The sequence below is a fragment of the Ipomoea nil genome, unplaced genomic scaffold (genome assembly GCF_001879475.1).
Source record: "Ipomoea nil cultivar Tokyo-kokei standard unplaced genomic scaffold, Asagao_1.1 scaffold1770, whole genome shotgun sequence".
Classification (NCBI taxonomy): domain Eukaryota; kingdom Viridiplantae; phylum Streptophyta; class Magnoliopsida; order Solanales; family Convolvulaceae; genus Ipomoea; species Ipomoea nil.
The window spans coordinates 2,197,289-2,269,377 of NW_017618198.1; the positions used below are offsets into that span (position 1 = coordinate 2,197,289).

Consider the following 72,089-nt stretch of genomic DNA (forward strand, 5'->3'; position numbering starts at 1 on the left):
AAGCTCACACCTCTCTTGCAAACGGATCACCATTGCACTAGATTGGACTGCAAACCGCCACTTCAACCCCCCCCCCCCTCCATCAGCACTGCACAGCTTGAGACACCGATGCATCCACAAAACAACGCAAACTGCCCTCACCCGACAATCCCCTATCAGGCTACTGCTTGTGACGTGCACCAACGTCCACCACACACCCCCTCCCCCCCCCCCCTCCCCCCCGCCTTGCACCCCTGCCACCCTACACCAACCACCGGCACAAAACCCCCACCACCATGTTCACAATACCTGTTGGGGACTGGCTCTCATTCATGTGACGAATTAAACAATGGAATAAAATTAATTTTTATTTTGTTACTTACATATTCCATTCCCGGCCTATTGAATATGATTCTTATTTTTCAAAATTCATTCATAAACGAAAGTTTATGTAAGGCCGAGAATTTTCCATTTGCCCATTTGGTAATAGTGCCCCCCCCCCAAATTAATAAGATCGAGCTCATAACTAGGAATTTATAATATGCATGATTGGATATCGATAAGAATTTATGTTGGAAGAGTGGCCTTAAAATGGTTGAATTGGAGAGTGACTCATTAGGAATTATTATAGAGGTTAATTCAATAAATTTGGATTTCTATCTAACTAGTATTTGCCCCGTGCGATGCACGGATAAAAATTTATAAGTATTGTTGTAATGTTATGATACATAGTAGAATTAATTTTATTAAAAATGTAAGTTTAGTTATACATTGTAATATTTAAATGTTAAACACAATATATGACAAAAAGTGCATTCATATTGCTAACCTCATTTGCAATAATGATCTTACAAAGTTAAACGGACAGAGATAGACCCGGACCACCTCGTGGTTTACACAAAAAAAAATAATGATCTTACAAATCTATTAATATGCATTCACAGTTAGGCGGAAATTTTTTTTCCCTACTTAATTTTACTTTACCTAACTTTCTTTGTAAATAAATTATTAAAAAACTAATCAAAATTACAAACAATTAAAAAGTTAGTACATATTATATAATCAAAATTGATATATAATACTCGTAGAAATTAATTCATGATTACATAAATTTATAAATTTGTACGTATTTTTTTTAACCGCACCTGGGCACCCTAACCGCACCAGAACCTAATTCTATATATATATATAAAGACTTATGATGATTATTAAGTTCCTAAACCTTTGATATTCCATAACTCTCAAATGCACAAAATGGAGGGAAAAATATTTTACCTTGATTCTGCTATATTATATATAGAGATATGGTAGAACACTATTTATCTACACCATTTTAGTGGAGAATTTACAGGGCGTTTGGTTGAAGGGAATTTAAATTCCCTTCCCACTTAATCCCCACCTAATTCCAAAGGCCACAAAATTTCCTTGTTTGGTTGAAAGGAATAACAATTCCCCCATTTTCATGGAATTAAAATCCCATGTCACCCATTCCTTTTTTAACCTAAAATTAATGTCTAACGACAACAATGAACATTTTTGACTTTATACTACGTATTCCCTTTCAATTCCTATGTATACCAAACATTGGAATTTAAATTTTCACTTTATTCCCGGTAATTCATCTCCCATGGAACTGCAATTCCTTTCTCACGTAATTCCCCCTCTTCAACCAAACACCATGTTAGTGTCTTCATTGAAGGAAGATTGTACCTTTTTTTTTTTTTTTTGTATTAAAAGAGAAAGAAAGAAAGAAAGAAAAATGTACGAAGACTATAAAAAAGCAAAGATGTTAGATGGTTGTTGATTAAAAAAGAAGGCAATTATATTATATTAATAAAATAAAATAAAATAAATTGGTCTGGTGATAAAGATCTAATAGCAAAGTCGTCACTTGGATCGTCAGAAAGGTGCATAGAAGCAAATAATCCAGGATGGGTCTCGGGATGGATGTTGAAGGCGGAGAGAGTTGTAGAAACACTAACACCAAGGTCGTTTAAAAAAACTCTGCTGTCTACCAAAACCAACACACGAGAGTGAGAGTTTTCCGAATAAGGAAACCCCTTTTACCTCCCCTTTCCTAAAATAAACAATGCCAATATTCTGACTCTTAATTTTGGATCTCCTATTACTTTTTGCTTATTCTTTAGCTGGCACATTCCTTACAAACTGGCCTGCTCCTTTCTCCTCAAAACAAGATCACCTACCACCTTCAACATTCATTTTCATTTTCATTTTCATTTTCCAACACACATACATTCTTTATAATTATAATATATATGTATTATACATTCTTTATAATTATAATATATATGTATAGAGAGATTTGTAAGAAGAATAGATAATGTCATCTAAAAGTTAAAATTCATCAATCAAAAACCAAAATGATTTTTAATTGTGGTAGTTAAAATATATATATATATATATATATATATATATATATATATATATATATATATATATAAATTTTCTTGTTTTATTTGTGCTGACCTGAATAAATTTTAAAAAATTAATTACAGAAAACATTGTTTTTTCCTCATGAATTTCCTCTCCATTCTTTTGATGTGGCTTTTATGGCAAAGGTTGGTAAAGAATGTAAAAAAGACAAAAAGTTATATAGCATTACAAAAAGATGTACGCCAACAGCTGATAATTGTTAGCTGATTGTGTTAATTATAGGATATAAATAATTGATAACATTAGCTGATTGTAGAAAAGTGATTGGTAAATTAGCTGAGAGCTATTTGGTATAATTTCTTTTTTCAAAAAACTAATTGAAAAAATTGTTTGGAGCAACTTTTTGAATTTTAGCATCTTTTGGAGTTGCAAAAAGCTAATTAACCAAACATTTATATTGATATTTTAACTAAATCAAACAATTAATAGTGGTCAAATAAGCCAAAATTGGCCTATAGACCAATTTTTTACCAAACAAGGCCATAATCATAATAAAGGCAGCCGCAGGGATGCCTTTACCCGCAACTTTTTTTCCTATAAGGGGTAAAAAATAAATACCAAAAGAGTGCAAGAAAATTATTTTTTATAGGACTAAATTCTCACATATAAAGTAAAATCATAAAATCAACAAGTTATATTGTTTAAAGAAACAAACAGTCTTTTCACATGTTTAAACTGAGTCTGTAAAATTTCACTAAATAAAAGGTAACCAGTGAAAATTACTAGTTTACAACTAGAGCATTACTACATGAAAATCTACCCCAATTCCTTCGCCATCCAATTTCACCTCCATTGCAATAGTGACCACAAATGATCCTGCCCTTAACGATACTGAACAAGCAAGGGGAAAAAAAAGGGCAAATTAGAAATCAGAAAAGTTGTAATGTGGAAATTTTTATATCTGTGCAGAACACACAAGGTTAGGCCTGCAGCACACTAATAGCTACCATCTTTTTGGGTGATGAGGGAAATCCGTAGGCCGCAGCCATTACCCGAGGTTCTGCCCTGGGTAAACCCCGTCTTGTAACCTTAGCCAGCAAAGGACCACAAGAAGGTAAAAACCAGCTTATATTATCCATAACTGACCGGCTCAAACCAAGAGGGCTGAGGTTCAAACGAGTGACCTTGTGGTTACAAGTTTGTATCCTTAGCCATCTGGGCTAAGGTTACCACAATAGCTCCCATCTATGGGTTGGGGGGATGGGTTCCTGGCTCCGAAGCCGGGCCAAAGTCTGCATTTAGACAACTCACCATTCCTCTCCCCCAACACAGAAAGGTAATTAACATACCAGCTACACAATCAACAAGGCTATACAAGAGAAAAACAATTTACAAAGTGTGTCCTGTCAACAACACTCAACAGCGTCCATCTCATATCAATAGGACTACTTAAATCTCAATTCCCTTCAGTATTTAAACCATTATGAAAATGATTCAAATTAAATGGAGGAGTTTCTAAAGCAAACACGTTTTTTCCCACTATTTTCTGTCTTATCTAAACTTGGAAAATCCAAATTTGGCACAATACGCTAACAGGACTTTCACCAGCAGAACTTCAATGACTACAACCACATCCTAAATAAGATGCCAAACCATACAAATGTTTGGCCCGAAACCAAACATTTTAAATGCCCCCTTCCTATATGAGATTGAGGGTATTGGGAAATCAGAGGAACATCCGGTAAGGGCACTCTCTCACATGCAATTTCCCAATGTGCAGGCACAAATGATACTTCATTCATATATATGTACTAAAGCCAAAACCATAACACATAATCATCTCAGCTAATTAAGAGGATGCTGCATGAACAGTAGCAGATACCTGGTAAAAGCTAAAGCAATCGAAATAAATTTCCTAGTCATTATAACGCCTAAGTATCATTGTAAAACTAGTCACGATATATGATGTATTACAAAGCAAGGAATACAAGCTTTGCAGGAATATCAAAACGAGAATCAAACATAGAAAAGTTACCTTGATAAATCCAATCTCCTTAGCATTACTGCGGAAGCATTGTCTGCAGCACATCAATCCATACTTCCTAATTATCCCATGCGAATTCCCGCACACGCGGCTGGTGAAACACAAATTTCCCCCAAATTATTCAATAAAACGCAACAATTCAAAAAAAAAAAATGCACAATAAATAATTATGAAAAACAATCAAAAATGGAGAAAGGCAACTGACCAAGCCCGTGAACCAGGACCATAGTTCTTGGGGTGTGCGTTCCAGATGTTGGAGTGACCCATGCTCTTCTGCTCTGCGTTACTGCGTAGCTTTCGATCAATGTAGGAGACTGAGAAGTGATCGACACGTATAAATTACAAACCCTAGATAGTTTTATAGATTGACGCGGCAAAATTCTGCAGTGGCCCAAATATGAGTTATTTGGGCCAAACTTGTAGACTCCAAGGCCATTGACTCTTAATGGCCCAATTACATCCACAACTCTAGCCCACCTCTCGAAAAAAACAGTCGTTATATTATAGACCGCGGTGCATGTATACCGCGGTAAAAAACGGCGCCGTTTCTTTCGGTCAAAAACGGCGCCGTTTCTTTAAGTAAAGAAACGGCCCGCCGTTAAAGTTAACGGAGTCCGCTTGTTTGGTGTATTAAACACCAACTGACACTATAGTATATCTAAACCGACACTGCAGTTATATCAAAATGATACTGTAGTTATAGTGAAATGAAACTGCAGTGTATATAAAATGAAACTGAATAACATTTCACATATTTGAATGTATATTGTACAATGAAGCTGTAATTATATCAAAATGATCATGTAGTTGTGTTTTAATGAAACTATAGTGTATATAAAATAAAATTAAATAACATTTTCACATATTTGAGTCTATAAATATCGAATGAAACTATAGTTATATCGAAATGAAACTGTAGTTGTGTTGAATTGAAACTGCAGTGTATACAAAATGACACTGAATAAAAGAGTTACTTTTTGCAAAAGGGTGCGAAACGGCGAAAACAAACACTGTTTATTTTCATTTAAAAAAAAAAAAAAGACGCGCGGTGCATAATCGATTATTCACCGCGGTGCATAATATAATTTGCCTCGAAAAAACACAAATTATGCCGTGCATCCGCAATCGTTATACCTACACCACGGCGCGTGTAGCACTGTGCGCCGCTCGCCTCCCAAAACGACGTCGTTTTGGGAGGCGCGGTAGGAAGTTGTTGTGATTATGTATATTTGTTCATACAGTTATGTATATTTTTTATACAATTATGTACACTTTTTTAAACAATTATGTACATCTGAATCAGGAAATTTTTGTGTAGTATGTTAAGAGTTGATGTGTATTAGGTTAAAAGTTTATGTTTATTATGTATTATGTTAGATTATGTGTATTATCTTTTAAAAAACAGTATGTATATTTTGTTATACAATTATGTACATTCATGTATACAATTATGTACATTTTTGAACATGAGTTTTTTTTAAAGAAAAATTAACTGTCAAACATTGGGGCGGGAAGTTTCAAAAAAAAAAAAAAATTAAAACGACGCCGTTTTACATCTAGGCGCACAATGCAACACGCGCCGTGGTGTACGATATAAATTGTCGTGCATCCGTGTGCACCATGTATGGTGCACACGGTTACAAAATGGCGTCGTTTTGATTAAAATTTACGCGTTCAACTTAAAAACATATATATATATATATATATATATATATATATATATATATATATATATATATTTCGTTGACGTTAACGGCGTTATGCCGTACATAATTTGAATTATATATCCAGAATTAATGAACTGTATATCTAGAATTAGTGAACTATATATCAATAATGAATGAACTATATATTCAGAATCGATAAGGCCAATTATGAATGTGTAATTATTAATTTCTGAATGTACAGTTGTCAAATTATGAATATATAGTTATGTAATTCTGGATATATAGTTATATAATTCTGGATATATAGTTATAAAGTTATGGATATATTCTACTGTTTGAATACGAAAGGAAACCGCCTAACGCCATTAACGGCAATTCGAACGGATTTTTAATTTAAATAGAACGGCGTCGTTTTGCAACTGTGTTAACGATTGTCGAAAAAATGCAAATTATTGTGTGGACCACATTTCAAAATATTGTCATGAATATTATGAGTAAAAATAAGGTACATTATGTGTTAGAATAATGTACATTATATATTAAAATAACTAGTAATTCACCCGCGCGATGCACGGGGAAAAATTTATGTTATTATAAATATAAATAAAAAAATAGAAAAATAAAAATATTTTAAATTGTTTAATATAATAATATTTTTGAGCTTCCATTGGTCAAGTATTTATTATTTTTATAAAATACAAAATTATAATTAAAATTTTGTATGGTTAATATAATCTCTAATAATGTACATATTCAAACTTATAAAGAGAATTTACATAATTACATTGATTTATTCTTAATTGTATTTCATCTATATTATCATTTTCATAATATAGATAATGAATACATTATTCTAACACATAATGTACATTTCTTGTTCGAATAATGAAACATCTGAGGTAATAAACTGTACATTATGTTTTAAAATAATATACATTTTGCTTTAGAATAATGTACGTTGTGTTTTATAATAATGTACATTATAAGTTATAGAAATGTATGTTGCAACTGGACGAGCAAAAAAATTAAAATTAAATAAAACGACTTCGTTTTTAGACTGTAATTGTCGAAAAAACAATTATTATATTGTGGCCATGATTCACATTACAAGGTAAATCACTAACATATATATTTATTTTTAGCGATTACATGTTTATTTTTAATATACTTCATACAAATGAACTTATAGTATATTAAAAATAAATTTTTAATATATTAAAAATAAACATTTATCAATAGTAATGTAAACTATATTCCAAATATAATTTACCTCGAAAAAATATGATCATCATAAGTTTTTGTTTTTTTGACTTATTGTTTTGTTTTGGTTTGATGTTTTCCTTTGTGTTGCGTCCTCCAAGGCTCCAACATCTTATAAATGAGATTATTTTTTTTTTCGTTAATATCTAATTTGTTTTCAACCGTGATTTTTTCAATTTAATTTTAAATGATTTTTTTGTGTGTTTAATTAGGTCCTTGATTTTGATGGTTTTATTCAATTGAGTCTTATGTTAAGATAATTTGGTAAAATTTCACCTCTATTAATATCCAATTTAATCTTAAACTATAGTAGTTTTTACCCAATTTAATCATCGACCATAGTAATTTTTCTCAATTTACTCTTTGATTATAACGATTGATGATTCAATTGGATAAAACAATTGAAGTCTATGGCCAAATTAAGTACAAAAAGTCGTTTAGGACTTAATCGAAAAAAATTATTATAGTCAATGACTAAATTAAATATAGTTTGTGTCACGTTCACATACTTTGAATTTTGTTCAAAAAACAAGCCTAACAACAAAGAAGAAAAATGATACTCAAAACGAGCAAGAATAATGACAACACCTATTGGAGTTATTATTATCAAATTACTCTTCTTGACATGAAGGATGACTATAACTCAACCATAAGCATAGGCTAACAAGATTGGCCTATTCAACTGGATGTGTTAGATACTCTGTCCTTGAGTCATTGTTATTCAGACGTTTCAATCCATCTGTGGTCTATGAACATAAATTCGTTATAATCCGACAAGCATCTTGTGCTTAAATGACACTTCTGTGACTCACCTTGAGGGAAAGTTACAGGATCAAACCCCGGTGGTAGGGTATTGACTCTTTAGGTTGCAATAGTTAGAGATCGAAAGTATGGAACTGATACTACTTTATAATATAGTCAATAGTATTCAAAAATAGTGAGGCAAAATAGCCTTATACACGTAAAAATAATGACAATAATAGTGCCTTTTTTTCTACATATGGACAACTCAGTTGATCATAGAAACAATGACTTGGGATCAAGTCTCACCAGCAACAGTGTGAGAGCATGATTACATCCTCCCAGAAGTTCCTTTTGGGAACAACAATAATAGTGCATTTTTCCCAAGTGCATGGAAAAATAAATTAAAACAAAGACATTTCGTTTTCCATCTAAATTTTTATTTCATTTTTTTTTTAGAACCCTTTTCTTTTTGGGTTGTAAAATTACCAAGTTGCAAGGCACTCAATTGGTCACAAAAGAAGCTGAGGGAAGCATACATTACACATATGGTCATAGTTGATTTATGGACCGTAGGATTGGATTTGTTGCATAGATCAGAATACAATAATCTTAAATTGTTATTAGCTCATGATTTTGTCTTAGAAGCAACCCATACCTTTCAAATCCCACATGCAATTATTATATATATGAACGATGCGTACAACCTAATTTGACAACAACAAATCAAAACCAAGAAGAAATCTTAGGTAACCACATTGCATGGTCAACCAGTACCCTAATCTTTTTTTTTTTTTTTTTAATGCTACGGACCGGTTCTCTAATCTAATTTACATTTTAACAATTTTTTTATTTTTTTATTTTTTTGTTTCTCTATCAACAAAATGATAGGTATTAAACCAATGAAAGAGCATTAAATAATAAAATATAATTTATTACAATTTTTTATTACTTCGAATTCAAATATGATCTTCAATTGCCTTGCATGCATGCCTGCAATTTTATTTTGGATATAATGAAATTAAGGTTATTATTATAATATTTTTAGATCAAATTTGATTCAATTGTCAAGTTTTTATATAATTGTTTTATTTTTTGAGGTTTAAATACACAGTTCAAAAACACATGTAACTCTGGTTCAAACACCCCATTGTAAAGAGGCCAGGCCATCTAATATTATATTCTACACATATATTTTAACCTCTATGTGAACATGTCGCATAAAAAAATATATCAATTTTTGAGAAGGTTTGTCGTATAGCTCATCCACAACCCCATGAAGCAAATAATAATTAAATTATTAAAATTTAAGCTGATAACATCCCACAATACTCACAAATTATTTTCATCTTTACAAATAAGAGTTTGTTTGAATACTCATAAAATGTTTTCTAAAAATAATTAAACCCTTGAAATTTAATTTCAAAACATACACCACGCATTCACATAATATTTGCCCAATAATGTCTTCTTCTTTATAAATAAGTTGAACATGAAAGAGTCAAGAACCACATATATAACCTATATATGTTTTCATAATCCATTACTAGGCATGAAATAAAATAAATGTACCAACACTATCCACAAATCCTATATATCATTCACTTAACGTGTCCGTTTAATTGTCACGACAAACTTAATCAATCAACTGTATGCTAAACATAACATTTATAATAAAAGATATTCCGTCTTCCTATTGTTCATATTTTTTTTTTTTTTTGTGGTTAATAAATGTGATTGGACAATGTTACATGGAATTTTTATATTATTTATTAAAATTTTCACTTGTCACACACTCAATCAACTTCTGTATGGCTAATCATGCATGTCATCCATCAATTTGGATTAACCCTTTGGAGAATGCATCTCCATAAGTCCTTTAATTTGATCACATTTCATTTGGGTTGTGGGCCATCTGATCATGCACTGAAAATAACCCCAAGGGTGACCTGACACATCAACTGTGAACTTGTCCTCTTTAATATTGATGTTTGGGTTATAAAGCACATGGGAAATTACTTATTTGAATATATAATTGTTTGGAATGAATAATATATAATTGATGAAATTTTGTTCCAAGTCTAACACAAAGGGGTAGGAATATAATACTCAAGAAATTAAGTGAGTGGAAGGAACAATAAAGAAAATTAGACATTGGATGAAAACTGATCCTTTTAGTCTCAAGTTAATCTTTAGATTTAATATATACCAAATAATCTAATTAACTATTAAGACTATGTGGTCTAATGGTATCTGGGTTAGATTTTTATTTAGAAGGTTATGAGTTCGAGTCTCAGTGGAGGTGTTATTGGTTCTTTAAAAAAAAATTACTTGTGTAACTTATAAATAGAGTTAATCTCACCTTTTTAGTCCTTCAATTATTTCTCAAATGTCAATGTAGTTCCTAGTTTTCAATTTCACAAAATTTGATTCTCGAACTGTTTAAAATTTCGTAAATTAAATCCTTCTAGGGACCAAAATGGTGATTTTCACATTTTTTAAAAATTTTGTCAAATTGGTCCCTGGAAGGGTTCAATTGTTGAAATTTTAAATAATCCGATGATAAAATTAGTTGAAATTGAAAACTAGAAACTACATTGACAATTTAAAAACAATTAAATGATCAAAATGTTGATTTCTCCTTATAAATATATTTCTTTACTTCTCATTTTAAAAATATAACATTTCTAAACACGTACACTAGCTATCATAGAATTCCATGTAGAAATTAAATAATATAATGTTTTTGCATTTGATATGATGAAGAGCTTCTCCCAAAAGGTTGAATCCTTAATTCTATGGATTCTCTATATCCCGATTTAACATAGTATTTGAGAAGATGTAAATCACAGTGACTCAATGAGTCAATAGAGATGGCCAAATATTGGTGCGTATAAAAAGATTGTCTACCAACTTTGAACATATAGTTTCCCGGCATATATGGCACAGCTTTAATTAATTATTTAATTAGCAAGACAGGTAGCTACATGTATATGTCTTTCAAGGATTAATAATAATAATAATGATGATGTTTGGGCTGTTACGATGTTCCTTGTCTTGTTGGATAGATATTTATTAATTTATTAAGAGTGATTACCTACAAATTGGTCAATCAGTTGATTTGATAATTTTTTTTTGAAAGTTATTTATTGTCCTTCTAAATTTGACTAAGTCAACTATAAAAAGGCTGGTTTATGTCCTTGTAATTCTTTGTCAATTAAGGTCATAAAATTAATTTCATTTTGTGTATTCGGATAGTGATTATAAATTTGATTAGGTTAACCATGAATAGGTTGGTTTATGTCCTTATAAATGAAAGATATTTTTTTGAAAGATAAATTAAAGATATTTAATTATTTTTTTTAAAGTTTTAGGAAAATAATCTAACCAAACAATGGAATATGTTTATTTTAAAGAATGTTATTCCATTCCTAACCTATTCCATACAATCGTTATGTTGTGCATTCGTGTGCACCATGCATGTAAAAATGACGTCGTTTTGATTAAAAATGCGCATCCCACTTTAAAAAAAAAAAATCAGTTTCAATTCCCTTCAACAGCATTATGTTGTTCATTCATTCTGAATTTTTAGTTCATTGGTTCTCGATTTTTAGTTCATTGATTCTGGATTTTTAGTTCATTGATTCTGGATATTTAGACGGAAATCGAAACTGGTTTTTTTTTTTTCATTCATGCTGGATATTTAGTTCATTCATTATGGATATTTAGTTCATTCATTATGGATTTTTAGTTCATTCAATATGGATTTTTAGTTCATTGCTTCTGGATTTTTAGTTCATTGCTTCTGAATTTTTAGTTCATTGCTTCTGGATTTTTAGTTCATTGATTCTGGATATATAGTTCAAATTATGCACAACATAATGTTACTGTCGAAAATCAAAACTGATTTTTTTTTTTCTAAGTGGACGCGCGTTTTTAGTCAAAACGACGTCATTTTTGCATCTGTACGGATGCACAACATAATTTGCCTATTTCATAAACCAAACATGCCATCAGTGTATTTGAATAGTGAGTTTGAATTGGCTAGGTCAACCATAAATAGAGCTGGTTTATGTCCTTGTAAATAAAAGATATTTAATTTAGTTATTCATCAATTTTCAAAGCATCGTGAATCATCTGATTTCCATACCTCCAAATGTCGACCACGACTTAAGCCATGTGAACGCGCCACCCTCTTAACTCCATCTTATCATACTTATATAGTAATCTCATTTAAATAATTACAATTTATTTAAACTAATTTTTTTTGAATGCTACTGACTCTATTATAATGTAGTATCTGTTCATAATTACTTTCTCAACCTATATTTTAGTTTTGCCCGCAGAGGCTAGACCTTCCGGGCCTAAATATACACTTATACGAGAGGTGTTCACCACCATTAATTAATCAAAACCTATCAATGACTCCTTAGCTCCCTTAGGGTTTAAACCCTCATTATGTCAGTGAAAGCAAGTCGTTTTGGTTTTGCCCAACAAGACTAGACCTTCCGGGCCTAAATATACACTTGTACGAAAAGTGTTCACCACTATTAATTAGTCAAAGCCTATCAATGACTCCTTAGCTTCTTTAGGGTTTAAATCCTCATTATGTCATTGAAAGCAAGTCTAAACGTTGATTAGTTAAGCACTTGAACTATTTCGACGGGACAATAAACAATTTTCTTAGTGTGACACCATCCAGCTAGCACAAGAGAAGAATTATGATTTATTATAGTCGGCACTGGACAGTAACAATTATGATGAAACGTCTTAAATTTTATAATTTAATATATCAAAAATTGAAATATTAATTAGTAAAATTTTAAACAGTTTTTAAATTCAATTTCTAAAAACTAATAAGTATAATTGAAAGTTATATCTATCATATTATGTCCCTTTTTCTATGTTACTTTTATTTTTATATACATTATACTATAAGAGTTGTACTATATACTATTTTGGTTAAAAATACCACTACCATTATAACTTCCATTATATTTTTCAACTATTATTGCCTAGAATTTTAAGATTAAGTTTCAATAGATATAATGAAGGAAATAAGATATGGAGGGGAGAGGTTCATAGTCCTTAACCAATTGACACTACTCATAATGTCGAATAGAATATCTATGTAGATGTTCGCACGAACTTAGATTAATGATTTAGTAAGTAGTGTTTGAGAGAAGAGATCAAAGTTTGAACTCTGGCGATGACGAATCACACGAACTTAGTTTAATGATTCAGTAAGTAGTATTTGAGAGAAGAGATCAAAGTTTAAAGATTGACAGTGATGAAATAACCGTGATTTATATCCTTCCAAATGCCCTAAAGAATATCTGTATAGCTATGAGATAGGAGTAATTAAAGTTTTGGAATCACTATACAAGTGGATGTCCCATTCACAATCATCCCTTTTATTGGAGGAGGTTACTCGCTTTTTAAATGTTATTATTAATTTTTGTTTGGGAATCACTGTCTTTATTTACATGGTCCAATAATATATGCATAATATGATGTGAATGTGACTCTCCTCCTAATAACAAATATTGTTATTTGTCACTTTGGATTATTATTATTATTATTATTATTATTATTATTATTATTTCCAAATTATTATTATTATTATTATTAACACTGCACATTGTTAATCATTCTTTCAAAAGACTGAACCTCAACCCTAAGGGCAGCACATTGTTAATCATGACTGTTGCCCTAGAAGCGTGGATTTCATTCTAAAGAATCACCTTTTTTTTTTTTTTTTTTTTTTTTTTTTTTTTTGCTTGAAGTTGTGGTTTTTTCTCCCAACGTGTTTCTATTATGATAAAATAAAAGATAAATGAAGAATTTTGATTTACCATTTTAAGTATGTTAAATAAAATTAGAATGATATAGAGATGTGAATAACATGATTTGCTGTAAAAAAAATGTCACACATAGATTGAGAGACATAATTTTTATAAGAATTTCGGGTCCACCATAAATCGGGTATGAAATAATATAACGGGGTAAGAAAATGATAATATTATTGTTCGGGGCGCTAGGCCTAAACGAGTGTGTACAAAGCTAGAAATAACGGCCTAAACAAACTAGGACTTATAGCTTGGGATTTAGGACTACAAGCCAATGAACAAAGGGTGCTGTAGTGATCAAAAACGGTGATGCCCTAAAGGAAGCAAGACATCCCCTTTTATACTGTAGAAGAACCACTCATGTCTTGATAAGTGTCAAAACCACATTCGTCATCCATGACTACCACCCACGTGTTCATGTCATGCCCCATGCCTTCACCCATGTCTTCACCTTCTCTACCCCCTCCGGTGGGGGCGTTGATGGTGTGCCAAGGGGCTCTTGGTCGCTGCTAGCCAGGCCACATCCTAGGTAGTTCGATAGGCTACCCTCGCCAGCCACGCACTAGCCGATTGGGTCAATCACCACCCACCCAATGTATATACATACCTTCAATACTATGCCCCCTCAAGTGGGGACGTCATTGTCGTTCCTAGGGCGCACCAACCACACAGTACATGTCACACCATATCCTGGGGAGTTCGACCATTCGATGGGCTAACCTCGCTAGCCATGCGTCGGCAGATAGGGGCTGATCACTACCCCTGCAGGTACGTACCTACCTTCAATACTATGCCCCCCCCCCCCCCCCCCTCCCTCTCAAGTGTGAATGTCGTTTCCACGCTTAGGAGCGCACAAGCAACACCGGCCACGCCATATCCCGGGGAATTTGATGGGATAACCTCGTCGGCGGGCAAGGGCTGATCACTACCCCTTCAGCCATGGTACTAGTATGCTACTAACTTCACCAGCCCTGTTGTGGGGCGCCGGCCGTCCGACAAAATCCGGCACCACCCCCGCAACGGGGATTTCGGCGGTTCCACCCTCTGGCTATTTCTCTCTCCTCCTTTGTGTTTTGGGTCACCATGCATCTTCACCTTTAGCCCAACAAGACTTGGGCCATCCTTCATCCTTCACACCCCTTGGATCAATACCTTCCCAATAAAAATGAGCCTCACGGGATCCCATATCGCCATCACATACATTTATGATGAGGTAAACTAATCGAAATTATACTCATGCAATTAATTTTTCAAATTAAAATATTATCTTTATTAAACATACTCTCCCACACACGGACCCGACAGAACATTTGGGAGGATGTAAATCACGGTAACTCAATGGCTTAGCAGACAAGATCAAATGTCAGTGCGCATAAGGGACTTGCCCACTTTGAGCATAAGGGATTTGCCCACTTTGAGCATAATCCCCACTTTGAGCAAGGGGGCGCCTAGCGCCTAGGGCGCCTAGGCGCCGATTTTTTATTTTATTTATTTTATTATTTTTTAATTAAAAATAAAATTTAAAATTTAAAATTTTTAAAATTTAGTATTAAAACATAAGGTTTCTATAGTTATTTCTTAGAAATTATTTACGAAAGTGGTTGTAAAAGTGTTCAAAAGATTTTTTAAACCATCTAAATACATAAAAAACTAAAATTAAGAGCTAAAGAAGCATTTTTTTGAGAAATTAGTGGACCAAACTGCCTTCGGCTGTTTGCGGTGGATAGATCTCGAAAAAATACGCGATTTGAAAAAAAAAAATTGTCCAAATCGGACAACCGAGTCAAAAGTTATGCCTTCCAAACCTTGATCCCCACATTGTCGCTGTCGAGTTTCAAACCTTGATCTCTTCTTCCAAATACTGCTTATTGAACCAGTGAGCTAAGCTCGTGCGAGCAATAAGAAGTTTCCTAGGGGAAATGCAAAGCTAGTGTGGGAAGGAAATAATTAAAAAATAAAATTTTCTGCAAGGAGTTGGAATAATTCAGAATTGGTGGATCCACCAATATTTACACCAATGGTGACAGCCACGCGTGGCTCTCACCATTGCGCCCAGCAGGCGCGTGCACTGCACGTGCCCGCTGGGCGCGTCAGGCGCGCCTGACAGCCATAAAGTATTTTTTTTTTAATTTTATTTTAAATTCAATTTTCCTTTTTTTTTTCTCTCCTCTCACACATACTCTTTCCTAATCACTCTTACATTCTCCACACTAATATCCCCACTGATAAGAATGCTCTTAGCTTCCAACGCACTTTCTATGCATAAATGAAATTTTCTGTCCTTTAATACACAAGAGTTGATGTAGCTAAGTGGACTGATTGTGGCCCTATTTGGTAAAATAGTTAGTCAATAGGTCAATTTTGAATTATTTGACCACTATTAGCTTTTTGATTTGGTTAACGAATCAATATAAGTGTTTGGTTAATTAGCTTTTTGTAACTCCAAAATGCTAAAATTCAAAAAGCTACTCAAAGCAACTTTTTCAATTAACTTTTTGAAAAAAAAATTATATCAAACAGTTATCAGCTAACAACTAATTTACCAAACAGCTTTCTACAATCAACTAATGTTATCAACTAGTTATACCCTCTAATTTACTCAATCAATTAACAATCATTTACCAAATAGGGCATGTATCTTGTTATAAGTGAGAGATTGAGGGTTTAAACAATTTATTTGCACCTACTAACTTATTTTGCTCCAGGCTAAAGATGGACCTCGCTTGACTAAACTTTTTCAATTAAATGATCTTACGGCACCATTAATTTTATTTTTTACTTACATAATTTTTATTTTTATTTTTACTATTTTAATCTTTGGACGTATACTTTTATTTTTAATTTTAATTTTTTAATTTTAATTTAAGGTTAATGATAGTAGGTGGCCTGGCAAAAGGAACATTTTAGCGGCTCGATGATATAGCCATGAGCCCATGAATTACAGGTGGCACAGTTTAAGAAAATACCTTTCCACTTTTATGACTAATAGTCGCTAAAGTGAGTGCCTCTTTTATTTATTTGTTCCCATGTGATGTGCATGCATGCCCTCTAATTTCTTTTTTCTTTTTGTTTCTTTTCCTTCATTCATTTTCCTTAATTTGTATATTTATTTTTTTAAAAGCAGACAATAATAAATAAAAATTGATATTAACATAAATAAAATAATAGTTTAATTATTTTCATTATTTATAAAAATAAAATGATATGCCCATTTCTATTTATAAGAATTGTCATTTTATTGTTCTGTGTTGTAAGATTTGTTCTAATTATTGATGTGTATAAGTTTAAATAATATGAAGAAGCAAGCAAGGAAGAAAACCAGAAATTTTAAAAAGTTTATTGTTAGTATTATATTGTTGGTATCATTTGTCTTAGAATTTGCAGCCAGGATAAAGGTGGCTACATCGTTGATTTGAAGCATCTTCATTGAAAAAGATATATATGGGGTAATTTCCACGTTGCCAAATCAAGCTGGATAATATCTCATTTAAACCAAAAATAAAATAAAAAAATCCACATGAGAATATATCTTATTATTGAAAGGAGTATAAAACAAGAGTCATTTGTGTGGAATGAACTCCACTCTTTGCATAATTGTCGGTGCAATAATGTTTGTAATTTTATGGAAAAAAAAAACATATATAACAATATGAAAATGCAAAAAAAAAAAAAAAAAAACAACTCTTTATATTAGGTGTATCAATCCTATATAAAAGAAACTACTTATTAATCAAATATTGTCATATAAAATGACGAATATATCAATTGTATAATTAACATATTTAAGTGCTTTGATTTGATTTAATTGATAAAAGAATATATTAAATACATTTTTTTTTGTAAAAAAAATAATTATGGCTTGGGAGAGAGAGGGGGGGGAATAGTGACAATTGCCAAATAGATAATGCAAGGTGGCAATAGGCAATAATAAAAGGTATAAAATAGTGAGAATTTAATTGACAGCAAAGAAGGGCAGAAGGCAGACGTGGATTCTCCATACTGCCAATCAATCATTGAGGTTCCTAATTCTTCATCCTTTTATATATTTATATTTTATTTTGTTGCTTTTATTTTCTTCACCTCCCATGTCCCATTCCTCCCTTCTTCCTCACCATTTCCAGTTTCCCACTCCTTTAACCTCTCAATAATACATACATACCATCTATCTCTCTCTCTCTCTTCTGCTACCCTGCAAACTCCATCTCTGCTGCTTCACAAACACCATCAAAACCCATTTAATTCTCTCTTTAAAAAAAAAAAAAAAAAAAAAAAAGTTCTGAAACTTTTTTCTCTGACATATGTGTTTCATGGCGACCTTTTCTGTACCTGAAGAAGCAAGGGTTGAAGAAGGAGAGTGGGGGGAAGTGTGACGGAATTTCAACATCCAGTTTTGTGGAGTCTCTCCTCTGTGAATAAGCTCAAGCAGAGACTAATTAAAGAAAAAAAAAAAGTTCCAAAGGATCGGAAAAGAGTTTTTGTGTATATTACCTACTGGTAATTTTTTGACTCAATTTATTTGTTCATTTAGAATTTTGTTGATTTCGGTGTTTTTTTGGATCCTAATACTGATATAGTTATGGAATTTTCAGCTGAGTAGTAGCTATATATGTCGACGACGGTACTTACAGATTCGATCGTGGTGAACACCGCGGCGGCGACGGCGGAGACGGTTACGACGAAATTAACGACGGCGGCGATGGAGGTTGACTTGGCGAAATGCGATTGCTGCGGATTGATAGAGGAATGCACTCTGGCGTACATAGAGAGGATCCGGGAGCGGTACCAAGGGAAATGGATCTGCGGCCTCTGCGCGGAGGCGGTGAAGGATGAGACTCTGCGGTGCGAGGAGCGGCTGATCAGCGCCGAGGAGGCGTTGACTCGGCACCTCAACTTCTGCACGAAGTTCCGATCGGCGGCCGGCCCGCCTCCGGACCCGACGGTTCACTTAATCGCGGCGATGAGGCGGATCCTGAGGCGGAGGTCCTCGTCGTCGAAACCACCGAAGTTCACGTCGACGCCGAGTAGTCCGATGAAGAACGGCGGCGACGAGATTAACCTGGCGGCGCTTAAGAGATCGGAGAGCTGTATTCCGACGCTGTCGTTGGTGGAGGTGAATTGCAGTGTGGAAATGCGACAAAGCTTTGAATAAATTAAAGAGCCGAGAAACGTGGAAACTAAGGAGTAGAAGTTTAATTTAATTTAGACCCACGGAACAAAAATGGTAATCCAAAAAAACACAAATAATGCTCAATGCAAAACCTTCTTAGTTTTAATTTGATCCTTCTAAGTGTAACAATCAAACCAATTAGCATTTCCACTAAGAAATTAAGTATCTCTTCATCCTATTTAATTTCTTCCCTATTTTTGAAATACTTTTCAATTCTCTACATATTCTTTTCATAAGTGGTTTTGCCACTTAAACATAATTATACTTAACTAGCTTAGGAAGCATTGATTTAAGTGAGAGGGACCAAAGTAACTAATGTTGACTATATAACTGTTAATGTCAATCCAACTATCAACTTAACCCTTTAGTTGAGATGAAGCACATGCTTCAATTTGGTATCAGAGTCAGAGCAAAGGTCATGGGTTTAAATTTCAGTTTTTAGTTGAGATGGAGAACACATGCTTCGCGGGCAAATTGAGCTGCTGAAGGGGAAAAAATTGTGACCCTTAAGTTTTAGAGTGATTGATCGAACCAACTGAGTTAGTCTTACGCTGCTGAAGGAGGAAAAATGAGGAAAATCGCGACCCTTAAATTTTAGAGTGATTGATCGAACCAACCGAGTTAGTCTTGCTCAGCTGAAGGAGGAAAATCGTGACCCTTAAGTTTTAGGGTGATTGATTGAACCAACTGAGCTCGTCTTGCGGGGCAACTAATTCAGAGGATTTCAATGCGTAATAGAGTGGCAATTGCAGTTCCGGCCTAATGATGTGTGATTCAGTGTTGGGGTTGACACACAGCATCATAGATTGGGTGTGGGCATTAGAATTTGGCATTGTATGTAATAATGAAATAGAAGGAAAAGGGTGCATGCATGCTGGCATTTTGGTTACATTTGGGTATGTAGCATGGATTCAGTGATTGAATGTGGGGTTTAGAAGTAAAAAGGAAGCGTAGCCAGAAAGACCTGAATGGGAAAGTTGTGGTCTGTAGTGGATGATCGAGTCTGAATTGAATGGGAGGACAGAACAGAAGCTTCAATTCCTTGAAGAGAATCTGAGACCTCGGCTACATACAAGTATACAACCTACTACCCACAAGTATATTACAACCTACTACCCGAGTCGTGTGGAAGTAAAACAAGGTGGTTTAACAATCCACCTACTCTATATTCTAACAAAAATGTTCTTTCTATCAAATTCATTTTATTATATTATAGATGGGTTGATAAAGTCACATTAAATTATGCACAATTGAATTTACTTTTTATTATAAGAAAAATGTTTTAGATACTTCCAAAAATAAACAATGCATGATGTAGCATGTATGGATTGATTATTGTTAATATAAAGACCACTTGATTTAATATTTTGTCAAACAAATTAAATATTTTTAATCAAGATTATGTGTAATATTGTTTTGAAATAGGGTTGTGATTGTACTTTATGCATGGTGAACATGTGCCTAACAGAGTAACAACAAAACTTTGAAACAGATAAAGGTAAAATTTTGATGCTACCGAGTAATTTTTGTTTGCACGTATTGTAATGTTATCCCAAAAAAAAAAAAATAAATAAATAAAAATCTCTGTGGTGAAATTTCCCTTCATTTTCTCATTTTATACCTTAAACAAAACATATGGTATAACTTTACACTATAAAATAAAAATTCCCATATTATTCTTATAGTGATGCATGCATAATCACACAAGGGAATATCAAAATCTACACCTCAACTTGTTGATCCAATCTCATCTTATTTCTGGCTACCATCACAGTATAACTTAGTTCCTTGACCGATCCCCATCATGGTTTTGGACTCTTGGCTAGTAGTGGAAAGGTCATCTTAATCTAATTATGGTGATACCTAAACTTAAATGATTTCTTCTCTAGCTGACAACCACCTCAATAATGCATGTACTTGTCCTTACTTAACCATGTTCTACCAAGTATCCTTTTATTATTTCTTTAAGTAACCAGGCAGGAATTGATTCTATTACCTATATGACAAATTTTCAAATGCTTCTTTTGTGCAACTTTTTGTTTGTATGATCGACGTTATTATGAGTTGGTCCACTAAAATTCTGGTGGATTTTTGTAGAGCACTACAACTGGAATTTCGCTTGCTTTTCGGGTAGTGGTTTTATCACGTGTGCAATAGTAAAGCATTTAATCTAGGCTTCTAAATTTGAAACAAAAAATTAATAATAATGAAGAAACTTCTGAATGGATTATTAGTATCATAATAAAGTGTTCTTATGATTCAAATTAATTCAAAGTTGTGTTTCAAGGACTGCAGAAGTGCAGATTAGAATGGCAAGACCTGAGATTTCCGCTCAAGACAAGGAGAGGAATGGAGATCATCAGCCACTGCAGTATTTTATTTGAGATTTGGTTGTTCAACTTTAGAGATAGATAACCTGAGTAACTCTCAGTTTGTCTAGGATAAGAGCCGAGAACCTGTGAGCTCTGATCTGCACATGAAAAAGGTGGCGTCAGTAATTCGAACTGGGAATGGCAAATATAGCACAGCATCTTGGAAAGTGTTTTTCACATACCATACAGAGATTTCTCTCAACCAAAATTTATTCCTTGTGCCAAGGGTAATTCAGACCCATAGTTGATTGTACTGCAAAGTGGCATTAATCTAGCAGGGTTAGCCAAGGAGATCTCCGGGTAGGAATGTAGGATAGGAAATTAACTGGCAGAATGGCAGCTATATGATTATTTATGTATCAATGTTTCAAGGGATGCATTCATTTACCAAGTTGAGCGTCTCATATATTGCTTCCAGGAATCGCTCCCCGCTTCACGACCACCTCCAGTAGCTTTTTCTCCTCCAAAAGCACCACCAATCTCAGCTCCATTTGTTGGTATGTTCACATTAACAATACCACAATCACTTCCTAAAGGACTGCCATCAAAACAAAAAATGTCAACAGATGCAGGACCATAATTGGAAAAAGAAATCTAAAATAAGATCTAATATTGAAAAATATATGCAAAAAAAGGCATGCAATCTATTATTTTTTGTCAAATATGTAAAAGGTATATTTAATTTATAATCCCAATAATCAAATTAAATCATCTGTATCAAACACCACAACATATAATCTTTCTGGAAATGTCTAGATCTCATGTGATAAATCTATTGGTTAAAGTTGAAGATTGTAATTAGATAAAGTATGAGACATTAAGTATTTTATGGACTGAAATTCAATTTCATTAATTGAGAAAATAAGCTGTTGAAATACTAACCCAATCCAATTGAATATATATTCAGGTTTCTTGGTGAAGATTGAACTACTCAAACCCTGAGGCACAGAGTTGTTTATTTCAACAGCCTCCTTAAATGTCTGCAAGAAGAGTGGGTACTCAGAACTGAGACATTAATTGAACAATGTTTGTCCATGACACAACACAAAACAATTTCTAATCAATGAAAACCATAAATTTGAATAAAAAAGTAGCTACCTTAAATTTCATAACATAAAGAACTGGGCCAAACAACTCTTCCTTCACGACATTAGCACTTGGAGATATTTCTACTATTGTTGGCTGCACAAAGTTCCCTTCAGATGGTATAACTGAACCTCCTGTAAGGATCTTGCCTCCCTGAAAATTAAATCTATTAGTAAAATTTTATAGAAAAAACAAGAGTCAAAGACACAAAGCATATAAGAAACCATTGCTGCTATATGCCTGGTTGTCTTGAGATGTGATCTGGTATTCTGGTTATTCCAAGACAATATCATTCATTCTTCAGAAGGACAAAAATAATGGTGGATAACCTTGAAGATAGGGGTGTGTGTAAACCACCCTTTAAGTTTTCAACATAAGATCATATTTGATGCTATTATAAAGCAGAGCTTATGAAATTTCAGCGTTTAAGTATGTCAAAAAGAGACTGGAAGGATATGAGTAATGTGCTAATTATAGATCACAGGATAATAGTGCTTATAGGAGCTACACTGGTGCGCTGTGAGGAAGGGTTACAGAATTAGGATAAAGAAATCATCACAAAACATTTATTTATTTAAAAGAGTATAATCAAATATAAAATAGAGTTTAAAACCATCTGGCTCAATGGAAAGTTGGTAATTTAATACTTTAATGAAAAATGTGAAAATTACAGTACATACCTCCGAAACAATTTTCTGAATTCCTTTCTCAAAGTTCTCCCTTGAAGAACGTGTATGCAGTGGTCCAAGCAAGGTACCCTTCTCTAAAGGATCTCCTATCTTAACTTGCTTGTATACATCAAGAAGTCGTTCAACTACTTTGTGATATATACTTTCATGAATAAGCTTCATTGTAAGGAATCACAAAGAAGAGTGTTAGCCATTTTTTTAAATGAAATAATTACACAATAAAGTGTAATATGAATTATTTAAAAAAAAAAAAAAATCATTTTTACCAGCCTACGGCATGTTGTGCAGCGCTGACCGGCTGTTCCAACCGCAGCAAACAAAACAGCACGAACCACAAGTTCAATTTCGGAATCATCCATTACAATTATAGCATTATTACCACTTAACTCAAGTAGGCATTTACCAAACCTCTGATTTACTGTTTGTTGTACTGAAAGACCCACCTGCAGTAGGCACAAACACAAGTAGGGAAAATACAAAGGTGGCAGATGGCAGTCAGAATAATAGCAATAAATATTATCTGTCGGTGAATGGTTGCCAGAAACAAGTGAGACAAGTTACCTTTGAGCTACCAGTGAATGACACTAGAGGGATTCGTGTATCTTTTGCTATGGCTTGACCAATTTCAGCACCCCCACAAAAAGCAGTGAAAATTGCACCAGGCAAATTGTTTTTCTCTAACACCCCAGCAATGATTTTTGTCATTGCTATTGTAACCAATGGTGTAGTTGGAGCACCTTTCCTGTGATCATAGAGTAGATAAACAAATTAAAACATAGAATCTAGTTTAAATATGAAAAGAGGATTTTAAACATGGACTTGAATCAAGAAGTAGGAGTGTAGGACTGTCACTCTCTAAGACATCCAGACTTTTGAAGGGATTAAGTCAACATTTAGAAGAACACACTTAAGCAGAGAAGAAATCCAGTGAGAGAAACCGCTGACCATTAAAAATCAAATATTTTCTTTTCAAATAAAGTAAAAAAGGAGAAAATCAGAAAACAGTTGCTATCATAATCTAAGACGACTTTGGTTAGGAAATTACCAGACAACACAGTTGCCACATACTAATGCAAGGCATGCATTCCATCCTGTACAATCATGTTTGAAAAAATTACTCATTAATCCCAAAGTGATCATCTAATAGTGTTTGGTAAAAACTTTACCAATATAATGCCAAACCAAAATATTAAATCACCAGAAACATTCTCAGAAACTCTTGTGAATTCACAAATGACAAAGCAACACTCTATAACTGATAAAATATATTGCAAACCATCAAGAAATCTCAATTCTTACCAAGAACTGCACATGGAAAGTTAAAAGCTGTAATGACACCAACTACCCCTAGAGGATTCCACATCTGTCCATGAAGAATAGACAAGGAACATCAAGTGTAGTATAGAAAAAAAAACATAATACCAAAATTATGGTCTGTTATCTACTTCACCTCCAACATCGCATGATTAGGGCCTGTTGAAAAAAGAAAAAGAAAAAAGAACACAACTAATTAAATTGAACTTCTGAAAAAGCTTTGCAAAGAAGCCCAAAAATCCAGAAGAAGCAGCATATCAATATCCAGATCATAAAACTCTTAGAGCATTTACAATTTACAAAGAAATCAGATATAAGCAGGTGAAGAAGAGTGGACTCACGTTCTGATGGTATGACTGATCCATTTAGTTGTCGGCTCAAACCAACAGCGAAGTCACACATGTCAACAATTTCCTGATTAAATTGTTTTCAAAGTTACACCATTAATTCATTCTGGCATGAATGCTAAAAGAAAACATATAACTAATCAGTAATTAGTACCACCACTTGCATTTAAGTATTGCTGATTTAATATGTAATAGCTATTCGAAAAAATGTGATAATCAAAAAGGAAGATCCAAGATGATTATGCACTAGCACATCGGCCCAAGTAGTAAGTAATTTAGAAATGACAACCATCAATTATTCTCAGGGAAAATGGAATTAACTTGTACATTATTGTTGGCAGGAGAACAAGTCAAGGAACAGTTTCATTGTTGCAGGAGAATAAGACTTTTTTGTTACACCACAGACTTAGTAAAGTATACATACTTGAACCTCCCCAATTCCTTCGGGTAGTATTTTCCCCATTTCAAGTGAAACAAGTCGGCCAAAGTAGTGAAGTTTTGCTCTAAGTGCATCACCAATCTGCCTAACAATATCACCTCTTTTTGGTGCTGGAATCTGAGACAAAATAGAAACAATCAAGACATTTAGTTTACACTAAAGGAGTCAAGAAGAGATCAAGTACAAAATTAAGATGTTTTTCTCACTGTAGGCACACAATTATGTGAGTGACACTACTTTAGGCAGGTGATTTTGACAACAGTGAAGGCAAAAGTCAGATAAGCTGACAAGATTGCTATCATAGTGATGAATATACCTGCATCCACAGCTTTGCTGCTTCGTTACAAGCCTGCATGCCTTCTTCATAATCTTCAATTGAAGCTTCAACAACTTCGGCTATGGTCTGAGTTAATGAACACAGAAATAAAAATAAAAATAAACTATCAGCGCCGCAATCCATAAAAGGAACTACTCCTTATTAACAAATAATGATCAACCATACTTCTCGAATCAATGAAATTCGGAACAATAAATCTTCAAACAAATTAGGAACTCCAATTTTTTCGTGTAAAAAACACTCCGAAGTTCAATTTGCAGTTATTGCCACTCTCCATCTATCAACTATTCACTCCATTTTCTCACAATCTCACTGCCTGCTTTTCAAAATCAAAACGAAGAAAGCTTAACTAAATGAACTGACCTCATTGTTGGCCGGATTTACAGTGGAGACCGTAGGTCCACTAGCCTTCCACGCCCCATTGACGTAGCAGCCGAGGTTTGTAGGGCCGATTCCGATCTCCTTGAGGAACTCGTGCTCTCGCTTCGCGAAACTCATCTCTACATTCCAAAATTACGTTAATAAGCATAAAAACAAAGAGAATCAAACCGAAAAGCACCGGAGAGAGGAAGTTTGATCACTTGGAACCGGAGAAATAGCTTGATATAATCTCGCCTGTAATCCCGAGACACGATGCCTATGCCGGAGCTAGTGCACTGGTATGTATGCTACTGTGATGATTGATTGCTAAATGCTAAATCATTTATCTGTAACGCTGTAATGCTCCCTGTTATATTTTGAGTCCTGCTAAAGGGGAGCTTCGGCAATTCGGTGGAATTTCTTACATTTTAAAAAAAAAAAAATTGTACTATTAATTCTATTACAAGGTAGTATATATTCTATATTTTTTCAATCTATTGCAATCCAAATAGTAAATACTCCACCATCGGAATTTCGATTTAATGGTCCCTCAACTATAGCTAAATTCACAAATTGATCCTCGACTTTCAATTTTAACCAATTAAGTCCTTAACTTTGCAATTTTAACACGATTTGGTCATCCGTCTATTTGACCGTTTGTTAACCGTGATCTCTGAGGATATATATATAATTTCATCACCGCCCGCCCTCCTTCGCTGTCGTGACACAGTCTATCGACCGGAAAATCTTCAATCCCAACTGGAAATCCTACATTCCCGACTTCAAACAGGCCTTTGAACACTTCTGCATCAACGTCGACGGTCGCGCCGTCATCGACGATCTCCAAAAGAACTTGCAGCTCTCGTCGGAACACGTGGAGGCCTCCAGGATGACGCTGCACCGGTTCGAAAACACTTCGTCTTCTTCGCTTTGATACGAACTCAAGTACATTGAATCCAAAGGGAGGATGAAGAAAGGCGATAGAATTTGGCAAATTGCCTTCGGCAATGGATTCAAAAGTAACAGTGCGGTTTGGAAATGCAACCGAAACCTTAAAAAAGGACCATGAAACTACATATATATCCTCAAAAATCAGTCAAATAGACGGAGGATCAAATCGTGTTAAAATTGCAAAGTTAAGGACTTAATTGATTAAAATTAAAAGTCGAGATCCAATTTGTAAATTTAGCTATAGTCGAGGGACCATTTTGAGTATTTACTCCTTTAGAATTGAAAAGTACAACTTTGAGACGCATAATATATTCTTAACTATTCTGTTGGATCAAACGGATGAAGAGACGTAGAAGCAGAGAACTGTGAGGGGGGCCCATGTCGGATCTGTGTACCAGATAACTCATAATCCGAGATGACAAGGCGCTGCGTAATGCGGAGTACACCCATACTCCACGCGCTGCCAATATCTGTATTCTTCTTCAGTCACGAGTCACGACTCGCATCCTCTTCTGTGTTTCATAGTGGAGTACAAAAAGATTTATTTTAGATAAAGAAATCTCGTTTACCAGGAATGAAATAAAAGAAAATCTTGCCTTTTTAGATAATACAAAATTTTTGATACAAGTTGTGTTCCACTCGCAAAAATTGATACCAGTAACCTGGGTAACCAATTCCGCTCAGGTTTTATCCTTCCACAATACCATGTTAATACAAGTATAGAACTACTAATCTGCAATTCTTTCAAATTTAACGGTCCGTTCATCCAATACAGCCATGTGTTTCCTTTTCTTTGATAATTTGGCGGACGTTTGGAACCCATTCTCCTCGCCGGCAAATTGGGCAGCTGTTCGAGCTCGTAGTTCCTCCAAGCTCTCGCCTTCTTTTGCTCTTTCCAGAACCTGAAACCAAGGATATTCAGTAAAGGACATGCTCATATCGAAACTAGACTAGACGACATTATAGAATTTTTAGGGGGGGCGTACCAGATGGCGACCGTATAAGTGAGTACTAGAAAGAGCTTCGAAGGCGTTCTGTGCTTCTTGCTTTGTAACGAACTCCACGAATGCAAAACCTCGATGGCTCCCAAACCTCATCGGCAGCCTCAAACTCTTAATCTGCCGGGTGAAACTCATTTTATAAAGTAAATACTTGAATTGTAAATCAATTTGAATCATTGTAACAACAGAAGAGAAGAGAAGAGAAGAGAAGAGATCCAATCATAAAACAAAAAAGAAGGGTTGAGGTTGATTCTTCAATGCATAAAAACAGTTCTTAAAATAGATTGTAATACCCGCACTTGAACAGCCCTCTATCTTATAAAGATTCGATGATATCAGTGATTAAGTATAGGGTGCTGTTAATATTTGATTAGACACTATATCATAGCCCAACTTAGAATAGTTTTGATCCTTAATCATCAACCTTGTTACCCTGTACATAAAGTCTGTAATGATGTCATGACGAATTTTACCTGGCCAAAAGGATTGAATAATTGCCTGAGATCTTTCTCTGTTGCCTCGAATGCAACATTTCTCACAAGCAATTTTGTTGAACTCTTGTCCTTGTCAACTTTTTTTAGTACTTGTTCATCCTTCTTAGCATGACAAAGTTGCAAAATGAGTGCATGGCCATCTAAAACAGTCCCCTAATATGAGAAGAAAGCATCATGGATTAGGTACATAAAATATGTGCATATAATTACCATCAAACTCATGCGAGAATTTTTGTTGGTAGCTCATGGAATGTTACCTGTAAATCCTTGCAAACATTTACTGCAGTATCCACAGAATCAAACTCAATAAATCCAAAACCCATTGAAACAGTCTTTCCATTTTTTGTGTGCTTTTTCACCTGCCAAACACCCGGGAATAGTAAGATGGAAGATTTGAAAGAAACTCTAAAGATCACACCAGCGGAAAGACCAATTTAACGGTAAAAGTGCTAACAAGGAAAGGACCAGATAGAATTACCCTGACACTAAGTATCCGTCCACCCTTCATGTTTTCACTGAAGTGCTTTTTCAAGCTCTCATCAGCTGTTTTGAAGTTCAAGTTCTTGACATAGAGTGATCTTGACTGAACAGAAATAAATATGGAAAAAAAATAAGTGATTGATCAGATATCCAAGTCAAGGAACAAAGAGGAGTTTAAAGCACAACAAAGAGGCAGTGAATATTGTTCAAAAGAAGGAATAGCAAAACAAAGTCATCCTCTTCTCCGTCATCCACTTTTTATTTTTATTTCCCGCGGTAACTGAATGATATTTGGCAATGTCGAAAAACATCACAAATATATGCTCATGACTAAGAGAATAGCCGTACAAAACTGGAGGTTTATATTGCAGGATACAAGTGAAGACTAAGGCAGCTCAAATTAAAATCAATTTCATATTTAAAAAACCTAATGTTATAAACAAGGAGTACATAAAATATGCAATAAATGTATAGCAGAATTATCAAGGCATGAACAGTGGACACAGAAAAATAGATACGGCAACAGGAACTACATTGCCTAAGATGAGTCAATGCCCATAATGTTAATAGGTGTATCCATGCCTGTTGAAGAGAAATGCATAGTAATCAAGATTCAAGAATATACCTCCACTCTGTCAGGATCAACATCATCTATTCTACCTTCCACTTGCTGTTCTAGTAAAACTTTCTTGACATCTTGCTCACCAACAATGACAGAATTTTTTGAATCATCTGTTTGATCAAGAATATTTCCAGGAGCCCATTCCAAATATAGTGGAGCATCCCTGTATTAAGGACATTGAACAACCACACTTCAAATTAGTGTTAAGTTCATACATAAACATGAAACAAGAAAGGCGAAAGTATCATAAACATGATCCTTAAATTATAAGACACTATTTGACTTTGATAGCATCTGCTTCCCACTACTGAATCTATGTATGATAAGAATGTAGTTCCGTTCCTATACTGGCAAGCAAAAAGAGATCACTGTCAGGGCACACCACCCCAAGGTGACCCTCATATACAGTGGCCCGAAGGTTGAAATCAAGGACCTGTCAGACATTCCACCCTCTGCACTCTCCTAGGGGTCCTGGACTTGCATATGATTACTTGAACAATTAACACCCAACTCAAACCCATAACTAATGTAAACTATGTGCATCCCATAGAAAGCCAGAGAATTTCTTTTTTAGGTCTATTAAGGTACCATATCTTATAAAAGATCACCAGGATATCACCTGTCAGGAATGGTTTCACAAAACTAGGCCAGAGTTGTGCAAGGCAATTACACAGTCAGCATGTGGATCATGTGGCAGGTGGCATAAACAGAAACAAAAATTTCCCATTGTACCTACTATATTCCACCAAAGAAACTGTTGAACAGTAAGGTGCAAAACAGACAAGCAGGGGTGGGGTAATCTTTTGGAACCAAAATGATTTGCTTAAGTGTATTCCAAGAATACAAAAACCTAGGTATAAGACATATTCCCCAACTGTCTGTAGTTTTTCCCTACTATTTCTTATTAATCTTAAGGATATCTACTACAACTCCCTTTGTCCCATTTTATTCACCCCGCTTATCTGCAAACAAACATAGAAAATTGTTCTGCTCTTATACCCATATGAAAAGAAAAAGTGAAAATTTGGGACAGGAATTATATGATAAGAGAATGAATGAACTCACTTGTAACGTTTGTATGATAAACCCCGGAAAGCTGCCCGTGCTTCTGCTGGTTCCAGGAAGACCACCTGCAAAACCATTCCCAGAAAATCTATAAGAAAATGAATTTAAAAAACACAGGGAGACACATAAGCAATGCTATTATTGTATAGTTCCCAGATTTAACACAAAACCATGACAAAAGTTGTTAGAAGCGTAGCTGGATTCCTTAGAAAGAAAAGCAACTAGAAGACAAAAGCAAAGGAAGTACTAACAGAAAAAGCATCTGCAAAGTTCAAAAATATCAACTCCAACTCTAGAAAGGTGGAGATAGAGCACATACCAATGCCAAAGTCTTAGTTGGAGGAAGAACTACTTTATCCAGGCTTCCAAATTTCCCAAACATATTTGCAAGTTCAGTTTCTGATGAACTGTAAGGCAAGTTCTTTACTAGTATAACATGATTGCTTCTTTTGACACTGTCAGTTTTACCAGCAGCAAGTTCCTCTAGAGAGGCAATATTTATTCCCGCTTTTGCAAAACATTGTTTTGTCTCAGCAATGACTTTTGTTTCTCCCCATGCTATACGTACAGCAAGATCAGAAGCTTCTTTATCTAAAAGATCACTTTTACTTACACCAAGTCTCCTTGCAATATTTTCTACAACCTTTTAAACAAAAGCAAAGGGAGAGCATTGATCAGAGCAAATTCAAGATAAAACACAGATATAATGTAAAACCAGCCATAAATACTATAGTGATTAACTAATATGGAATAATAGATTGAATGGTGATCTGGTAGGTGACCATGGCCACCACCCTCCAGTAAGGCAGAAGCAATACCATATTCATAGCCTCATAGTCTCGTCCCTCTTACTTTTTTATTTTAAAAAATATATATACTCTATAGACAAATATCCAAATTGGGAATCAAACCAAACTTTGGACAGGTGCATGGAGATGGAACTTAAGTAGATTTATTAAAAATGGCACATGCTCATATTTATAATAGATTGTATGATAGTCTGTACATGATAGTTAAGAATTTGCTCAAATTATAATTCCAAATTTTATTAAAGGCATGTCTCAGATAAACAAGAGAACACATCAAAATTGAATGTCTCAAAGTTCTTTTTTTCAAAATTTTAAAACATCAAGAATTTTAGTATTGTGTTATGTCAATATCCACTAATTCAATTTTCCAGTTAAAAATTCATCAAAAGCATATTTCTTTTCAAGAATGACTAAGGAGATCAATATTGAAAAGCAACATACTGTATCTGGACGCATGAACAAAGTGTTCCACGCTTGTGTATTTCCGCTCGCTTCAGATGCCTTCCTCTCCTCCACTCTCTGCTGTTTGAATGTTTGTGATGACAGTTTACCAGACCCATTGACCCTGCAGAATAATTTGTTGGAACACTTTATTCAACTGTAGAACATTTTTTTAAATGAAAAGAAAGAAACCCTATTCTTTAATTATTTTCTGTAAATGCATAAAAATTGGAGTAATCAGTAATGGAAGGAACTAGGAAGTAATAGAGACTAAAGTTATTGCACATACTCTTGGTTCTCAGAAGAAAATTTTTGCTTTGCTGGCATAACATGCAATAATCTACCTTGAAATATTGTACTATCCAGCTCTTCTAATGCCCTGGATATGAAAGCCACAGGTGAATTCTATTGCATTAACATTGAAGCATGTGCATATGGGAGGTATAATGCTTGCATTGCACCATTCACAGTGCTTATCAATAAAACATTTAATTATTTACCCATCAAAAAAAAAAAAAAAAAAAAAATATTGCAGTGTAGGCATCCAGATTAAAAGTTAGTTAGACAAAATTATAGGGGTACTGGATATGGATGAAAAAATATTTACCTAGCTGCAGATTCTGGGAGTGAGTAAAGAACATATGCAAACCCCTTAGACCGCTTTGTTTCTTTATCGACAACAATATGAACTTGTGAGACATTCCCATATTTGCTGAAATGCTCTCCCAGCTCCTCTTCCCTGAATTATTAAAAGCATTAAATATAAAAAATGATTAATCATTTTACTAGTCGTGATTGGCACTTCATATCAAACACCTAGTGCAAATCACAAATATAAAAAGGGAATACAAAATATAAAAGGAGAAAAAAAAAAAAAAAAAAAAAAAAAAAAAAAAAAGGAAAATGGAGATCCATACGTAGTAGTATAAGGCAGATTGCGGATAAATAAGCGTCCACTTTCAAGAACTTCTTTTTCATCTTCATTAGATGAAGGATCACCTGATTCAAGCATTTCATCACTAGATTCTCTAGACTGTCTATCCCCGACTTCCTTTTTGTTATCATCACGCTTAAGAGCATCTAAACCATCATTGCTCTTTCTCAATGAGTTCTCATCATCCTCATTGCTGTTTTCATCACTTTCATCACTGCCATCATCAGCATCACTATCATCATCACCATCTTCATTACTACTTTCTGAATCTGACCAGTCTTTCTTTACTCTTCTTTTGAAATAATCCATATCTGTCACAACATCATCGTGGATAAAACTCTTTGGTTTTTCACCTTTGTGACTCTCCAATGATTCATTTTCTTTATCATCATCTTCATCTGGTTCAATGTTGTCGCTATTCATTTTGGTTTTACTTTCCTTTTCCCTTTGAAATTTCTTTTCTGTTTCCTTTTTACTTTCCTCAAGAGAGGGAGCCCCAATTGTGTCGTTCGCCCACATCTTAGATTTACTTCGAGGCTGCATGACCTGGAGGAACTCTTGAAGCAGAGGGTCGTCGTTTTCATTTTCCTCTACACTATGTTTTTTGTCCACTTTTGACTCCTTAATCTTTGAATTTTTGGAAGAAGTTACTTTATCATCCTCCTTACCTAACTTCTCTTGTTTTTTCAATGAGTGGCGACTCCATGGACGTGGGGTTTCTGGATCACCAATTTTCCTGGCAATCTGGCATGTGGAAATCAATGTTAAATAGAAAACTGTAATCAATCTACAAAATTTTGATTCGTATGTAAGGAATTCATGCAGAAAGATAGCTCTCTTCTGACTCTTTTCCTACTTATTCTATGTTCTCTCACTTCTCGGTAAAAATGATATGGTCTTAACTATTTACTAGTAACAAACAACATTGAAATATGGAACTGGATCCACACATAGTATATCAAAGTGACTGCATATTTATTTGCAGTGAGATGATTCCAAGCTCATAACTTTCTGTAGTTTTCTGATCATCCACTCAGTTATAAATAATATAGTGAACCGCCCATTAAGATAATACTATGAAGGGAATGTTCTATCATTGACTCAAAGCAAAAATGAAGCATTGCAGGAAAAATAATGGAAGCAGCAAGTAAAGCAGAATAATACAAACCTCACAAGTAATTCGAAAACTATCCAAAAAAGACCTATTGAAGTACTTGATTGCTTCATTGGCTTCTTGTTCCGTCCTAAATCCCACAAAAGCAAACTGTCTGCTCTTCCCATCTCTATTTAAAACACATTACAAAAATAGCAGTTTAAGTGAAAACTCCAAATTAGAGAGGTCGAATGCGAATCCACTTATATGCATCATTATTGTATTTCATAGACCCAAAAAAAAAAAAAAAAAAAAAAAAAAAAAAAACTCATTAAAATAGAAAAGTGATCTTACGGGGTTCGCAAGAGCTTAGCGTCAGTAACTTCGCCTTTCTGGGAGAAGAATTCTCGGAGGCGGTCTTCCGCAACATATTTTGGTAAATTCTTCACGCATATACGAGACCTTCATACAAAGTTTGCATTCACATATAATCCAAATTGGAGCCTGAATTAAAAGAAGCAAATATCCATTGTATCCTTGAAAAACTTACATTGCTTCGACGTTAAATTGAGTTCTCGACGGTTTTGGCGGCGGAGCAGGGCGGCTGTCTCTGGCGAAGCACAAGGTTTGAGCTCGGCGCCCAGTTATCAGCAGCTAGTATTAAATTTTGGTTCGAGATTGCAATAACTTCTACCAATTTAACAAATCATTCACGATTTCTGCCAATAACTTTCATTCAGATAGCGTTTAGTTTACAGGCTAAATTACTACTCCGTATTGTTTAGGGTTTTGAAGGGAGGAAGACGATGGCAGCTCTGAAACCATTTTATTCCGATGACATGTCTTTTTTTTTCCCGGGTGGGTTATTAACGAAATCGGGTTAATGGATCAATTGAGAAGCGTTATGCCGTGCATCCGTGTGCACCATGCATGGTGCACACGGATGCAAAAATGACGTCGTTTTGATTAAAAATTGCGCGTTCCACTTAAAAAAAATTAATTTCGCTTTTGGATTTTTAAGTCATTGATTCTGGATATTTAGACAACTGATTTTTTTTTCATCCATGCTAGATATTTAGTTCATTCATTATGAATTATTTAGTTTATTCATTATGGATTTTTAGTTCATTCATTCTGGATTTTTAGTTCATAGATTATGAATTTTTAATTCATTGATTCTGGATTTTTAGTTCATTGATTCTGGATATGTAGTTCAAATTATGCACAACATAATGCTCTTGCTGGGAATCGAAACTGATTTTTTTTTAAGTGGGACGCACGTTTTTAATCAAAACGATGTCGTTTTTGCATCCATGTGCACCATGCATGGTGCACACGGATGCACAGCATAATTTGCTGCCATCAATTGATATACAAATTATACGGGGTCTAAATTCCGATTCAAGTGTTTGTTGTTGTGATTTCAAGTTTAATTTTTGGAAAAGAGTCAAATTGGCTACTAAATCATTTAGATATCTTCTAAACTTGTAAAATTGTTCAATTGAGTTCAAATCGACATGTATAACAGATTAATTCTTTCCAAGCTTTATGGTGTCATTTTAAAAATATTTTGTTTTTTTTTTTAAACAACTTTTTTATTTACTTAATAAATTATAATAATAATAAAAAAAACAAAACAAAAAAAAAAAAAAAAAAAAAACAAAAACAAAAACAAAAACAAAAACTAGCCACCGACTATCCGACGAGGACAGCCGGTGGTTGCCTCCTTCACGGACAAGCGTGATTGTTCGACGATGACAGCCACGACTGTCAAACATGAGGTCTATATTTGAACCTTAAACGGCCTGGATCGATGGCGGTGGCTATCCGGCAAGAAAAAACTAATGAGAGTATACATTTGTAGGGAAGGTTTCAAGTATTGTAGGTGTAACACCTCTTTTTCTTTTCTTTTTTTTTTTTTTCTAAACTTTAGAGCCTAGATTTAAGTAGTCTAAAAAGACAAAAACGAGGAAATAACGATAAACTAGGATATATAGATCCAAAACATTCAACATCTAAAGAGAGTGTCACCGCAACAGTTACCCACCCTCGAGTAACTGCACATGCTAAGCTTCTACAAAACTAGAGTCAAAGCTCAATACATCAAAAGAAGAGGTAAGCGAACCCCCCGTGTCCACGCACCAACCAAAAATCGGTAGTCTAGCTACATCAATATCTAACATAGTATCATCAAAAAGGGAAGAGGGATAACTATAACTAGCATCTACTACACTCTAGGGCTACACACTACTACATCAAATACACTCTCTCATCATGCATATCAAGTCCGCCTGAAAGGGGTTATAAGAAAAACATAGAAAGTAACCCATTAGCATATAATGCTAAGTATAAACCGCTCAACCCTGTAAAATACATATAGATATAGATTTAGAAAATGGATAGTTTTACACTTATAACACGTTAAGCCAATCATGATAATAGATATAAGACAAATAGTTTCACATGTATATATATAGGGCATGTTTACTTTTGTTCTCTGTTTTCTATTTTCTATTATCGAAAATTGAATTTGACAACTTGTTTTCTATTCCTAATTTCCAAACATCAATGGTAAAAGAACTCCTTGAAGAAAATGGCGTAGAACGAACATGCCGCCTCCAAATCTTGATCCACTAAGCTCTTTGGACGACGGACCTGCGCAGAAGAACTCCCTGAAGATGGAGGACGATGTCAAGAAGTCGCAGTCGCACTGTTTAGGGACATCCCATGCAATTAGTGCACGGTTCATCATTGATTTCAAGGAAATGCTATACCGAATTACAGTGAAGAACACGAAGGACTCAACAGTGTATTGCTAAGAAGTGATTGCCGAGGACTTCAACATCGATTTGAGGCTCCCCTCAATTGCATCAAACTTGCGTCAATTCCATGAGAATAAATTAGTAATCAGCTTGTGATCAACAACAAGTGTAATTATTGACTTGATGTAGAAATCTTTATCAACTCAAGAAGGATTGTCAAGTCAACCGTTTAACTCCTGAATCTTTCTCAAAGTATATATGGTTTTCTCTGTAAATTTCTTTATTCGATCAAAATAGAGAAAGAATATGATGCTTAAATAGTCGATCTCCATAAAAATCTCAGCTGAATAACTATATTGAACTTATGCTCGAACAATCTTGTAGTTGGTTCAGTCTTCAACCTTTTAAGTCTATCACATAAACTGCTTTGAACTATTTTCTAAACACTAATTCAGTCTATATCTAATTCAATCTAGAAAATCTGTGTCTATTATTGATTGCATGGAGTGACTTTATGACCTCCAAATTTCATTTGTAATACTTTGACTTTCAATGCCATGAAGTTTGTATCTTACCATTAAAAAAAAAAAAAAGGAATTCCTTTATAACATCTTTTTCAAATAATCATTTTATTTACAGTGACCGATTAAATTTCTAAATGGCATAATATTAAATCAAGCTAACAAAAAGGGGCCTCACCTCTGACAAAAAATTGTCGACTCTTCTCTTTCGAGTAAACCAAAAGGAAATAACCTAACAAGCAGCTTCGAGGAAGGATCACACGTTCACATTCACCAGGCTCCGCAACTGTTCGACCCGCCCCGAACTGACCCGCCCGTATTCATTCGGTCCTTCCTTTTATTCGAGGCCTATTTGAAAAATCCTGGAGCTTCATTTTCACGAAGAAATTCGCCATTGCCAGAGCTGATTGACCTGCAATTCAACTGCCCACATCAATTTTCACGCCATCGGTTCTAGAAGGTCAGTTCAGTTCCGGAATCAAAACCCTAGTATTGTATGTTATTAACCCTAGGGTTGGGATTTTATCGGCTCTGTATATAGGGTATGTGAAATTGCATTTTATGTGTTAGATAATGGCACAATTTTACACTAGAAGAAGTCCCAGAATTCGTGGGGTTTTTAATGGGTTATGTTCTTTGGCCTTAATATTCTTATTCTACAACCGGGAATATATTTTGAGAAATCCACGTCTTCAGCAATCATCTTCTTCCATTGAATGGATGTCAAAAAGTGGGTTTCATGCTTGGTCAAGCCCTATGAGAGTTATCCATCGAGGAATGTTAGAAGTGAACCTTAATTCTTCAATTGGTGTAAACGGGTCGGATCATGGTGATTTGTCCATAGAGAGGCCTGATGTCTGTAGTGGATTATCTGATCATAGGGGCTATGAGAGTAGTTGTGACTTCTTGAAGGCTCACCCAAAGTGCACAACTGGAGGGTTCTTTGATTACATAAAATTCTATTATTGTGGTTGCAGTGAAAGTGGATGGGCTTATCTAGTATTTGCTATCTGGCTCGTTACGCTATTCTATCTTCTGGGTAACACTGCTGCAGATTACTTCTGTTGTTCCTTGGAGAAACTTGCAAGTTTGCTGAAGCTGTCTCCTACCGTAGCGGGCGTTGCTTTGCTCCCCCTTGGAAATGGTGCTCCTGATGTCTTTGCCAGTATTGCTGCTTTTGTAGGGACAGGTGCTGGAGAAGTTGGTCTTAATAGTGTTCTGGGTGGGGCTGTGTTTGTAACTTGCATTGTAGTCGGGGCTGTTTCTCTTTGTGTGGCTGATCAGGATGCTCAGATTGATCGCAAGTGCTTTTTTAGGGATATTGTGTTTTTCATTGCGACTCTTTTCTCACTTTTGTTGATCCTGATTGTTGGTCGGATAAGTGTTTTAGCTGCCGTGGCATTTTTATTGATTTATGTTGTTTATGCTTTTGCTGTTGCCGCTAATGAGATTTTGAGGAAACATGCTCGGAGGTTGAAATTGGATTCTATCACGCCAATGCTTCCAGTAAGAGGAGCTGTATTTTCTCAAGGAACGGAAGAGGATTACTCCGTCTATAGCCCTTTTCTTGAAACTGAGACCGAAAGTGGTGGTTATCAGTTACAAAGCTCCCTTCCACAGTGGATGTGGGCTTCGAATCTGGCAATATATTCAAATCAGACAATTAGGGTGTCTGAAAGTGAGTGGCCTGTATGGGGATGGAATGACAAGGACTTTGGAGTTGAGCAAGCATCATTCTCCTGGTCCAAGTTATGGTCGTTACTGGAGATTCCAATGACAGTGCCAAGACGATTAACAATTCCCCTAGTTGAAGGGGAAACTTGGTCAAAGTTCTATGCTGTAGCCTGTGCTTCTCTGGCTCCAATTCTTTTGGTATTTCTCTGGAGTAGTCAAGACGATGTGAGTAATCATAGCAAACTTATAGCATTTGTTATTGGCGTTTTAGTTGGTTGCACACTTGGTCTTCTTGCATACAAGCATACAAGGTCCGATCATCCACCTCAGAACTTCTTACTTCCATGGGCTCTGGGTGGTTTTGTAATGAGCATTGTCTGGTTCTACATGATTGCCAATGAGCTTGTAGGTTTGTTGGTTGGATTAGGCGTGATTATGGGGGTAAATCCTTCAATCCTTGGGTTAACCGTACTGGCATGGGGAAACTCAATGGGCGATTTGGTTTCAAATGTTGCCTTGGCAATGAACGGTGGGGATAGCGTGCAGATTGCCGTGTCGGGATGTTATGCTGGCCCAATGTTCAATATTCTTATTGGTTTGGGAATCTCAATGTTCCTCGGAGCCTGGTCTGAGAAACCTGGTTCATACGTGCTTCCGTTAGACAAAAGCTTGTATTTCACAATGACTTTCCTTATGTTGGGACTAGTGTGGGCTCTCATTGTCCTTCCTAGAAATGACATGCGCCCTAACAGACTGCTCGGTGGTGGACTGCTCATCATCTATGTGATATTTCTGTCTGTTAGGCTGAGCAGCGCAATGGGAATCTTTCCGTTATCTGGTCTTCACTGACTAGATTAGCATGTATAAAATGTTCTGAAATTTCGAGATTGTGTAACACTAGCTGTTCAACGGAGCCTTGATGTATTTAAACGAGTATCTCAATGGAAATCAGGTACGAATTCCATGCAAAAGTCATCAGCCAGCTTATTCTATCTACTATCTGTTATCTAAATGAAAATTTTACTCTTTTGACATTATATCATCAAGTAATCCTCTATATATAAGTGATTTGAAGAAAATTCATGTCTAAATCACTTGGGTATGATGATCAAACACAGTCCTCATTAGCCTGCTGGTCCTCTCTGTTTTTGAACAATCTCCTTGCCTCCTTGAAATTAGTTGCTAGAGTATTATATTCTGCTTTGAGAAAGATTTTGCACACAAAAACTTTTCACTTGAACGTATTTTCACAATCTTAGGTTTATTGATGGACAAATTCAAACTTTTATAATTCAATTTTTTAAAAAAAAAAAAAAATTGTATTTTCATGTTACATTTTGAAATTTTGTGTAATTTTATTATCCAGTTGTAGGAAAAGAAAACTAACTAACCAGAGAGGATCTTGGGTTGTTAGGCAAAAAAAAAAAAAGTAATGTCATTTTATATTTTTATTGAATATCATGTGTGTGTGTGTCAGTGTGTATATATATATATATATATATATATATATATATATATAGATGTAAGGCTAAGATTGATTCTTATTTCTTTCCTATGGTACTGTTCTCACAGGAACCTTTGTGTGTGTGTGTGTGTGTATATATATATATATATATATATATATAGGTCCCCAAAGAATAGATTAATAAACACAGTAAAAGTTTTGGCCAATCATGTTATCTTTACATCCCATGTCATGTGGAAAACAAAATACCACCCTTTTGCTAAAAATTTGTTTTGCTCAACTTTAAGGAATTGCTTTTCTAATGAAAAATGAAAAACATTTTCCATCCAACTAAACACCATAAAACAAAATTTTTCTCTACTTTTAAAAAACATTTTTCATGTTTTCTATCCAACCAAACACTCCTAATATTTAATGGTCATTACGTATGTCTTTGCCAGATGTTCCATCGTTATCTGCCAACAATTGTTATGCCGTGGAATCGTGTCTACTTTGCAAGATGTATACGGTTCTATGTTCATAATTACTAAACTCTATGTTCATAATTATAAATTTTATATTCGTAATTTTTGAACTTCATATTCATAATTATTGAACTCTATGTTCATAACTCTGTGTTCATAATTAAAAATTTCTATATTCGTAATTTTTTACTCTATATTCACAAAGTGGACACGATTCCACAGCATAATTTGCCGATATCCGCGTCGTGGGCTCAACATATGGACATTATTTGTTGGCCTTCAATTCTTCGGATAGTTATGCTGTGCATTCGTATGCACCATGCATGGTGCATACAGATGCCAAAACGACGTCGTTTTATTAAAGAACGCGCGTCTCCCCTTTAAAAAAAATGTAGGTTCAATTCCTAGCAACAACATTATATTGTTCATTCATTCTGGAATTTTAGTTCATAGATTATGGAATTATAGTTCATTGATTATGGAATTATAGTTCATCGATTATGGAATTGTAGTTCATCGATTCTGAAATTTTAGTTTATAGATTATGGAATTTTAGTTCATTCATTCTGGAATTTTTAGTTCATAGATTAGATTATGGAATTATAGTTCCTCGATTATGGAATTTTAGTTCATATATTGTTGCTGGGAATCGAACCTGTTTTTTTTTTTTTTTTTTTTAAAGGGGAGACGCGCGTTTTATTAAAACGACGTCGTTTTTGCATCCGTATGCATTTGCATAGCATAATTTGCCCAATTCTTCCTTAACATTCATGGGCCGAATCTTTTGTATAGCCCAGTACAAAATGGGTGTTAGGACAGCATTATATTACCTCAACAAATTCCATTCACTATTCCATGAACTATCATCCATACAATTGTGTGAATTATAAATAAAAAGTATATTTTTAATATATTAAAATTGTATTATTATTTATATACGTAAGATATATTATTTGAAAGTATTGAATTTGAGTATTGAAAGTATATTTTTTTTTTGTATACTATTAAATAGTATATATTCAGTACACAAATAATATATTTTTAGTATATTAAAAATGCATTTTGTATTCATGATCCACACAACTATATGGACCATGACCCACACAAATAATTTTCTAACAAATTCAATATTAACTGCTAATTAGCTTGTTTATATCTTTATTTTGAACTTCTACTATATAATCTTGAGCATTAAATTAGTCGCGCAATGTGCATGCAAAAGATTTTATAAATATAAATGTCAAATCAATCTAAAATATTTATGTGATATGATTTTTCAATTAATAAGAATCAGACATCTCAATAATAAAATAAAAGACTAATGAGCATATGGCGTTGTCCCTTAATGACTACCACCACCACTATATATATATATATATATATATATATATATATATATTTTGCTCAGGTTTGAATTGAGCTTTTCATTTGAACTTGCGAATTTACAAAATGCACTGTAATTGTTACATAAATGCATTCTAATATATATAAGGTCAATTTTGCTAAGCACCTTATGCTCAGATGGCATGTAGTGACATCTTCTATGTGGGAGGTCATGAGGTTGAGCTTCAATGGAGGCGTTATTGACTCTGTGTGCACTAATGACCTCCTCTTAGTGAACCACAAAATATACATAGTGCATAAAACTAAAAAAGTCACTACTTTTTCCCATTTTCCTTGACTTTTAGCCTGTTGGTGGTGCACCACAGACCATCAATTTGTGCACCACTGAAATAAACATAGTGCACAAAATTACAAAAATGTAATTGTGTTTTTCTCTCTCATTTTCATTTATTTTCAACCGTTAAAAGCATGGAGCTCATCAAATTATCCAAGACTGACCGTATTCCTGCATGGGAGAAGGCCACTGCATCTAATCCGATATATAAACACATAGTAAAACTCGTTCCAAAGTACTATAAATAAATCTTATAATATTGAGAGGTAGTCGATGTCACTAGCAAAGTTAAATGGCCATATCATTAGGCACTATGATTAGTATGGAATTGGTATCATTATAAATATTCACAATAACAATTAAATGAACTCGAGAACTATTAATAAAAAAAATATTTAAATCAGTGAAAATTTAAAAACTCCAAATGCACATTTGAACCTATTAAAAAAAATGCAATAAACACATTTAGCAAGTTATTCATTGATATCATGTTATTTATTGATCACCTGCTAAAAATTGCTAACTTGTCATTTATATTTATAACCTTTTAACATGACATAGCATCCATGTGTCAAAATTATTATACAAATAATACCTATTAAGTCTTAAAATCACTCGAAGGCAGATATGGTAGCTTTTATCCTTTTAATCTCGGATCGAAAAAATGACATTTTTAAATAAATAATAACTTTATTTTTTTACTAGTTATAAAAAAATATTACTGTTCTTTTTTATTTATACTAGTCAACGTTTTTATTATTGAATATCGTTAAATTTTTTCAATATTATTAAATTGATAGATGCATTATATATATATATATATATATATATATATATATATATATATATGTATATATAGGGTTAGGTTCCTATTAGGTCAGGTCTTCCCGTGCGGCATACACCATTAGGTATGCATAAATGCACCACACAGTGTTCGTAAATACACCATTATATGTGGTGTATATTTTTGTTGTGTGGTGTATTTTTTGGCATTTCATTCTGGTGTATTTTCGAACACTGTATGGTGCATTTATGAATACCTAATGGTGTATGCCGCACTGACCGCACGGGAAGACTTGACCTCATAGGAATCAAAATCTATATATATATATATATATATATATATATATATATATATATATATATATATATATATATATATATATATATATATATATAGTGTGTGGATGGTGGTGACACTAATTTGTTGTGTTTGATAATGTTGGGAAGAAGTGAATGAAACGATGAAAACGTGGTGTCTCTCTTTGTTTTGATATGTAGTAGTTGAAGTCATTGTCTAGAAAGAAAGCACTATTCCACCATATATGGTGTTAGCTTCAAGTCCCCATTAATTAGTGTAGATAAGCTAAAGACTTCTTCCATGGACAAACAGCCAAAAGGGGACCCCATCATTGAGATATTATTATGCTTGTGCTACTCATCAATTGCTTCCCCACTTCCTCTTTAATTGCTTTCTTCTAGGCACAAAATTATAGAAAATGTTACTTTGTCGGTATATGTGTTTGAGGGTGTGCATTGAGTAAACCTCGTCTAGTTATCTTAGCCGTCAAAAGTTCATAAAAAGGTAAATCAGCTTAGGTTGTCCAATAAAGAATATGAATAGACCGCTCCCACTGAAAGTGCAACATAGAATCTTGTGGTTACCAAGGTAACAGTCTGACCAACGGGATGTGTAAGTGTCATGAGCAGGCCGTAACTGTAGAAGGTACTTTTAAGCTCGTACTATACTCAGATTAATCCCCGTTCGCTCTGAACTGGCCCAATTAAGGGGTAAAGTGCTGGCCAAATTGGGGTTTTCATACGTGAGGGGGTTCGAACTCCCGACTTCTCTTAAGGAACGAGAGTGCACGGCTCTCACGTCAATCAAACTGGTTACATTGAGCTCTATTTTGAGCTTAACTTTCTTAGTTGAGATAGAACACATATTTTTGGTATGAATAAACTAATTAAACTCATGATGTGAAAGGTCATGGGGGAGTATGCATGCGCTCATGTGCACTTCAATTATGATTTATGAATTTAAAATTTGAAGTAAAATGAAACACATCATTATAGAACAAAACATATATTTTAACTTATAGCAAGAATAAATTGATATGGTAACAATCAACGCTTTAAAATTTTTTGAGTTACATTACCCAGTAATAAGAACAATTAAAAGATGGGGAAGATCATTTCTCCAACTTTTCTAAGAAACGTCAATGGTGGTTGTTGAAATTTTGGAATTTATGTAGGCACTAAAGAAACACATTGATTTAGAAAAATACCTCTTTGGCATGTTTCCTGCAAATTTCTTACCTAACCTGCATGCAGTACAGTGAGTCCTTGAACATTATTGAAGGTAATACATGTGGTTGGAATAAAAGGAATTGGTATTCGATCTTTTAAATATGTATCGATTTCAAATTAATTACGTGAATTGAAAGAAATGACACTCGTTGAAAAACTTGTTTGCGTGTAAGATGAAAGAGTAATTTGATTATAAATTAGTAAGAACTTAGGGGTAGTTTGGCTCAAATATTAGAATCGAAATTGTAATTAGAACCAATTATTTGGTAATTGTAATGAGTTCAAAAAGAAGAATAAGAGTTTCTTTATTTGGTAGTAAATATAAATGGAATTAAACACACACACATATGTATGTGTGTGTGTTAAAGTTTCATATATTGTTTTTAATACATTAGGTTATTCTCAGCTTATGTCACACTAATCATAAGTTCTCATAACTCATGTCCAAGAATCGCTGGATGAGGTAAATCTCGAGTAGCCCAAACAGCCTCCTAGCAATTATTGTTGTGTGGACCATGGTCTACACAAGCTGTGTGGACCATATTTTATATACTATAAAATAATAATAATAATAATAATAATAATAATAATAATAATAATAATGTATATTTACTTAAAAAATAATGTACTTTTAGTATATTAAAAATGTACTTTGTATTCAGAGAAAGTACATTATTTGTGTACTGAATGTACATTATTTTATATAATGTACATTCAGTACACAAATAATGTACTTTTAGTATATTAAAATATACTTTTTTTTTATAGTTCATACAACACTATGTGGACCATGGTCCACACAATAATTTGCCGTCTCCTAGTGAGTCCATGCACAAGGGATCCCAATCGTTATGCTGTGGAACCGTATCCACCTTGCAAGGTGGACACAGTTCTATTTTCATAATTATTGAACTATATATTCATAATTATAAATTTATATATTCATAATTTTTGAACTTCATATTCATAATTATTGAACTCTATATTCACAATTACAGAACTCTATGTTCATAATTACTGAATTATATGTTCATAATTATAAAGCTATATATTCATAATTTTTGAACTTCATATTCACAATTATTGAATCTCTATATTCATAATTGGGAAAATTGCATCCTTAATCCCTGAGTTATAACCAAGTTCCGACTTAGTCCCTAAGTTATGACCGTATCCGAGTTTAGTCCCTCAATTATGAGCAAAGTGGCGAGTTTGGTCCATAGCGTTAATATTCTGTCTGCAGCTAACGGAAAACTTAAAAACAATTTAATAATAGAGGGTAAAATATGAATTTCAAATTATAATCCCCTTCTTATGTTGAAACCCATTGCGCAAGAGTCATTCTTTTCTTCTTATACCTACAATTGAAGGTTTTTTTCTTTCCCAAGCTCTGAAATCTCAAATTCGTCCACTTCCAAGCTGCAAAATTCATAAGTAAGTTGTTTCTCTATTTTATATGTTTAAATAAATAATCAATATTCTCTGTATTTATGAGCAAGAAAAAAGTAACTTGGACTTGGTGTTTGCTAACTTCATGAAGAATATTGATTACTCTTTTTTTTGATAATTAATATCCTCCAAGTTACTTTTTTCTTGATATAAAATAGAGAATATTAATTTTTTTTTAAAAAAAACATATTGATTATTTATTTAAACATATAAAATAGATAAACAACTTACCTATGAATTTCGCATCTTAGAAGTGGATGAATTTGAGATTTCAGAGCTTGGGGAAGAAAAAGACTTTCGATTGTAGGTATAAGAAGAAAATAATGGCTGTTGCGCAATGGGTTTCAACATAATAATGGAATTATAATTTGAAATTCCTATTTTACCCCCACTATTATTAAATATTTTTTGAGTTTTTCGTTAGCAGCAGACAGAATATTAACGCTAAGGACCAAACTCGCCACTTTACTCATAACTGCGGGACTAAACTCGGATACTGACATAACTTAGGAACTGAGTCGGAACTTGGTTATAACTCAGGGACTAAAGATGAAATTTTTCCTTCATAATTATGCTCACAACTCTATGTTCATAATTTTTGAACTATATATTCATAGTTATGAACAATTTTGAAACCGTGTCCACCTTGCAAGGTGGACACGGTTCCACAACATAATTTTCCTAGCTCAAGAGGGTTTTTTTTTTTTTTTTTTTTTTTAAAAGAGTAATTATGTTAACAAAATTTTAAATTCATGATTTCAATACAATCTTTTGATATATATATATATATATATATATATATATATATATATATATATATATATATATATCTGTGTGCGCGTGCGTGCTAGGATATACGTTATAGAAGAACTGGGGGTTAGTTTATTACTTTATATCATAAGACATCCTATCAGAAATGTCATCAATTTTCAGGTTGGGGTATCAACCTTTTGAGAAAAGAAATGACTATCAACTTGTTAAAATTTGATCAAAATTAAACACATTACATGTAGGGTATTTTGGACTAAAAGTGAAACATATTTTTAATAAATGAACATTATAAGTAAAATTGGTAAAATATCAAATAAGTTTGCATTTTTCTTTTGAAAAATGTAATTATATCCGAAAAATTTTCATTAATCCATTCAAAGGATATGATTTGTCTGATTGTGTTGATATGATGGCTTCCTATGTGGCTTCCACATAACAAAGATATTTGTAAAATAAGGAAATGACCTACTCATGCTCCTAGGAATGTGAGGGTGAGGATCTGGTCTAACGTCACCAAGTTGCTCTTCCGAAAGTTGTGGGGTTCGAGCTTTAGTGAGGACCGTGTTGACTCTTTGTGCTTTAGTAGGTTGAGAAAGTAGTTATAAACATTATAACAGAGTCAATAGTATTCAAAAAAAAAAAAAAGTGAGAATTTGAATTTGAATAGGAACATTAACTTTTTGTGGATTAATATTTATTTTGGGATAAGAATAAATCATAAATGGTAAATTTAACACAATATGTATCGTTCAAATCACTTATAACAAAAATGTTTACGCTGCTTGAATCTTTTTTTTTTTCCTTTCATTTTTTAGTTGAATTTTTATTTAAATTTTTTAATTCTTGAATTTGATAATCTTGTGGTCTAGTGACACGAAGCAGCTCTCTCAATTGGGAAATCATGAGGATGGCATACTCTCTGGGCTCCAATAAGAGCAAGTTTTACTTTTAGCCATCTAATTATTGTAGTATTGCCACATGTCCACATTTAGTCATATTCTTTTTGTCATTTCACTTTTTTTTTTTTTTAATAAAAATGACTAGCATGTAATTTGATCATTCAACTTTCTTATTCAACATGTAATAATTTCTCTCACTCTGATTTTTTGTAAGCTCTTTTAACTGAATAATGAAATCACATATTAACCATATTTATTAAGGGGTGAAATAATAACACATTTTAAAAGGAAAACTAATTGTAACAAGAAAAAATAAAAATGTAATATGACAAAAAAAAAATTAAAAAGTAAGACTAAATATAATAAAGTGACAAATGTCCTACACTACATGAATGGAATTGAAGTACTATGTTCATTGCAAGCCACAAATTTTGATTTGCATTAATTGAAGAGTACAGAGCAATGGGTACCCGCAACAGTACACTTTATATGCTACTCTTATCTAATTATTACTCGATACATTAATAATTGCACGCTTCATGTGAACTACAACATTACGTTACTCCATATTAGAAAAAAATATCTGGTGTGTTTAGAAATCAAGAAAATAATTTATGTAATATGTTTTCTAAAAAATGGATCATTTTTGAGAAATATTTTCATTTTAAGTGTTTGGTTGCATTTCAAAAAATTGTCTGAGTGTGTTTGGCTCATTTTTCAAAAAAATGAACAGAATTGTATAGTTAAATATTTTAATTGTTTTGTTTATAATATAACATGTATAATAATATAATAATTTTAAATATAAAAAAATAACTAACCAATGTCTTGCAATTCAAAATAATAATAATAATAATAATAACAATAATAATAATAATAATAATAATAATAATAATAATAATAATAAGTGGTGGCAGTGTGATAGCGGTGGTAGTGGTAGCTAGTGATAGTGGTGGCGTGGTTGCAGTGGCGACGACAACGGTGGTGGTGGTGGTAGTGATGTTGGTGGTAGTAGTGATGACGGTGATGGTGGTGTGAAAATTGAAAAATGACTTTCCCTAAAATAGAGGGAAAATCATTATTATATTTTCTTTGACTCACATTTTTTCACCCTTTACCAAACACTGAAAATTCAGAAAATGAGAAATCATTTTTCAGGTTTCCAAACGCACCCTTAAAATACTAAAAATCAAATTTCAGTATATTAAAAATGAACATTATGTTAGTGGTCCATATTAATCGTGGTCCACGATATAATGATTGCTTTCAAGACAAATTATACTATAGACTTTGGTTCATATTACAATGTGGACTATTAATATATGCTCATTTTTAATATACTAAATGTTTATTTTTAATGCACTGAATGTTTATTTTTCAGATAATATAATATAACTAACAATAAATATTCAGACTTCAATATACTAAAAATGAACCTTCAAAAAAAAATGTATTAAAAATAAATACTCTGCTGGTGGTCCATCTTTCCAAGTAGAAAGGTTACAAGTGGACCATGTACACCAAGCGTTATGCTGTGCAAAACGACGATGTTTCATTAAAAAAAAAAAAGTTCCGTTCGGATCGTCGTTAACAACGTTAGGCGGTTTCCTTTTGTATTCAAACAGTAGGATATATCAACAATTTCATAACTATATATCCACAATTTTATAACTATATGTCCAGAATTAAATAACTATATATTCATAATTTGACAATAGTACATTCAGAAATAATAACTACACATTCATAATTTCATATCCATATATTGATAATTTCACAACTAGACATTCATAATTACATACCTCCATATTCAGAATTCTTAAAGTGCTTGTTTATAGAGAACCATATCCATAATTGTATAACTACACATCCATAATTTCAAAACTATATATCCATAACTTCATAACTATATATCCATAACTTCATAACTATATATTCAGACTTGCATAACTATATATTCATAATTACACGTCGATTTGAGTTTTTGTAAAAAAATAAAAAATAAAAAATTATTTGATTGGTGGAATTAAACGGTGTCACTAATGACACCGTTACTCCATCATAGTAAACGGTGTTTTTTTGCAACCGTGTGCACCATACATAGTGCACACGGTTGCACGACATAATTTGCGATGGTACACCGTATGATAGATTGATACTCACATCAACCCAACAATTTCGAACTTTAGATTTTATTTATTTCTATTTTATGTTTTCTTTTTAACTTTTTTTTTCATATTTTTTAAATGTATAAGCAAACGCATTTTTATGTTCTACTCTCTCTAGTTTTTCAAAAATTTCTTCCGTAAATCCATATTTAGTTTTTTTTTTTTTTTGGGAGGTATTTTCTCAATGTGTTGTTCCATTCATATCACCCCTGCATTCTATACACACACACACACAAATTCAAGTTTACATTTCTAGGTTCTAGTTTACCAAAACGTTCTTAAGTCAAAGCGTGCACCAATATGTGAACAATTTCCACCCTTTAAATTATTAGAAAAATTTTAAATTTTCTTAATTATCAAACCGCCTCTTAAGTTGGGTTAATAACCCTTTATTTTATTAAAAATTTATAAACTAAATCTATATTACTTTTTACTAATGATTGAAACATTAAAAAAAAAAGTATTTATCATTCCTTATTATTATTATTATTATTATTATTATTATTATTATTATTATTATTATTATTATTATTATTATTATTATTTGAAAGCTTATTATTATTATAATTATTATTTTTATAAAAAAAACTTCTTGATATTTTTCAACCTTTTTTTGTTTTCTTTGAAAGGGTACTTTTCAACTTTTAAAAAGTAAAAACATATGTCCGATGGTAAGATAAATCAAAATATTTTTCTAAATTAGGTACAAGTCTACAGAAAAGTTGAATGTGTCAATGACTCAATGCTATAGTTTTAGTCTCAAGTTAACGTGTCAATCAACTAAGCAAGCGTTATACATTCATAAGAAACTTTTTTTTTTTAATTATAAATATATATTTTGACCATTAAATTACTGGACATCATTTACAAATTTCTTTTGAATTAATCTACTTGAAGTTTATAATATTTGGAGTTAGGTACATAGGCAATTTAAGTTAAATATAAAGTTAAGTAGGTTGGGTCTAGGGAAGGGTTCATGTGCTGTTAAAGCTTCTCGCATGGTTGCGTGATTGATGCACCTTAAGTATTAACATCACGCACCTTTAGTTTATAACAATGGCACACCTTAAGTGATACAAACACGCACATTAAATGTTAAAGTGTTAGAACAACTCACTTAAGTGTTAAAATTGAGCATCTTAAGTTTTGTTCAAAAAAATTGTTCTTGAGGGTTTGAGCTAGGGGTCTGGTAGACCCCTCAGTTCAAAAGTTTTGTTCGTGAGGGTGTGAGCTAGGGGTCTGGCAGACCCCTCAGTTCAAAAGTTTTGTTCGTGAGGGTGTGAGCTAGGGGTCTGGCAGACCCCTCAATTCAAAAGTTTTGTTCTTGAGCGTTGGAGCTAGGGGTCTGGGAGACCCGTGACTCAGACCCCTTAGTTCAAAAGGGAGAAGGGTGGCGGGCAAGGAGTGTCCGTTACCCTCTGCTGCCTTCTGTTCTATTCCAAGAAGAAGAAACACGACGCACCTTAAGCACAAAATCCACACACCTTAAGCATAAAAATCACGCACCTTAAGAAGGAAAACCACACACCTTAAGTTTCAACAACTACTCACATTAAGCACAAAACTCACGCACATTAAATTTTACCTAAATGCAAAAATTATAAGCAATCCTGGACGTTGATTTAAGCAAGATCAATGACTCAGATTTAATTGCACAACCGCACCTAGACGCACCAACCGCATTTGAACATAATTCTGGGTTCCTATACCTTTATAGAATTTTTATTAAAAAAATATATGATATTTTTAATATATTACTGGTAACTACGGGTGTCAATAAATTCATCGAATTCACATTCGTTAATAGTGGATGAGATATAGATTCACTTGAAGGAATCATGCCAGTAGCAGATTGAATGCGGATTTTACTTTTTAAAATTCGTTATATATATATATATATATATATATATATATATATATATATATATATATAAAATGAACATTTATTGATTTATTTGTTTGATTGGTTGAATGGTAAAAAAATATATGATATTTTTAATATATTACTGGTAACTACGGGTGTCAATAAATTCATCGAATTCACATTCGTTAATAGTGGATGAGATATAGATTCACTTGAAGGAATCATGCCGGTAGCAGATTGAATGCGGATTTTACTTTTTAAAATTCGTTATATATATATATATATATATATATATATATAATGAACATTTATTGATTTATTTGTTTGATTGGTTGAATGGAATTTTTTATTTTTGAATTAAATAATTAAATATTAGGTTTTTATTTTTAGGATCCGTTTGAAATTTTGAAAAATATTTTTTGTAAAATAATTTTTAAAAATTGACTATTTTTTGGAAAAATAATTTAATTTTTTAATATTTAGCTAAAAGTTAAGAAATTATTTTTTCCTGTTTAACTGAATGTTAAAAAAATATTTTTGTTTGGTTCATTTTTCTTGAAAACGAACATATTATTTGTTATAATAATAATAATAATAATAATAATAATAATAATAATAATAATAATAATAACCTATACTACTCATAAAAATAAAATCGTACTTTTGCAACTTCGCGTCAAGACTGCCTCCTAATCTATTACTATATCAAATCTAATAATTAATATGGTAAATAATAGGTTAATAAATGTGAATATATATATATATATATATATATATATATAATTGATTAATAGTTATTATGTTAATTAAGCTAATAATTATGCGAATATTAGTATAATAACAATTAAACATAGATCGTTAGTTTTTCTTCTTCTTTTTTTTTTTAAATGATAATTACAATTAATTTATTCAGATATGGAGGGAGGGAAGAAAAAATTAAAGGCGATATGGTGAAAAGAATATACTTAAGGTATAAAATTATAATTGCACAAATATGAGTATAGTGTCCTAATAATAATTGTCTAATAATTATTATGGTAATTAAGCTAACATGGGTACGTTGTTGTATTTATTTTTATAATAATTATAATTAAATTAGTTCTCATTTTTCCATATTTATTTTTGTAATAATATAATTACATAAATCATATTACATGTCAATTTCTTTAAAATAATTGCAGACAAACGAGTCATATATTATTCAATTAATTGAGTGATACTTTTGCACTAAACTTATATAATCAAATAAATGTTCACTTTCAAATATTAGAATTGTTTATAATTTTATCTTTAATTTTATTATCTAAATATATAATTAAAAAAATTTATATGTGCATTGCACGTGCATCGCACGGGCAATTGGACAATTGTTTGCTCGAATTCAAGCAATTAAGGATAACATCAGAAAACATAATCAATCTAACCCATTTCATCAATTGTACAATATAATATTCGTTATTATAATTTATATAATTGTATATTGATCTAAATATTCTTAAAATATTATAACAAATCCATTCCGTGCAATGCGCGGGTGAAAATTCTAGTATATCATAAAAAGACTAGGTGAGGCGAGAAAGTCTGCAATCGCTATTTAAATGTGCGTCATGGGTGAGACTTGCCTTGTGACCATAGTCAGCAAAGAACAATAAGAAGGTAAATAGCCTATATTACCCATAGTTGATCTGCTCAAAACAACGAGATCACTAAACAACTCTCACATGCACCTGTATTCAAACTTGTACTGTATACTACCAATGTTAGTTAATAGTTATACAAGACAGTACTTTGTTTTTTTGTTTTTGCTTTTTTGTCTTTGTATAATAATTACTATTTATATATACTTAAGCATTTTTGCTTCTCAATAATAATTGATGCTAAATGAAGGTATTGTGACCTGACATTTCTGTAGTCATAAACAATATTATGATATAATATATCCCATTATCAAGCTGAAAATGACTTCCTGATTCCCTTACAACAAACTTCTTTCCTAGCACATATATACAATCACACACATAATATAATATACGAAATTTTTTACGGTATAAAATTCTTGACAAAAAAAAAATAAAAATTATATTGTACTTCCTAAAAAGTTGAACTCCAAACCTAAGGGCTCGAAACATCTGGGGAATGTAAATCATGGTAACTCAATTGAGTCCGACAGAGCATTGAGAAAATGTAAATCATGATAACTCAGCTGAACACACTACTGATGGTGAAATTCGATTCTGGAGCATTATTGTTCTCAAACTCCATCCTATGACCAACTCAATTACCCATGTAAACAAAAAAAAATAAATAAATAAATTATGTTGTAACTAAGAAGTTTGACTGAGTTTGTAATGATAGAATATGAAATTCACTTTCATTATTTCTGAAAATTAAAAAAAAAAAAAAAAAAAAAAAAGGTAAAAGAACATTTCAGTCCCATGGGAAATGTCCCGGGCAATTATTGTGATTCATTCGAGGTGTAATAGTTTTAGTAGCTAGAGAACTAGTATTAACAAAAAAAAAAAATTATATTCTAAACGGGAAAATTTTAAAAGTGATGAGCCAATTCAAACAATAACAATGACAATAAAATATATATTACCATAATTATTACATTAAAGAATTAGAATGATAATTTATTTTGTTCTCATAATATTATGGTATTATACATTAAGAGTCTCTGTGTATATATATATATATATATATATATATATATATATATATATATATTAGAATTAATGTTTATTATTTCATTTTTAATTTTATTATTTAAATATATAATAAAAAATTTCAACTGCATACGTGCATAGAACGTGCATCGCACGTGTATCGCACGGGTAATTGGACAATTATTTGTTCGAATTCCAGCAATAATAATATCATAAAACATAATTGATCTAACCCATTTAATCAATTGCACTATATAATATTAGTTGTTATAATTTATATAATTCTATATGATTCAAATATTTTTAAAATATTATAACAAATTCATTTCGTGCAACACACAGATGAAAATACTTGTAATAATAATACCATCTTAAATCGTTCAAGTATAGTGATATCGTCATGTTTACTCCTCAACTTTCAAATAAAGTGTTAGTGGTCTTTTAATTTTCAAATTGTTACCATCAATGCTCATTCCATTAGTTTGATCCATTTAGGCCGTATAAATAAATGAAAAAAATCATCTTTTCATCCTGGTTAGGACTAAACGTGATGTGTTACCAACTCGGAAAACCCCAGTTAAGATTGGATTAGGATCTAGTCATTTAGACCCACGGTTCCGCCCCCAAATTTGCTTCTATCCGCTTTGCAAACACCTTTACTTGTAATCATGTCGTAGATTTAATCTTTCATTTAGTGATGATGTAAGGTTTTGTCATTAAGGTTATAGATCATTATTATGAAATGTTAAAGTGATAAAGTATATACGAAAGTCTCATAAAAATATGTATAATATATATATATATTTTTTCCCCGATTCTCTTCCTCGCACATAGTCACATTCCTATAGAAAAGTCTTATATAAAAAAAGTTTGAAGTTTGATTTCATTGGTCAACGTTCTCCCGTCAATGTTAAAAGGCTACTAGTCTCGACCAAACTTTGGTCAAATATAAAGCTCTTACGAAATTAAATTATATTCCATATATAGTTTCTTATTGCAATTGTCTTGCCGCAAATAGGGTGACAATTCCTTTTTTTTTTTTTTTTTTTTTTTTTTTCTTTTTTCTTTTTCCAAAACAAAAATTATTATTATTATTAAACATAATATTGGAAAAAGAAAAAAAAATTGGTTTTCAATTCAAATCATAAAACTATTGAATATCACCCGAATGAGCAGCTCAACTGGTCATAGAGGTGAAAAGTTGGAAGAATGATCAGAGATTGAGTCTCACCAGCGACAGGTGTGAGAGCTACCTCTCAAAGTGAGGGGGGCTCCTTGTGCGCAGTAAGCAAAGGTCTAGCCTCTATGGTTCACATTCAGTTGAGTTACCATGATTTACATCCTTCCAAATGCTCTGTCGGGTTGGGGTTCAATCTTTTCGACAAATGGGAAAATGACATTTGTTATGTATTCATATTTATCCTCCCATATGTTAAAAGTGACAATTTTTCCTCCTTTTATGTTAGGTGGTCATTTTTACCCTTAAAATAAGTAAGATTAGGAAATAACAAATGGGAAAATGACATTTTTTATGTATTCATATTTATCCTCCCATATGTTAAAAGTGACAATTTCTCCTCCTTTTATGTTAGGTGGTCATTTGTACACTTAAAAATAAGTATTTCATTTATTTTTCTCCTCCGACAAATTATTGTTTATATATATGTATGGATGACCACGATTTGGTTCGAATCTAACTAGACATTGTAGCAATCAAACCGTTATATATATGTATGGATGACCACGATTTTGTTCGAACCTAACTGGACATTGTAGCAATCGAACCGAAACAACAGGAACGATTCTGGTTACGATGCAGAACATAAAAAAATAGAATAAACATGTTATTTTCAATTAGCCATTCAAACTTTCAAAAACTGCAATTAAACTCATAAACATGTTATTTTCAAGCATTTTAACCAGAAATTGATTGGTAACCTGTAATTACAGGATACCTAAGGCTCCAGCGACCTTTCCTACACTTTTTGGCAATAATCACTGGCGACCGATAACTGGACGGTCGCCAGTCGCATTTGGAAGAGGCGACCAACTGGTTGCCTACTCCTTCGTTATTGGTCGCCTTCTCCGGCGATTGGAGCGAAGGCGCCCAGTTAGTCTCCTTCTCCCGTCATCGGAGAAGGCGACCAAACTGGTCTGCGCCTTCTTCTTCACTGGAATACTTATACTAAAAAATATAATACGGAGTACTAATTAAGTGTTAGCTGAATTGAAAACATAAATAGATATTAGCATAATTAAAATTAATTAGATATTAATCACTCATACAATAGTGATATTAAAAAAAAAAAAACAAAAAAAAAGAGTAAAATCCCCTAAAGATTGTTTGGCAAATTCCACGATGTGTGGGAGTTTTCGAATGAAAAACGATTTATGCACAAGTTAGATACGTGGACCCAATTTTAATTGAAATTTAGAAGTCGGAATTTTAATAAGTTTCAACTTTAAATTTAAAGGGTTTCTCATCGTTTATGATTTAAAAATTAATGAATAAAATAAATTGTGAGATGTATTTGAATTGACCTACAAATTTTCAAATACTTATACACTAGGAGTCGAGTTTTTTGTTTTCTACCCGAGGGTATCTTTCAAATGTGAGTATCTTCAAATTTATTGTTTAAACATCTATTTTAATTAGGTTATTCATTATTGTAATGTTATTCCTAAAATATTATTCTCACATTATTATCAAATTTTATTTTTACGGTAGTATCAAGTCATTGTTACATTATATATTACTAGTTATTATTTTAACTCATTTAAAAATTAATATTTCAGTCCAATTATCACCAGATCAAACACTATTTCTATGATATTTAGTTATTACTGTGCAATACAACCTATCAAAACCCAGTTATTTGATAATAACAAATTATTGTGTGGATCATAATTCATAACAAAAAAAAAAAAAATATTTTTAATATACTAAAAGTATATTATTCGTGTACTAAAGGTAAATTATGTAAAATAATGGCCCTGTTTAGTAAAATAGTTAGCCTATAGGCTAATTTTGACTTATTTGACCACTATTAGTTTTTTGATTTGGTTAAAAAATCAATATAAGTGTTTGATTAATTAGCTTTTTGTAACTCCAAAATGCTAAAATTCAAAAAGCTGCTCAAAGCAACCTTTTCAATTAGTTTTTTGAGAAAGGAAATTATACCAAACAATTATCAGCTAACAGCTAATTTACCAAACACCTTTCCACAATCAGCTAATATTATCAAACTAGTTATACCCTCTAATTAATTAACGCAATCAGCTAACAACTAACCGCCATTTACCAAACAAGGTCAATGTACTTTCAGTACTTAAATAATGTACTTTCCACGAATATAATATATATTTTAATATACTAAAAATACATTATTTATGTACTGATTGTACATTATTTGATAGTATGGTCCATACAATAATAATTGTTTGATAACCATTGCATTAATGAATGGATCAATCAATGCAAATTGGCAACCCTTAAAATCAGTATCACACAGCTAGATGTTGTCAAGAGGACAACACACACACACACATGATAACTACCAAACTAAATGAAAATAGAAAAAAAGATATCTTCATTATATTCCTTCTATCTCTTAAAATCTCTCTCCTAAACTTTAAATTTTTGGTGATCTTTATAGAAATTGGTTCCTTGCTAGTTATTGATGCATGACAGCATGAGTTATCTAGTTTAGATTTTTAAGTTAATAGCTTTTAATGTTGAATCAAAAGTCATTGTCTTAACTTTTTGAGAAAAAAATTACCAGAAAAATTAATTATATTGTTTGGTTAGTGAGAAAGAAATTATTGAGAATATTGATTCCATTATTTGGTCAGGTTTAAAATGGTAAAGAATAATAAGTATAAAATACAATATACTCCGTATCATATTACACAACAACAACAACAATAATAATAATAATGCCCGGAGTAATAAAGAAAGTTCTAAAGGGCAAAATTGTCCTACTAATTTTTCATAAAAAAGTAAAATATCAATATGGAGGAGTGAAAAACTTTTTCTTCATTCTTGAAGAAAATATTTTTATGTCGAAAAAATTGTCCATGAACTAAAAAAAATTTATTTTTTTCTCAAATTTGAGGAAAAGGGAAATGTCAAATATGACCTCGAAGGGTGTGACAAATAAAAATTAAAAGAGAAATCATACAATCTTATCTACATTTCATGGGTATAAAGCCTTAGAAATAAAAAATTTTAAAATAACTTTAAAAAATACTCCATTCCTATTTGGAAAAAAAGAAGAAGAAAAAAAGCAGCCAAACCGGCGGCAGAATAAGCCGTTTGAACAAGGAGAAATGAAGCCGCCATATTAAAATTTTCTAAAGTTTTGAGTATTATAATTCTGACCCACTGCACTATTGAAATCTTTTTCCATTATCACCATTTTCTTTGTATTGTCAATTTCGTCCATCCCTATCCCCCATTAAAAAATTCCAAAAGGACGAAAATACCCTTTTAATTTAATAACCTAATTGTATTTCTTTAATAGTTGAAAATTTTATTTTACCTTTATTTAAAAAACAATGATAACTAATGCATGTGCATTACACTAAGTTGCGAGTCTGTTATGTTTGTCTTCAGGTTCCACCCCTTATTCGTACATTATGTTTCACTGAGATTCGAACTCAATATTATCTCTGAAACAAAATTTTAGGTGATCGGTCAAACCAATTAAGTTAGTCACACAGAGCACAATGATTGATATTTTAACATGCACATCCCCAATTTATATAGTCTTAATTCATATGCTTATTTCGATAGAAAATTCTATTGATCAAATGTCACTTTTAGTCTTTGACGTACTATTTTGAGTTTATAGTATTGTCACATTTAATCATATCTTCTAGTTTGGTCATATTACATATTTGATTTTCATTTATTTGCCACAATTAATCATCTTTTCAAAATTTTTTTATTCCACAATTTAATAAATATGGTTAATATGAAATTCATAATTCAATTAAATTAGTTTACCAGAGAGGAAAATAAATTACATATTGGAGCAAGAATTTTGAATGATAAAATTACATAAATGTTAGTCTTCCATTATTAAAATGTGAAATGCTAAAAATTTAAACGAGTTATACTGCATGTAATTCCAAATCTTACTCCATCAATTTTACTTCCTGATGCGACGGATTCTGATAAGCTAATTTTTCTATGTGGGTTCCAATACAAGTGTCTATATCAAGATTTTGTGTGTGGAGTAAAAGTTGGGAGTAGAAAATGGGGGTACACATAGCATTTTCCAATCTAAACCAATAACTAATTGTGGTAAGTAAATAAAAGTAAAAGATGTAATAAAATAATGTTAAAAAAAAAACTAAGGGGGTATTTGGTAAATAGCTGTTAGCTGATTGGGTTAGTATGTTTGACTAGTTGATATCATTAATTGATTGTAGAAAGATATTTGTTAAATTAGTTGTTAGTTGATAGACGATTACTTGTAAAATGACTTTATCAAAAAGCTTATCGAAGAGGCTGTTTTAATCAACTTTTTGATTATTAGCATTTTGAAAAAATAAGCCGTTACAAAAAACTAATTAATCAAATACTCATATTGATTGTTTAACCAAGTCAAATAGTCAACTGTGGTTAAACAAGTCAAAATTGACTGATAAGCTAACTATGTTTTCAAGTATGGCCTAAAAGTGACAATGACACAATAATCAATGACTAAGAGTGAAATTTGCTAAAATGTTATTCTTTGTTCATCCAACTAACACTTCAACAGGGGCTTCATTGCCATTTCCGGTAAATAAGGGGTGGAAACTGTAATTATCAAAAAAATTGTATAGGAAAAACGAATAAACCCTATCTGTAGGGGTTTGACTGAATTATTTCACAAGTCTGATACCGCGTTTGTACAGAACTACCCCGTTTTGACTCGCCGATCAGTGGAGACTCAGTTTTGACTCGCAGTTAATTGATACAACTTGTAGAATAGTCAACTTTTTATTTTCATTTTAAGAACATATAAAATTTTATCAAAGTTTAAACTTAGGCACTTAGCAGATAACATCACGTTAGTTAATAAAATTAGAAAGACAAAATAATATTATTATTTTTTATGTGCAAAATGTAATTGCAACACAAACCTTCATAGTTATTAGTAAATTAATTAATTTTATTGAGCATTTAATAAATAAAATACAAATGTGTATTCATTCAACTATCAATTTAATCTTTTAGTTAGAATATAATATATTTTCAATTGAGTTAATACCAATTGAGATCTATCGGCTATAGTGACACCGCCACCTTTAATACTAAACTTTCAATTTAACCACCGTGGTTCTTCAACATTCAAATTTAACTATCAATGGTTCTTCAACTTTCAAGTTAACCACTCATGCCTCATGGTATTTCAACTTTCAGAATTTTAACCAGCCTTGGTCTTAACTTTGTCCTTACTTAAACTAACGAAAGGATCACAATTGGTTAAATTTGAAAGTTGGAGGACCATAGGTGGTTAACTTGAAAGTTGAAGGACCATGAATAGTTAAATTTGAAAGTTGAAGGACAACAACATGTGATTAAATTGAAAGTTTAGGACTAAACGTGGCGTTGTCACGACATATTTTTACTGTGAACCCAAAACGGTGTCGTTTCTTTAAGTGAAAAGAAATGTCACTCGTTTTGCGTAATTAGTTCTGTTTGTATAACATATTTAGTTTCATTTTATATACATTGTAGTTTCATTACAGCACAACTAAAGTTTCATTTTGTTTCAACTACAGTTTCATTTGACATTATACATACAATAGTTTTATTATAGTGAGTCCTGTTATTAAATTTCATTTTATACACACTGTAGTCTTATTACAACACCACTAAATTATAATTTTAATTCAACTATGGTTTTATTGGACAATATACATTGAAATATGTGAAGTTGTTATTCAGTTTTATTTTATATACGCTGCAGTTTCATTATAACACAATTAAAGTATCATTTTGATATAACTACAGTTTCGTTTGACAATATACACTCAATATGTGATAAATGTTACCCCGTATTTAGTTTCTTTTTATACATACTGTATTTTAATTTCAACAAAACTAATGTATCATTTTAATTCAACTACAGTTTTATTTGACAATATACACTCAATATATGAGACATGTTATTCAATTTCATTTTATACATACTGCAGTTTCTTTTCAACATAACTAAAGTATTATTTTTATTCAATTACAGTTTCATTTGATATATAAACACAATATGCGAGACAAATTATTCAGTTTCATTTTAGATACACTGTAGTTCCATTTTGTTTTAAACACACAAAAAATACGGAATTTGTTAAAATTTAACGGTTGTAAAGAAACGACGTCATTTTTAGACCATGGTCCACAGTAGAACAACCGCAGTGCCACTATACTTGGAGGACCCCAACTGGTATTAACTCATTTTCAATTTGATAAATTTGAAGCTCAACTACACATTTATTACATATTATATAAACTCATGACTTTTAACATGAAATTAACTCTGATATAAAATTGAAACATGTGTTATATTTCAACTAAGAGGGGATGAGGAATGGGTTCATCACCCGCCAAGAAAGAAACTGAACCCTACAGATGTGAATTAAAAATATACTCCGTATAATCTAATTATTAATTTAGTTTTTTTTAGTTGATACGAAATGCATTTTTTTAATTGATTTCTTTGTTAGTCAATCAAACAATCACAATAAATTCCTAGGAGTTTGACAAAAATATATAGACCCGGTATGGTTAGTTGTCAACAACCCATAGCTTATAGCAAAGTAAATGTTGGAAGTTCAAATCACGTTTGTCGGTAATTAATTTCTTGCTTAAATCCTTAAGCCAATGTTTTACTCCATTGAATCTTGTGAATTTTGTATTAGTAGTATCATAAACATTGTGATAAAATAACTTCTAAATCTTCAATTAAAATGATGGTTATAAATATCAAATTCAACAATCAAAAATTAAACCATCAATGCTCTAAAAAAAAAAAAATTAAACCGTCAAATTTTGTTAAAAGTCTCATGTTGAGAAATTTAATCCCCATGCATTCATAAACAACAACCTTTGTCTCGTTTCTCGTCCTAATTATTCAATTGACTAGTGTTCCTGTTCCTGTTCGTCTATTTCTTTCTTAAACGGTAATAATTTGTTTAATAATAAAACAAAAAAAAAATAAAAAAATAACAAAAACGTGTGGCCGGCGAAACACTTGAAAACCATAATTTTATGCGCACTAAGAATATGTGTATATATATTCTTCAAAAAAATAAATAAAATGTGTATATATATATGTATGATGTATCAGACTCTGTCTCTGTTATTATACTAACCAAAACACCCTCTATAATTCACTCTTTTCTCTCTCTCTCTTCTCTCTTTCTTTCTTTCTCAAAAATAATCTAAAAGAGCAGAGAGCTGACAACAATCGAGTAGAGTGTTTGATAGTGCTAAAAATGGCTCTGGTAAATGAGCTGTTGGGAGTTTCAAGGCTGGAGATATCTAGACTGAGTTCATTTCTGAGCTCATCGAAGTCTGTAGCGGATCTTGATGGGCAGTTGCGCGTGAACCGGGTTGTTGATCCGCTGGGGAGAAGGGGCCTGCAAGTGAAGAGGGTTAGACCGGTGGCAGCCGTGAGCAGCGAGCAGAAAGTGGTGAAGATTGTGCCGGAGAAAGGTGTGAAGTTTAAGGTTAGAGCTGTGGTGACTGTGAGGAACAAGGACAATGAAGATTTTAAGGAAACTTTCGTCAAGCATCTTGATAATCTCTCTGAAAGTTTTGGCAGAAATGTTGTGATGGAGCTCATCAGCTCTGAAATTGATCCAAGTAAGTCAACTTTTTGCTTTTTGTTTTTGTTTTTCTAGTGATATTTACATAATCATGAGGTGAATGATTTATGATTTGAGCTTAAACTTGAGATTTTAGAGTAACATAATATAATATCACAAGGCATTTGTAGAAATTCCTGAACTAGTTAAACTAATGCTTTGGAGTTTGGGCACTGTACAATGTTTGACCTTTTCAAGAATGGTTTTTTTTTTTGGTTGATAGAAAGCAAGGGGCCACACAAGAGCAAGCCAGCGGTGTTAAAGGATTGGTCCAAGAAGTCAAATCTAAAGACAGAGAGAGTGAATTACATTGCAGAGTTTGTGGTGGATTCCAACTTTGGGGTCCCTGGTGCAATCACAGTCACCAACAAGCACCAGCAAGAGTTCTTCCTGGAGAGCATCACCATTGAAGGGTTTGCATGTGGTACAGTCCATTTCCCTTGCAATTCTTGGGTTCAATCCAAGAAAAACCACCCTGACAGCAGGATATTCTTCTCTAACCAGGTATCATCTTGGTCTGTCCAAGACTAATTCAATGTTTTTTAAGGTCATCATCATAGTATGTGGACAGCTATCTGGGAGATGATGTTAATCTCTTCCAAGAGATTCAATGTTCTCATTCAAGATCTGGGCAAATCTTGGCTGTGTTTATCCCCCATATATAATTAGGTTGAATACCCAAGCCTAAGGTCCCCCTACAACCGGGCCCGACATAGCATTTGGGAAGATGTAAATCACGGTGAATCAATGGCCCAACAGATAGGGTCAAATGGCGGTGCGCACAAGGGATCTGTCCATTATGGGCATAATCCCCACACTACCGTTGTCTAGTTTCGAACCTTGGTCTCTTCTCCCAAAGACTGCCTATTGAACTAGTGAGCTAAGCCCATACGGGCATAATTAATATTTTCTTGGGAGGATATATATATTATATACTGGTTGATCTAGAACCATCCCAGCTGCAAGTATTGTATATTGTGTGAAAAAAATGTGGGTTTGAATGTATTTGTTTATTTGTTAATACTATTATTTTAATGTCAATTATGTATGTGGCAAGATTTGCCCAAATGTTTTAATAATATAGAAAAGTTTGAAAGGAAAGTTGATCAAGAAAGAACCATTGGACATCATGATATGTAGACAAACTATATGGGCCATGCATTGTCTGCCAATTTTGCTATCCATTTGACATGTTTACTTTTACTGTAGTACTTAAAATTAGGAGCATGGTAAGATTAATTTTACTATGTTTGTTGAAAGAAACTTGCTGATTGTCTGATTCTTAACAGCCGTATCTGCCCAACGAGACACCTGCCGGACTAAAAGCATTGAGGGAGAAAGAGCTTCGAGATTTGAGGGGTGATGGAACAGGAGTTCGAAAATTGTCTGATAGGATATATGATTTCGATGTTTACAATGATCTTGGGAATCCTGATAAGGGGGTCGATTTTGCTCGTCCCAGACTTGGTGGCGAAGCTATTCCTTATCCTAGGCGTTGTCGTACTGGTCGTGTCCCAACAGACACCGGTAAGTTTGTTACTCAGTACATAAAAATGTATTCTTTTTTCATGCCATTAGATCATTGAGTTCGACCAATGCTTTTTCTTAAAGATATCAATGCCGAGAGTAGAGTGGAGAAGCCATTGCCAATGTATGTGCCAAGGGATGAGCAATTCGAGGAAACTAAGCGGGACGCATTCTCCACTGGAAGGCTTAAAGCTGTGCTTCACAACTTACTCCCGGGATTGCAGGCTAAAATCTCGGAAAAAAACAAGGACTTAAAAGGATACCAAGACATTGATAGACTTTATAGCGAAGGGGTCCTTCTAAAACTCGGAATTAAGGATGATGTCTTGAAGAAGTTCCCATTGCCAAAAATCGTCACCAAGTTCAAAGACGGCGACCTTCTCAAATTTGACATTCCTAAGATAATCTCAAGTAAAGCCTATACTGTTTGACTATTTTTTTGTTTGTTTGTTAGTACATAAAATAGTCTAGTATTTATGTTTCTTATATTGTGTTACGTTTTTATAGAGGATAAACTGGCATGGCTGCGAGATGATGAATTTGCCAGGCAAGTACTTGCAGGTATTAACCCTGTATCCATTGAAAGGCTTCAGGTTTTCCCTCCAGTAAGCAAGCTCGACCCTGAGATCTATGGCCCCTTAGATTCTGCCCTCAAAGAAGAACACATTCTTGGACATATCAATGGCATGTCTGTACAAGAGGTAATAAGAAACAAAATATTTTTATGACCAACTTTCAGTCTCTATAGTCTTTCAACTTTACAATATTTTTCTCTGTTTGGTGAATCTGAACACAGGCTTTAGATTCAAATAAGCTGTACATTGTGGATTATCATGACGCGTACCTACCATTTGTTGACCGGATTAATGCTCTTGATGGCCGTGCTGCATATGCTACCCGGACCCTTTTCTTTTTGACTGATATCGGGACTCTCAAACCAATTGCCATCGAGCTTAGCCTCCCGTCAACTGGTCCGAGTTCGAGGTCCAAGCGGGTAGTCACACCGCCAGAGGATGCAACCACTTATTGGATGTGGCAACTTGCTAAAGCTCACGTCTGCTCCAATGATGCTGGCGTTCACCAACTCGTTCACCACTGGTAATTAAGCTAGATAGATAGCAACCGATTTTCGATTCGGCCTTGTGTAAGAGACTTGCGTTTAAACGCCTTTGGTTCGTCGTTTTCTTAGGTTGCGAACACATGCTAGTATGGAGCCTTTTATTTTGGCTGCTCATAGGCAGTTAAGTGCCATGCACCCAATCTATAAGCTTCTCGATCCACACATGAGATACACGCTCGAGATTAATGCCTTGGCTCGCCAGGGCTTGATCAGCAATGATGGTGTTATAGAGTCTTGCTTCACTCCAGGTCGTTATGCCATGGAGATCAGCGCTGCTGCTTATAAGAACTGGCGGTTCGACTTGGAGAATCTCCCTGCTGAGTTAATCCGAAGGTAATTTTATTACAATGTTGAAAAAATCGCTAGGCGCCTGGGGACTGCCTAGGGCACCTAGGCGGGTGCCTAGGAGGCCGACCGCCTAGCGCCTAGGCGCGATTTTTGCAACATTTGCACCTATCTAGATCAAGATTAAGACAGTGAATCTAAATGGTTATTTTCTTTGAATGATGTAGAGGAGTAGCAGTAGCGGATTCAACACAGCCACACGGGGTTAAGCTTTTAATCGAGGATTATCCATATGCTGCAGATGGTCTCTTGATCTGGGGCGCGATTGAGAATTGGGTTAAGACTTATGTGAGCCATTACTACCCAGACCCCGATCGGGTCTGCAACGACAGGGAGCTTCAGGCATGGTACGCCGAGTCCATCAACGTGGGCCATGCCGATGTTCGCCACGCCGACTGGTGGCCAACTTTAGCAACACCCGACGACCTCATCTTGATCCTCACCACCATCATTTGGCTCTCGTCTGCACAGCATGCCGCCCTGAACTTCGGCCAGTACCCCTACGGGGGCTACATCCCTAACCGCCCGACCCTCATGCGTCGTCTAATCCCCGAGGAGAACGACCCCGAGCACGCCATCTTCACAGCAGACCCTCAGAAGTACTTCTTCTCCGCACTACCAAGCCTGTTGCAAGCCACGAAGCTCATGGCCGTGGTGGACACTCTCTCAACTCACTCCCCCGACGAGGAATACCTCGGCGAAAGACCCCAAACATCAACGTGGACAGGCGACACCGAGATGGTCGAGGCGTTCTACGAATTCTCGGCCGAAATTCGGAAGGCGGAGAAGGAAATCGAGGCCCGGAATAGCGACACCAGATTGAGGAACAGGTGTGGTGCTGGGGTGATTCCATATGAACTTCTTGCTCCTAGCTCTTCTCCTGGGGTAACATGCCGAGGTGTCCCCAACAGTGTGTCAATATGATGCTAGGATGATAATACTTATTTTCTATGGTGTTGATAACACGGAATACAATCATGTATGGTATATCTAATTGTACCTGATATAATCAGTGTTGCAAAAATCGGGCCTAGGCGTCGATTAATCGCTTCAGGCGCCCGCCTAGGCGCCCTAGACGGTCCCCAGGCGCCTAGCGATTTTTTCAACCTTGGATATAATTAAGTATGATATACATGATTGTACTGGTTACCTTGGGCACTGTAGAAAATTTCTATTAATTAATTGTTTGTAGTGAGAATATAGGTATGCATGTAGGGAGTGCATTATTATTATTATTATTATTATTATTATTATTATTATTATTATTATTATTTTGGGTTTGCAGTCAAATTAAATGGCTGTTAGTTATAATTAAAATAGGACTAGTTTAATGACTGGTAGATTGTGAGTAATAGTTTTCTGGTTCAAGTGTAGAATGTGTTACATAGCTACTTGAGAGTAAATAATAATAATCATTATTGTTAATAGTTTGTGTTGCTTTTTTGTTCTTTATTTTTATACTGAAAGTTTAGATGATAAAATTTATAAAGTACTTCTATTTTTGGTCCCGTCGTTTTCACATTTGATGCTAAAGTATTAATTTTATCATATTTGGTGTACGTCTTTTTATTTTTTATTTTTTTATTTTTTATTTTATTATTATTATTATTTTTTGTCGTAGTCCTTTTTGCCAAATAAAAACAATAATATGTCTTGAATCATATCAATTATTATTGTGTGGAACATGATCTATACAAGTTGTGTGAACCATATTTTGTCTACTGTAAAATAATGTATATTTAATACAAAAATAATGTACATTATTATTATTTTCGTTCTGAGTGTATATTATATTGTATAATGTACATTCAATACAAAAATAATATACATTTAGTATATTAAAAATATATTTTTTATTATGGTTCACATATCATTATGCAGACTAGGTACACACAATAATTTGCGGACCCCGCTTCTTTATTGAACGTTGTCAGCCCACCATTGGTTGTTCTGGATCAGAAGAGAGTCCATTTTAGATTTTTAGTAACACAGTAAAAAAACGAAAAAGACGAAAAAACAAAAAGCATCAGATGTGATGATGACTGATGAGACGGGGATAGACATATTGAGTTTGGCGTGGTGAAAATTATTTAGAGTAATAAATATATAAGAGTACGTAAGTTCAATGGTGGAAGTTTTTTTCAGGCCAAGCAGGAGGAAGAAGAAAGAGAGAAGAGGTTTAGACATTATGAACTGATCTGAATCTTAAAATTCTTTCATTATTTTTCATTGGATCTTCTCCTTCAAAACAAGCTTGTCTAGTTATTCAAGTTTTGTAATAGCCTTGTTATTAGGTCTCTATTTGTGTTTTGACACTTAAAACCTTATTTTATTACGGATCGAAAGGGCAATTCCAGTTCAATGCCCTATTTATTTAATTCTTGTTCTCATCCAATGTTACCCAATTACATATGAGTATGGTCCAATAAAACCATAAACATGTATTGACATTACAATCTATTTTTGTGCATGAATGAACTTAAAATAGAAAAAATTTAAAATCTTCCTAAAAATTTAGCAAAATTATTATTTGAATGTTACTGATTCTATTGCAATGTAGTATCTGTTTATAACTACTTTCTCAACTTACTAAAGCACAAAAAGTCAATACCGAATCCATTAAAACTCAAATCCACACTCTCTCATATGAGAGTGCAATCTTACTGCCTTCAGACCACAAGGCCTTGGCTATTATTATTATTATTATTATTATTATTATTATTAAATGTGTTCGAGTCAAACTTTTATCCAAAAAAAATGTATTTGAAAGACTCTTTTAATATTTTTATTGAAATTTCAAAATTACGTTTTTTTCATCCAACCCATCACCCATGCTATATAATTTGGTTGCGTTTACTTTATTTCTCTCATTTTCTCTAATTTTTTAGTTCTTTAATGTTCTATTTTTTCATTTTATGCTTTTAAATTAAAAAAATGTCAAATAAATATATATGTTTTCTATCTTATTTTTAAAATTTCACTTTCAGACAAATAATACAAAATTCTATTAACAAACACTTCTTTGTTTCCATACATCATATCATATGAGTTGTTATACCATGGTCCAGGGTTTATCTTGCAAGGTGGACCCTAGTCCTAAACGACATATAAATGGTGTATTTTTAGTATTGGAATTATAAATTTTTAGAGTATAAATTGTGTTTGTAAGTCAAAACACATAACAAGTGTAGAATAGAATTTGTGACTACAATACATGGTCGTTAAATCCTAATCTGTTTTTTTTTTTTTTTTTTTTTTTTTTTAAAGCAAATCATAATATGATAATGTCGTGTAACTGTAATATTTGAAAGGAACTTGTTAATACAAACAAGGTAATCAATTACATATATGTTAGCATTATGTTTTCGTAGTATACAAATTGTGAATCTTTAAAAGGTAAATTGTGAACAGAATAATTTTTACTTCCCTTTAAGCAAAGTTGCACAACAACTCAATTAGTTTATGGGTGCTAGATTGCGGACAAGAATATATGATTGAGCTTTGATCTGACAACGGCAGTTTGAAAGTTACATTCAATATGGTGGACTTTTTATACGGACCGTTAAACGGACAGAGAAAGACCCGGACCACAATGTGTGGTTGACACCAAAAAAAATATGGTAGACTTTTTGTCAGCACCAAATATTAGTCCTCCCACCAAATAAGTCACTTAGTCAACATGATTTACCTCTCTACTATTCTATTGGACCACACAATTTGCCCATTATACAATGAGGTTATTTCACGGTTAAGAAAATTAAAAATTTATGGCAATTTAAAAAGTATGAAACTTACATGTTTGGTGAACTAGAGCCACTGCAAAGGTAAATTGCGAGTCGCGAAATAAGTTCACTGGTCAGACCTTAGTTTTCATGCGCGCACAAGAGATCCAATCACCACATTCAATTGTCGAAATGTTTTTTTTTTTATTCATATTTTCAATGTGATTCGAACCCCCACAATGCCGCCTTCAATTTCATCATGGTAGTAAGTCAGACGACAAACCATTACACTAAGTTCCGTGGCATATTGCCATTTTATTTATTTATTTATTAAAGAGAGTTATTACAAGCTATGAGTGTCCATATTCTTTTCTCTAAATAATTAAGAATGTGTAAAACTTATCCAAATTTTATTTTTATTTTTATTGTCCTTTATTGTTGGGTTGTTGTAAGGATATATATATTGACGATTAAAAATATTTTTGTAGAAAAATGTTTGAAATAAATTTTTAAGATAATAAAAAAATGCTAATTAATTTCTCCTACAAATACATTCTTAATAATTACTTTTACAGAAAAACACCAAATACATACAAGTTGATTATAGACGTGTTTGAGTCCCGAGGGTTTCTCCCTCTCTCTTTTAATCAAAAAAAAAAAAAAACAAAAACAAGTTGATTATACCTAACGAGTCTTCTCTGTCTTCCCGTACTCATACATACCCTTGACCCTTCCGCTTGGGGTCCCATCCCTTTGATATATTATCTGATCTCTCTGATATTTCTCTCAATTATTGCTAATAAGTATAGTACTCATCAGTCATCACTCTCTCCGATGGCAAAATAATGCTACGTGAATCATAATAAAAATACATTTTTAATATATTAAAAATATATTATTTGTGTATTGAATATACTTTTAATACTTAAATAATGTATTTTTTTTTAATATAACGTATATTTTTTTTTTGAAAATATATAATGCATATTTTTAATATACTAAAAATAAATTATTTAATATAATGTTTATCCCCACTCATGACTGAAGCAGTTGCGTGCAAAGAAGCGTTATCATGGTTACGAGCGCATGGTGAACAGGCCATCCAACTTTACACAGATTGCCATACGTTGAAGTGCTACTTATTCTCACCAGGGACTCCGCTCCGATCCTATGTTGGATATGCTATTGATAGCTGCAAAGCTAGCATATCTACATTTTTTACCTGCTCAATTAATTTTGTTCCTAGATCACAAAATTTATTAGCTCATACTTTAGCATCCGCAGCTTTTGATCATACTACAGCTATGTATTGAGACTCTGTCCCTCCTAACTCTATTTTGATTTATCTCTAATATAATATAACCACATTGATTTGCTTAAAAAAAAAAATTAAAATTGACCGATAAACTATCTAGGTGAGTAAAGAGGGTATATATTTCTGCAATTCTACACGTCTCACAAATAAGAGCCGTAAAACACTCGTGGATAAGACAAGACAACCACCCTTGTTTCAATTATATTACAACTATAAAGACCCATCACTCTCCGACTTAGACGCTCACCATTATCACCGGCAGCATCTGCATGCTCCCAAATCCCAGTACCCCAGGCTACTATATATAAAAATCTCATTCTATCAATTAAACAAATTGTTTTGATTCAATGGAGTCACCTACTGCAACTTGGATATCCTATGCAGCAGCCTGGGTGTCCACCATTGCACTTCTCCTCCTCGCAAAACATCTCCGGTGGCGGAGAAAACTTCATCTACCGCCGGGCCCAAAACCATGGCCGGTCATCGGAAACTTGAACCTCATCGGAAGCCTCCCTCACCGGTCCATCCACGATTTGTCGGTGAAGTATGGCCCCATCATGCAGCTCCAGTTTGGG

General features: G+C 33.1%; 6 protein-coding genes across 12 annotated transcripts in view; 4 read left to right on the top strand and 2 right to left on the bottom strand.

Moving 5' to 3' along the window:
- The first annotated feature begins 18,192 nt into the window (after window positions 1-18,192).
- Window positions 18,193-19,279, top strand: LOC109192543. 3 transcript variants are annotated; one of them, XM_019343226.1, is made up of 2 exons: window positions 18,193-18,428; window positions 18,509-19,279. In XM_019343226.1, the coding sequence occupies exon 2, from the start codon at window positions 18,541-18,543 to the stop codon at window positions 19,081-19,083; it is 543 nt and encodes a 180-aa protein (XP_019198771.1). In that variant the 5' UTR covers window positions 18,193-18,428; window positions 18,509-18,540; the 3' UTR covers window positions 19,084-19,279. The 3 variants fall into 3 exon arrangements, with proteins under 3 accessions (XP_019198771.1, XP_019198770.1, XP_019198772.1); XM_019343225.1 differs by having other exon boundaries at window positions 18,524-19,279; XM_019343227.1 differs by having other exon boundaries at window positions 18,527-19,279.
- A 2,019-nt stretch (window positions 19,280-21,298) lies between these two features.
- On the bottom strand, window positions 21,299-26,443 carry LOC109192542 (aldehyde dehydrogenase family 7 member B4-like). Of its 3 annotated transcripts, none has more exons than XM_019343224.1 (16): window positions 26,267-26,443; window positions 26,049-26,185; window positions 25,665-25,751; window positions 25,334-25,465; window positions 24,904-24,976; window positions 24,699-24,721; window positions 24,548-24,611; window positions 24,294-24,339; window positions 23,810-23,990; window positions 23,515-23,691; window positions 23,240-23,404; window positions 22,572-22,712; window positions 22,356-22,453; window positions 21,862-22,011; window positions 21,661-21,726; window positions 21,299-21,571 (listed from the first exon to the last, which is right to left on the bottom strand). In XM_019343224.1, the coding sequence occupies exons 2-15, from the start codon at window positions 26,181-26,183 to the stop codon at window positions 21,672-21,674; spliced, it is 1,527 nt and encodes a 508-aa protein (XP_019198769.1). In that variant the 5' UTR covers window positions 26,184-26,185; window positions 26,267-26,443; the 3' UTR covers window positions 21,299-21,571; window positions 21,661-21,671. The 3 variants fall into 3 exon arrangements, with proteins under 3 accessions (XP_019198769.1, XP_019198768.1, XP_019198767.1); XM_019343223.1 differs by having other exon boundaries at window positions 21,299-21,566; window positions 21,656-21,726; XM_019343222.1 differs by having other exon boundaries at window positions 21,656-21,726.
- Window positions 26,444-27,560: 1,117 nt separating this feature from the next.
- On the bottom strand, window positions 27,561-34,766 carry LOC109192582 (multiple RNA-binding domain-containing protein 1). 2 transcript variants are annotated; one of them, XM_019343280.1, is made up of 16 exons: window positions 34,486-34,766; window positions 34,290-34,397; window positions 34,011-34,125; window positions 32,826-33,586; window positions 32,516-32,647; window positions 32,198-32,287; window positions 31,909-32,032; window positions 30,978-31,301; window positions 30,659-30,723; window positions 29,597-29,756; window positions 28,970-29,074; window positions 28,749-28,850; window positions 28,471-28,644; window positions 27,983-28,114; window positions 27,717-27,898; window positions 27,561-27,656 (listed from the first exon to the last, which is right to left on the bottom strand). In XM_019343280.1, coding segments are annotated over exons 1-15 (2,568 nt in total). In that variant the 5' UTR covers window positions 34,488-34,766; the 3' UTR covers window positions 27,561-27,656; window positions 27,717-27,724. The 2 variants fall into 2 exon arrangements, with proteins under 2 accessions (XP_019198825.1, XP_019198824.1); XM_019343279.1 differs by having other exon boundaries at window positions 27,561-27,898.
- Window positions 34,767-37,381: 2,615 nt separating this feature from the next.
- LOC109192583 (cation/calcium exchanger 4-like) lies at window positions 37,382-39,929 on the top strand. Its single transcript, XM_019343281.1, has one exon. The coding sequence runs from the start codon at window positions 37,792-37,794 to the stop codon at window positions 39,739-39,741; it is 1,950 nt and encodes a 649-aa protein (XP_019198826.1). The 5' UTR covers window positions 37,382-37,791; the 3' UTR covers window positions 39,742-39,929.
- A 23,033-nt stretch (window positions 39,930-62,962) lies between these two features.
- LOC109192488 (linoleate 13S-lipoxygenase 3-1, chloroplastic-like) lies at window positions 62,963-67,712 on the top strand. Its single transcript, XM_019343150.1, has 8 exons — window positions 62,963-63,483; window positions 63,709-63,989; window positions 64,775-65,012; window positions 65,097-65,423; window positions 65,520-65,713; window positions 65,809-66,110; window positions 66,202-66,465; window positions 66,645-67,712. The coding sequence occupies exons 1-8, from the start codon at window positions 63,114-63,116 to the stop codon at window positions 67,399-67,401; spliced, it is 2,733 nt and encodes a 910-aa protein (XP_019198695.1). The 5' UTR covers window positions 62,963-63,113; the 3' UTR covers window positions 67,402-67,712.
- Window positions 67,713-71,744: 4,032 nt separating this feature from the next.
- The window catches only part of LOC109192444 (cytochrome P450 71A1-like), a 13,490-nt gene continuing 13,145 nt past the window's right edge, over window positions 71,745-72,089 (top strand). Inside the window, exon 1 of one of the 2 annotated variants that reach the window (XM_019343095.1) lies at window positions 71,745-72,089. This exon is cut by the window's right edge and continues 80 nt beyond it. In XM_019343095.1, the coding sequence (XP_019198640.1) occupies window positions 71,862-72,089 (228 nt within the window). In that variant the 5' untranslated portion in view covers window positions 71,745-71,861. The other variant, XM_019343094.1, reaches the window with a different exon arrangement.

Excerpts from the sequence above, each read along its gene's own strand:
- LOC109192488 (XM_019343150.1), top strand. The coding sequence starts at position 63,114 with ATGGCTCTGGTAAATGAGCTGTTGGGAGTTTCAAGGCTGGAGATATCT. Across the intron at positions 63,990-64,774 it reads GGATATTCTTCTCTAACCAG|CCGTATCTGCCCAACGAGAC; the intron begins GTATCATCTTGG and ends GATTCTTAACAG. Across the intron at positions 66,466-66,644 it reads CCTGCTGAGTTAATCCGAAG|AGGAGTAGCAGTAGCGGATT; the intron begins GTAATTTTATTA and ends TGAATGATGTAG.
- LOC109192542 (XM_019343224.1), bottom strand. The coding sequence starts at position 26,183 with ATGAGTTTCGCGAAGCGAGAGCACGAGTTCCTCAAGGAGATCGGAATC. Across the intron at positions 23,991-24,293 it reads TGTGGCAACTGTGTTGTCTG|GAAAGGTGCTCCAACTACAC; the intron begins GTAATTTCCTAA and ends CTATGATCACAG. Across the intron at positions 22,012-22,355 it reads TATATATTCAATTGGATTGG|TCCTTTAGGAAGTGATTGTG; the intron begins GTTAGTATTTCA and ends TTTTGATGGCAG.
- LOC109192582 (XM_019343280.1), bottom strand. Across the intron at positions 32,033-32,197 it reads TTTTCTTCTGAGAACCAAGA|GGTCAATGGGTCTGGTAAAC; the intron begins GTATGTGCAATA and ends ATTATTCTGCAG. Across the intron at positions 29,757-30,658 it reads TTATCATACAAACGTTACAA|GGATGCTCCACTATATTTGG; the intron begins GTGAGTTCATTC and ends TCCTTAATACAG.
- LOC109192543 (XM_019343226.1), top strand. The coding sequence starts at position 18,541 with ATGTCGACGACGGTACTTACAGATTCGATCGTGGTGAACACCGCGGCG.
- LOC109192583 (XM_019343281.1), top strand. The coding sequence starts at position 37,792 with ATGGCACAATTTTACACTAGAAGAAGTCCCAGAATTCGTGGGGTTTTT.